We start from the raw sequence: 50,820 nt of genomic DNA, 5'->3' as shown, positions 1-50,820 counted from the left end.
GTACTATACTTACAGTTTTGAGGTGCTTGTACTTGACTAGAATATTTAAATTTACTTTTAAGGTTAAGATTGGAAACAATGGATACTATGAGAAGTTTTAAAAAAATATAACACATTGTTATATGAATAAAGACGTTTATAAAGTAGTTCAAATTAGCTCTACCTGCAGCAGCTACAACAGTAGCATGCTGCTTACACACTGATGCTTCAGTATTAATAATCTAATGATGTCATTTATAATATAACAGTCAGAGGGACCAAATCACTACTTTTACTGCAATACTTTAATTTTACTGATTGTTATGTACTTTTACTTTAGTAGGATTTTTCATGCAGGACTTTTTACTTGTTATGAAGTATTTTTACATTGTTGCATTGGTACTTTTACTGAAGTAAAGGATCTGAATACTTCTTCCACCACCGACTGTCACAAGGATTGGAAAAACTGTTGCCTAACAGTAGCAAACTAAACTGAACTTTTAACCTTCGTGTCAATAAATCTACTTGATCGTCTTCTTGTAGGTTCAAGGAGATTTTAAAAAATCTTTATTTGTCGAGTGATTTATCCCTGAGTACAATACTCTCTCTCTCTTTTTCATGATTGAGCTGCTCAGAATATCCTACTCTGAAGCCGACACACCCAAAGCTTCATTTCTTTGGAACCTCAACAATACAGTGTAGCATTTTTCACAGTGTGGAAACATGCTGTCTGCCTAAGATAACTGTCAATTGAGGGCGGAGTGGTGTGATTTAACACTTTTTTCTACTCACACAAGCTGTGAGTCACTAAAAAATAAATATCAAAAGGAACACTGGACCACTATGTCAGGGTTCAAATGATTGATTTATAGAAGCTTTATATACTCAAGGCTTCATGCATACCTTGAGTATGAGAATGACTCATCAGACTGCAGTTTTACAGGTTTTTACACAAGCACGGTGATCAGTACACAATACCCAGTGCTATCACACAGGGGTATGTAAATTCCTCCAGTTTGTTTCTCCACACACCATGTGCATGATGCTAAGCTTTCATTCATTTGTTGTTGACTCACACTGAATCCCACCTGCTGCTCTGGTGGTGGTGAGTGCTGTAATGTATAAATCACATCAGTATAATCTCAAATTTACAGCAAAGTTACAGCTATTCCACATTATGAAGCCCAGAAATTGTGATTTAACCGTACCTGTCACTCAGAGGGGAGGAAATATTTTTTATAGGGGCTATAGGAGTAGGTCAAAGGTTGAATGACCATAATAGTGATTTGGCATCTGCCTGCTTATCAAATTCACAAATAGATCTTATTATTGTTGTGGGGGATTGTCCCGAAACTTGCTAAAAGGAGCCAGAGAGGCAGGCTGAGTGAGAAATGAGCAAAATTAAGCACCGTGGGGGCGTTATGTGAACATTGAGAAGGATTCTCCAAAACGGACAAAAAGCGACAGGGCCGGCGCTGTCGAAAAAATGGCCAAAACGACCAAGGGTGGGGGATTGTCCCGAAACTTGCTAAAAGGAGGCAGGCTGAGTGAGAAATGAACAAAAGGAGTATTTTTTTAGAGTCAAGCTGATGGATGTGAGACAGCCTGGTTGCAGAAAGATAACACATTTTTTACTTGTCCTAAAATGATCCACCCACCCAACATGGAGCCAACTCCCAGGTTATAGTTACACAGTATACAGACATGTGAAAAGTTTAAACTTAACACCTGCATTGAGACCTGCATTATGTTTTTTTTCACTCTCTTTAAATTGTGTTTTGCTCTTTATGTGATATATCGTTCTCTCACAATATTTTTGTTGCACTTGTGGTTAGGGTTACGGTTAAGGTTTTGTCAGAGCACTATCACCATCTTACATGACTCACTGGTCTCAGTTTTGTGGTGTTTTGCTCCCTCTACTGTTGCAAAGAGGAATTGAACTGGACCTTCCACCGCTGTTTGATGACTGACAGGTTTTCACTACTGGTTTTGGCTTTTTTATGTTTTAATGCATTTATACCTCTAAACATTTGGTGGATTGTGAACATTGTCAGAATATGTTTAAGTTGATGTGAGTGTTGCTGCTGAGGGAAACCAAGCTTTTGATCAAGCCCCTCAGATTCCACACCAAAAAACACACCAAATGGTTGATGGTTTGCCAAAAGAGAAGGAACATTTTAATACTTTAGGTGTGGCTTACCCAGTCCTAATGACTAGAATTTTGGTTTGGATCAGTGTGTTCAAGGATGGCATAGAGGAAACTCAGATTCTGATTTCTAACATGACAACTGTAACTGTCTGGGAGACAGATTTCATCTTTGTATTTATTTTGTTTGAAGAATAATTTCATCCTGTATTTGGAAAGTTAAGATCATGGGTCAAGGGGCTAGTGCTTGGGGAGGTGTGTTGCATTACGGGTGAGAAGAGATGCAAACAGAGAACGACAATGTGGCCACAGAGAAGACATACAGCCAGAAAGTGATTTGCATGGTTCAAGAGGCGCAAACGGTAACTGTTTGCTTTGTTTTGTGGTTTTAATTATTGTCATATTGTGTGGTATTTGTGGGAATTCTATGTATAGACATTTAGTGTGCTTTTCATTGCCATGCTTGGGCCTGTGTAGTGGGGGAAACTTGAGACTGTGGATGATAGAGAGGGATATTTTTTGTTTCTAATCTAATTTCTTGTTGTGTTTTGTGTTATTTTTATAGTTTTCATGGTGTCTTGAGAGGAAAAGAGATAAGAATAAAAACAACTGAAGACATCAGTACGAGACATGGACACCTGCACAGTACATTAGGATATTCAGACACTGAGAAGGAATAATAAAAACTCAGCCTGTGGTCTGTGTGTGCATTCATATAGAGAATTGCTGATCCATTGACTGAATGAGATGGAGCAAGAAACACTCCACATTCATGTTGTGGTTTCACATGAAGCTCCAACATGCAGTGGAGTTTTCAGGGGTTGTTACTCTGTATATACACTATACATTTTATAAACAGTTAAAATTCAACACTTTTACTGAGACATTCATCATTAACTTTGCTGTATCGTATCACAATTTGTAACATACCTGGAGTTTTCATTGAGACAAAGGATGATTTGTGATCAGGTGACATTCAAAGTCATTTTAAGTCTACTCTTTACAGTCAAACTCCTAATCATACAAACAAGGAAACAGTTTGTTATTGACCGTTACTTTTGACAAATGTCCTGGAGGAGGAAATTCATTTGACCTACCTACCTATGAGATTAAAAATGTGTGAAACTCTACTAAAACTTAATGAATGACAAAGTGAATTGACACTTAATACAGTCTTATCTCACAACCTTCTCACAATCACATTATGGTTCATTTTAAAGGGGTCAAAATGATTAATGGATGGTGGCCATAGATAAGAACAATATAAACGAATTCAGAACAACAAAACTATAATCACTATCAGATGTTGCTCCACACAACATGAAGTGGAGCCAACTTCCTGGTTATAGTTACACAATATAAATACATGTGAAGAGTTGACACTGAGCACCTGCAATGAGACTCTTAAACCCAGACCGCTGTCTTCTTTCATATCTACCAACCTCATCATGTCTAATCTTGGAGGATTTGGTCCAACTACTGATGTGCCGGATGTGCCGGATGTGGTCTACATTAGTTATAAGGTGAGTTATTAAACTACCTTCTTCATATCTCCACAGACGACACTCTTGTGTTCATCTCATTCTGCATTTTTTGTTATTTCCTTCATAAACAGATGAAGCATGACGTAGAAGTGAAAACAGGGAAGAACTTCGACGAATTTATACCTACACAATACAGCTCTCAGGTTGTGGCTGGTACAAACTACCTGATCAAGGTAATGAATATTGTGATATATTTTAAATATTTCTTTTGTCCTTACTGTATTGTCAAGTAGCTGAAACCTGAGATTTTTTAGTCCTATATTTAACAATAAACATTACTTAATAAACTTGAAACTTGATTATGAAGTGAGTTAACTGTGACAATGCAACATGAGATCAAGAAGAATATATTTATCTACATATCCTGTTTTCCTCTCTTTCCTGCAGGTTCATGTAGGAGGAGAAAGCTACATCCATCTGCTTGTCTACCAAAAACTACCATGTGATGGAGGAAAGATCAGTCTGAGCGGTGTACAGGAGGACAAAACCAAAGACGACCCGCTGAAACCTTTTCAAAACTGATCACATCACCTGCTTCAACTGCTCAGCACCTCTTATCTAAACACTTTGTTCTGAAATCAATCTACTTTACAATATTTCTTCATTGTAAAGTAACAGACAAATATTTGATGATGTTAAAGAATGAATAAAGAAAGTATCAGAAACACAAAAAAGATTTGTTGTGATATTTGCAACTGCTGGTTTTAAAGTAGAGACCAACTTGCTGAGCAGAAGTACGAATAAAAAAATGGGAGCTCATTAGTCTGACCAAGTCTGACTGTTGATTAAAATGGCATCATAGTAATCAGTTGTATTTTCTCTTTAACATATTGAATCATTTGAAAATCGTGCTCAGAATAAATGCATTTCATTGTTAATGAAAAAAGACATTTAAATTAAATCCTCATGTTGTGAGTAATGACAAACTAGGAAACATCTTATTATCAGTTAGTTGTGACAGGTGCTCAGAGGTGGCAAAATATTTCATAGATACTTTGCATCATACATTAGCTCTAAAATGAGGAGCAGCACTGATACTGGCTGAATTGTTGTCTGCCAACATTCCTGACATTACATTTCAAATTAAATGAAACCACACACAAGAAGCTTCACTTGAAAACATTTCATTATCTTTTAAAAAACTGTTTGTACAATGTGTCTCATTAAAGAAGTACACAAAGATGACTGTTGGACAGTGATGGTAACGCAACACAATAACCACAATGGAATATGAGTGTGATGAGGAAGAGGTCAGAGGGGTCTGGGTGTTGAACAGCCTGTACTCGGCACGCAGCAGCAGGTCACAGTTTCGGCTCCAGTCTGGATTCAACCCTTGAGTGAAACGGCTCAGCACTCCTTATCTTAACACTTTGTTCTGAAATCAATCTACTTGACAATATTTCTTCATTGTAAAGTAACAGACAAATATTTGGTGATTTTAAAGAATGAATAAAGAAAGTATCAGAAACACAAACAAGATTTGTTGTGATTATTGCAACTGCTGATTTTACTCTGTGGAGTTTTAAAGTATAGGGATAAAACATTCCAAAATTTATTTAACAAAGTGCAGCATGGACTATCAGACCTCAGTTTACAAAGTGCAGCATGGACTATCAGACGTCAGTTTAAAAGTGCAGCGAGGAACATCAGACCTCAGTTTAAAAACTTTAATCTGTCTGATAATCAGATGAACCCAGAGCTGAACTTCAAATACTGTCATGCCCTCTTATAATAAATTCACATTTCTAAAAATAACTTCTTAAACACTAACTTATGTCTTCTCACTTTCTTTAAATTGTGTTTTGCTCTTTATGTGATGTATCGTTCTCTCACAATATTTTTGTTGCACTTGTGGTTAGGGTTATGGTTAAGGTTTTGTCAGAGCACTATTTTATAAACAGTTAAAGTTCAACACTTTTACAGAGACATTCATCATCAACTTTGCTGTATGTTATCACAAGTTGTAACATACCTGGAGCTTTCAGTGAGACAAAGGATGATTTGTGATCAGGTGACATTCAAAGTCATTCTAAGTCTACTCTTTACAGTCAAACTCATAATTATACAAACAAGGAAACAGTTTGTTATTGACCGTTACTTTTGACAAATGTCCTGGAGGAAGAAATTCATTTGACCTACCTACCTATGAGATTAAAAATGTGTGAAACTCTACTAAAACTTAATGAATGAGGAAGTGAATTGACACTAAATACAGTCTTATCTCACAACCTTCTCACAATCACATTGTGGTTCATTTCAAAGGGGTCAAAATGATTCATGGATGGTGGCCATAGATAAGAACAATATAAACGAATTCAGAACAACAAAACTATAATCACTATCAGATGTTGCTCCACACAACATGAAGTGGAGCCAACTTCCTGGTTATAGTTACACAGTATAAATACATGTGAAGAGTTGACACTGAGCACCTGCATTGAGACTCTTAAACCCAGACCGCTGTCTTCTTTCATACCTACCAACCTCATCATGTCTAAATGTGGAGGATTTGGTCCAACTACTGATGTGCCGGATGTGCCGGATGTGGTCTACATTAGTTATAAGGTGAGTTATTAAACTACCTTCTTCATATCTCCACAGACGACACTCTTGTGTTCATCTCATTCTGCATTTTTTGTTATTTCCTTCATAAACAGATGAAGCCTCAAGTAGAAGTGAAAACAGGGAAGAACTTCGAGGAATTTATACCTACACAATACAGCTCTCAGGTTGTGGCTGGTACAAACTACCTGATCAAGGTAATGAATATTGTGATATATTTTAAATATTTCTTTTGTCCTTACTGTATTGTCAAGTAGCTGAAACCTGAGATTTTTAGTTCTATATTTAACAATAAACATGACTTAATAAACTTGAAACTTGATTATGAAGTGAGTTAACTGTGACAATGCAACATGAGATCAAGAAGAATATATTTATCTACATATCCTGTTTTCCTCTCTTTCCTGCAGGTTCACGTTGGAGGAGAAAGCTACATTCATCTGCTTGTCTTCCAAGACCTACTATGTCGTGGAGGAAAGATCAGTCTGAGCGGTGTACAGGAGGACAAAACCAAAGACGACAAGCTGGAACCTTTTTAATACTGATCACATCACCTGCTTCAACTGCTCAGCACCTCTCATCTAAACACTTTGTTCTGACATCAATCTACTTTACAATATTTCTTCATTGTAAAGTAACAGACAAATATTTGGTGATTTTAAAGAATGAATAAAGAAAGTATCAGAAACACAAAAAAGATTTGTTGTGATTCTTGCAACTGCTGGTTTTAAAGAAGAGACCAACTTGCTGAGCAGAAGTACGAATAAAAAAAATGGGAGCTCATTAGTCTGACCAAGTCTGACTGTTGATTAAAATGGCATCATATTAATCAGTTGTATTTTCTCTTTAACATATTGAATCATTTTAAAATAGTGCTCAGAATAAATGTATTTCATTGTTAATGAAAAAAGACATTTAAATTAAATCCTCATGTTGTGAGTAATGACAAACTAGGAAACATCTTATTATCAGTTAGTTGTGACAGGTGCTCAGAGGTGGCAAAATATTTCATAGATATTTTGCATCATACATTAGCTCTAAAATGAGGAGCAGCACTGATACTGGCTGAATTGTTGTCTGCCAACATTCCTGACATTACATTTCAAATTAAATGAAACCACACACAAGAAGCTTCACTTGAAAACATTTCATTATCTTTTAAAAAACTGTTTGTACAATGTGTCTCATTAAAGAAGTACACAAAGATGACTGTTGGACAGTGATGGTAACGCAACACAATAACCACAATGGAATCTGAGTGTGATGAGGAAGAGGTCAGAGTGGTCTGGGTGTTGAACAGCCTGTACTCGGCACGCAGCAGCAGGTCACAGTTTCGGCTCCAGTCTGGATTCAACCCTTGAGTGAAGCGGCTCCTCTCGACACGCAGAGCTTTACACTTCACTTCACCTTTGGGGGCGTGTAGTGGATTCTGCACCTTTCACTGAAAACCTAAACGGGGGGTGGGGGTGGGGGGTGAAAGGACAAAGAAAAAAAAAACAGTAGTGAAGTGATCACTGTGGGATTACAGGACACTATGGGTGAATGACAATAGGGAGTGTACCTTCAGACTTCTATCATTGACGACTTCTTCAACATTCAGCTCTGATTGCATAAGCTTTAGCTGGAGGAAAGGAAGACAAAAGCTGCATTATTTTCATTGAAAATTAATTCAGTGATAGAAAGCTAAATATGTAATAATAACCATGTTTTGTCAACTTATGATTTTTTTTACTCAGTTGACTGCTGATTGATTCCCAAAGCCCAAGATGCAACCTGTTTGTCCCATACAAGAATCCACAACCCGATAGATAAAAGATATTACATTTATTGTCTTAGAAGGCAAAAAATGATTTATCAATGATCAAAATAGTGGATTGATTAATGTTGCAGTTCAGTGGAGGAGGAAATCATTTTGTTGGTGGATAAATGACAACATATGATTTTTAGTGATCCGGGTTTCTAGTGTTTAAACTCTTGGGTCCAGTCTCTCAGACCCTAGACTAATGACAAGATTCTGTGAAAATATCCATTGAGAAGACTTACTTACTTAACTAGACTTAATCCCTGTCCAAGAAATCAGCCCCTGGAGAGCTACAATAGGTAGCTCTATCATCTCAATGTCTGGATTTGTTTTTCTTGGCTAAGTCCAAATTCATCCAACCTTTTTTTAAAAATTACCATTTACACACTGCACTGCTCATAACTGCACTGCTCACATCTTAGTATTTGACGCCCTCTAGTATCAGAAACAAGAATTACTTTGGTCTGCTCCTTCCTGAGCTGTTTAATGAGCACCATGTTGTCGCTGTCCTTCGTTCTTTCTTCACGCAGTTGTCCCACCACGTCAGATGTCTGAGCTATGCAGGCCTTGATAGCTTTGTCTCTGCTCAAGTGAGCCTCCATCATCTGTGTGACACACAAAAGTGACAAGAAACACAGAACACTGAGAAAAAGCCAGGAGGTGAACACGCAAACACATTATTATAGTCATGATGACACACTCACAGATTCATAGAGTTGCTTGCATGTTTGCGTGGCGTCTACTTTGCCTGAGAAGGAAACTGTAGGTACGGTGGTGTTCAGGGCGTGGACGATGCGATCATCTATGGTGCGCATTACCTTCAGCACCTCCTGAGAAACATGGGACAGAGACATTCACAGGGAGAGGTGTCATTTTAACTACAAGCATCAAAGATCTGAAGGGCTGCAACAAACAAAAACAACAAGGTCATGACTGAGGTTAACACCGATTGCAACAGGCAGACTGGTATAGCACTGGCAGTAATGTAGCTGTCGTAGATTTTAGAGGAAATAAAAACACAGAAACAACTGAAATAAGTGTCAGGGCTCATCCTTGAGGATAGGGTGAGCTGTTTAGAGTAGAGGTTTCTGCTCCTTCACATTGAAAAAAAAGCCAGTTGAGGGTGTCAGGGTTGTGATTAAGATGCTACCTGAACCAAGAGTCATGTACTATGTTCATTATGCCTTCTGATGCCTGCATTCTTGCACTAAATATGCTTCTTAACAATATTTTCATTCATTTCTTTGAATTGAATGGCTCATCATTTTTTGAGTAACTAAAACAGTGTTTGAGACTTGTAGACCCCTAAAAATTAGGCAATTTAGAGATGTAATGATTAAAAAGAAGTGTTATTTTGGCTGCTGGGCCAGTGAAAATATACTCTACTGGTCAAGTGGGCCAATGGGGATTTAAAAAAAAAAAAGTTTTTAAATTTTTTTTACAATAGGCCTATTGACCATCATTTCCAAAAATATGTGTAGAACATGTGGTAATAAGTCGTAATGAAGTTAGCTTACACAGAACTGGGTGATAATTTATTCCTGATGCCTTAAAAAGTCAAATCAGCCCAGGTCAATTTTGACCCCGGAGGACAAAAGTCTCTCCTTGTCACAAACCTTGTGACAGTCGGTGGTGTAAGAAGTACTCAGATCCTTTACTTCAGTCAAAGTACCAATGCAACAGAGTAAATATACTTCATTACAAAAGTACATAAGTATTAGCAGCAAAATACACTGAAAGTACTGCAGTACAAGGAGCAGTTTGGTCCCTCAGACTGATATATTATTACATTAAATTATCAATACTGAAGCGTCAGTGTGTAAGCAGCATGTTTGTGTTGTAGCTGCTACAGGTGGAGCTAGTTCACACTACTTTATAAACTTCTTTATTCATATAACAATGTGTTATTTTATCCACTGTGTCCAATCTTCATCTGAAAAGTAACTACAGCTCTGAAATAAATAAAGTGGAGTGGAAAGTACAATATGTCCCTCTGAAATGTAGTGGAGTGGAAGTATAAAGTAGTTAGTTACAGTGGACACAGACAGACAGTGAAACAGCTCCAGTAGATTGGTTTTATGACATTGATGTGAAGACACACAGAGACTCACTGACAGCTGCACGGAGCGGCGCACAGAAAACACACAGCACGGCCTCGGCTCGGGTCGCCACAGCTGCGTGACACGTGTGTACAAATGGATAAATGCTTTAGTTTTATTTACCTGAAACATTGAAAAGTCCTCACAGTTTAAAGTCCCTGCATGCGCCGCCATAGTTGACTGCGCGGGTCCTCTCCATTCGCAGCGCCAGATGTCCAGCACAGTGCCTGAATTAAATCCTCCTCGGTCAAGCTGAATATAAAGACACATATATTATATCTCTAATGAACTCATAATATAAGCAAGTATGTTTTGCAATAAGTTAGTTAATTCCTCTATTGGAATAAACGTATAAACGTATAATAAATACAATTAGGTACACAGTGTCTGTAGCAAAATAATGTATACACTTTAACTGCACCAATTCACTATTGATATACAGTAATATTCTTATTGTTAATAGTGGTAGAAAGTAATAAAGTACTTTTACTCAAACACTGAACTTAAGTAAACATTTGAGGTACTTTACTTAATGTCCATTAGATGCTACTTTATACCTCTACTTCACTACAAAGGTACATATTGTATTTGTTACTTTTCAGATGAAGATTTGACACAATGGATAATATGACATGCTTTTAAAATACAAGATGAAAGTGGTTTCCAACCTTTTCGGGTTTTTATGTCTTACAAAAAGCAGTGTGTAGTCAGGTCACCTTTCAGATGTCTATGAGTTGTTAACAATTCCACCAAATAGTGATGTTTCCCTCTACATTTCTCACATGGTTTAATTTCAATAAATGTTCAAATGATCCACTATTTCTCCAAAAATCAAAGATTAGAGAAAAAGTCCAAAAACTGAAAACAGATTTCTGTATAAGAACTTTTTCTTCTTTCTTCTCCCATTAATTATCTCAGTTTTACCTGGTGACCCTTTGAAGGGGGCCGACTCCTATAGGTTGGGAACCACCGGCCTAAACTAGCTAACTGTAGCCTATATACAGTAGTTGAAACTAGCTCCACCTCCAGCTGCTACAACAGTAACATGCTGCTTCAGTATTAATAATATAACTTGTTCCACACTACTTTTACTGCAAATGCTTTAAATACATGTTGCTGCTATTACTGTATTTATTCAGGACTTTTGAATATAATGGAGTATTTTACATGGTTGTGTAGATACTTTTTCTAAAGTAAAGGATCTGAATACTTCTTCTACCCCTTGTTACATAACTTATGAAGAAATGCACCAGTCATTCCCAGCCTTTTTCCTTAAGGGACTCCTATTCTATTGAGTAAACTGAATAGGCACATCTTGTTAAACTTTCACTATCATTATCATTATTTTATATTTCAAAATCTACATGAACTAATTAATATATTTTCAAATGAGAGATAAATCTATACTTTGAAAGAAATGATCTCCCTATACATCATGAAAAACACCTGAACTTAGATTTTGATGAAGTAATTAAAATAGTTACATTACTGATTACATTTTAAATGAGGTAACTAGTAATCTGTTACCTATTACATTTCCAAAGTAACCTTCCCAACCCTGCCTATCAGTCTGAGGCAGGGGCAGAGCCAACATGGTGGCCAGGGGTGGCACCAGCCCCCCTGGAATCTGATTGGCCACCCCTGGTGCCCCCCCCCCACCACCACCACTGGAATGAACTGGTTGCCATTAATTTCCTAAGAGTAGAATTGTTTTCTTATCAAAAACATTTTACAGTGATTTGATATTTTCCAAATGATTTAGCTAATTGTTTTGCTTGAGGCATTATCTTCACTTCATCCTGTCTGGCCACCCCATCAAAAATTTTCTAGACCCACCCCGGTCCCCCTGGGTTAATTCAAGCACTGTGTCAAAGTGAATGAGCTCATTGAAACTAGGCAGGTGTGTGGATGGTATCAATACTGTATCATTAATATCAAGAGTCTAGATCTATTTTTTAGTTTGTTATATTGTTGTTATTTTACTTTTTACGCGTTCATTATGTGCCATCCTTCTTTAGACTGTGACCCAGCCTGGCCCCCCATCAAAAATGTTATAGCCGTGTCCCAGTCCCCCTGGGTTCATTAAAGCACTGTGTCAGAGTGAATGAGCTCATTGAAACTAGGTAGGTGTGTGGATGGTCTATCTGTTTTTTTTAAAATATTTTCTTTTACTTTTTACATGTTCTTTATATGTGCCACCCTTCCTTAGACTGTGCCCTGCATCTAAATCTGTCCCTGGTCTGTGGCATCTCATGTGTGGAGTCATGTGGTTTAATTTAAATTATTATTTGATTATTATTTTAATCAGGCGTACTGTGCGGGCACCTGTCTTATGAGACAGGGTCCAGGTGGCCACCCTCGCACAGATCTCGCGATAGCTTCATGGCTCTTGGGTAACAGCCAGTGAAAGCTGAAGCTAGTTGACTTTCAGCTGCTCACAGACACTTTGTTTTTACGCAGTTTCATGGCCTGATAGACTACTTTAATCTCATTTTATTTATTTAAAAAAAGAAAAAAAAAAGCAGCATGAATCTCGTCAGGTCTCGCCTCTCCATCGGCAACCTCTTGGGTTCGTATAATTAACTTGACTTTCTGTTTTTATGGATTAAATATCAGCGTCTCTTCTTTTAGGAAGCTGCCAATAGGTACAAATGATCTCTCACAGCACTAGTTTGACACGTTTTGACATTTATCGACACTTGTTCAACTGTTCTTTAGTTAAATCACGTCATTGTTGTTTGTTTAATACGGGCGTGAAAGGTGTGTGACAGACAGGTAACTTCAAGTCCTGTTTTTGTTGTGAAATGTGATCGGAACATTAAAACACTTTGACCTAGCTGACTTTGCTTTAGTGTAATGCGATATTTATTTGAAGTTTTTTCTAATCGTGCAAGTGGATGCCCCGGTTATGAAGTGTTTTGTAGTTTTGTGCATATTAAAGGACAGGCTCAGGTTTTTTTTCCCAGTCTGTCTATAAACAACATATTGACACGTGTTTCTGGCTGTAATTCCTCCTGTTCATACTGACCATTAGATCATTCTTTCGATGTTATATCTATTAAGTGCAAATGTCCTTCTTTTTGTTACTATACTTCCACAACTCAACATGGAAACACTGCCCAAGGAAACACACCCACAGAGGGAATTTGATGCTATAAAGATTGATATGGCTAACTTAGACTGATAAAGTCTCATATAATGACTGTGTGGATCTCACTGTGGGTTTTGGCCCCCATCACTTACATTTGAAGGGGATATTTTAATAGTCAGTATGAACAGGAGGAAAACCTCTTTCACTGTTTAAATGGACACCTGACTGTTGTTTTAAGACACACTTGAAAAATTGTATACCTGTCCTTTTAAAGTCACGAAATGCTTAAATAATGACTACTTACTTTTTTGTGTACAGTTGTCTCTTGTAGGTGTGAGATTTTTGGCATGAATGAAGTCTGTTGTGCAGAGTTGCAACCAGCAACAATTTTCAGTCCAAAACAAAAATATTTTCAGTTTATTATTATAAAAGAGTTAAAAAAAAAAAAACAGTGAACAGTGAAAATGACTTGATTTTTAATATATTTCTTGTTACTTTCTGGTTGATAGACTAAGTAATTGATAAATTGTTATTGCAACTTCAATGATTAGGCAATTCCTCGATTAGTTGATCAAAAGAAAATTGATTGCAAAAATGCCAAATATTGTTTGTTTCTAGCCCCTCACATTTGCTCATATGCTGCTTATCTTTGTCATATGTATATGCTTTTATCATTAATTATTCAGAGGAACGCCCTGGTTACATTCACACAGTAGCGCATTCATACCTGGAAGCTGTCCAGTATTATCACAGTATGACCTGCCAGCAGCTTCACTGGAGCAGATTCAGGTTAAGGGTCTTGCTCAAGGGCACCTCGCTGGTAATGAGGGAGGGGCAGTGTTGCTTTTTCACTTTCCTCAACCAGGTTTATCCTTTTAACAGTAAATTGAGTATCTTAAGGTTTCAGACAGTAAGTGAAAACATCACCGTGGGCTCTGAGAATTCTGAATGACATTCTTTTTTTTTTAACACTTTGACTGAACAGCTGATCAAACGTTGTGGTGGAAATCGGCAGATTATAATACTCGTTAGTTTCATCCTTAGTTGTGATTATGATTTCCCTTCTGCGTGTTTTAATATCTCAACAGGTCAGAGGTGCAGACAGGTCAGTGAGACATGGAGCCACAGAGGGATGTGCAATAAACCACAGGAGGCCAAAGCAGAGCCTCCATCTACAGCTCCAGCACACGGTAGAGTTTTGAATTCTCACACATGCAGGACACAAACTAATTCAATCACAGATATTAACCACCACGTTTTCAAGTGAAAACAGAAACTGGCTCAATCTGGTGCCAGATTTCCACATAAATACATAATTGATCATTTATTTTTCTTAGGAAGAAACATCAACACAAGGATAAAACATCCCAAAAATGACTGTTGTGGATTTTGTACCTCACCAGAATGCCTGTTATTATTGACAGCGTGTGAAAGTTTCTAAAGTCCCAAAGGAAAGTCAGACACAGGAAGTGGGGCCACAGTTTTGGGTGACGCAGCCACTGACTCTGGGCTTGTGAAATTTTAACTTCACAGCTTTTGTGCAGGATGTGGATTCACTGTTTGTTTTCTATAGATTTGTGGACTTAATTTGTTCTCTGTTCCCTCTAGCACCACCTCGCATGGCGTTCAAAATCCCAGGCTACAGACCCTCCCCGATGGACAAGAGGATCTTGATTTGGTCGGGACGCTTTAAGACACCAGAACAGATACCAGAGATTGTGTCGTAAGTAGCGTCTTCCTGTTTATACCAGACCTCCCAGCACACTCGCGTCAGATTAGCACTTTGCTTGATTTAGTTAAGTTACATCACAAGACCAGAGCTAACTGACGGCTGCTGCTGGTCGTCCAAGACCGCTGCACTTCAAATAAGGCGTCTGCTCGCGGCTGGAGGTAATTACAGTGGTTCCTGGCATCAGGGTGGAGATCTCATGTGATCTGCTGATTGTCACGCATACAAACTGCAGACCTCCCAGTATGAGCAAAAACACCTTTCTATACACGCTGATTGATGTCTTCTACATGATTTTCTGTACATTAACGAGCATATTGTTTTTGATGTTTGTACACCTGCCTGTGTCACAGGTTTGAAATGATTGACGCCGCCAGAAACAAAGTGAGAGTGAAAGCCTGCTACATTATGATGGGCCTCACAATAGGGGCCTGCTTGTTTATGATCTTCCTGGGCAAAAGGGTGAGAGAAAAAATCTAAATCTTTCAGTTTCTGCTGTATTTCAGAATGAATATAAATATAATCACCTGTGTTTTGTTACAGGCTGCACGCAGGAACGAGTCCCTGACAACTCAAAACATGGAGAAGAAAGCTAAATGGAGGGAGGAATTTCAAAAAGAGAGGGAAGCTGCCGTGGCCCTGTCTGAGAAGGCTCAGTGATGGACAACTAGCCCCCTACACAACTATGCCATTTTCCCCAGCTACTGGGCCAATAATGTCCCTTTTCCTGCCGTATAATGTGTCACAATTATGAAGCTCTCCTCTGTGTAGCAATCCCAAAACACTTTGGAGCGGTTTAGCATCAGCTTTTACAACCAGGAGACAAATGTGGATTATTTAAGAATAGTGAAACCCAGTGTAAGGTTTTATCTTTTGAGCAAATGTACTGAGGGTGTAAAAGGGTACAGGTTTACTGAGGCCCTTTTTAAAAAATCTGCAAGGAATGAAACTCATACTCTCACTCAACTAAAAACTGTAATGCAGATTTCAAGTGTCAGTGGATTTTTATATCTACTTGTTTGCTTCAAGTACAAACACGTATGATTCAGACAAGAAAAACCTGATGAATAAACGTATGAATTTCTGTTTCCCATTAGGATTAATAAGTACTCTGTCAGTGATTCTAGTGATGTTTCAAACATACCTCTCCTACTTCAAAGCCCTATATAGTAAATTTGCCTCAGAAGCAGGATTCTTGTAAAGACAATTCAGCACCAGAGTTTTAACTGGTCTTCAGTGGTCTGGGAAGTGGATCAGACTTACATGATCCACACACACACAATGGTCTGTCCTGTCCTAGTAATCATGTGATGTGACATCTACAGTTTGTATATAGTGAGCACCACAAATATCAGTTCAATAAAGTTATTAAAAACCAAGAAAAACTATTATTTTCTCATAAATATTGAGAAGTTTTTTTTCTTGTAGTGTGTGTGGTAAGTAGGATGTTCAGTTGTTCCTATAGTCCTCATGCATCTTGTGTGACAAATTAAGACAGAAGTAGTGATCAAATATTAAGTTGATGAATCGATTGACAGAAAATTAAACTGCAATGATTTTGATGATCAATTCATCTTTAAAATTATTTGAATCAAAAACTCACTGGGTCCACCTTCTCAAATGAGAATACTTACTTGTTTTGTTCAGTTTTATGACAGCAAACTGAATGCCTTTGGACTTTTGGTGGAAAAACTTGCAACGGGATGACATCACCTTTGGCTCTGAGGAACCATGAGAAGTGTTTTTCATTAACTTATGACATTGTAATGACCAAATGAGTTCTTAAAATGATAATTCCTTACTCAAGGTCCAATGAAACATATTCGCTTAAGACAGTAGTTCATGAAACGGCTTTTATGCAAATGGCATAACAGGGGACAGTTGCACAAACTCAATACAACAAACAGTAATGAACATGTAGAGCTGGTCATCTCCTGCAGAGATTTTGACAAAAGTAAGCAAAGATGAGGACTTGGTAAACATTCAGTTTAGCTAACTAAGGTGATCACCAGTATTTTCAAGTTTTATTCTGGATTTTTGTTGAAATTATCTGGAAGGATTTCTATTGAAAAAGGATTATGGCACCATCAGCAACATGAAAGATGCTAACCCCAAACAAACAAAAAAAAAGTAAAAACAGAAATGTTTTCAAAACCCAAAAGCTGATTTAAGTGTCAATGATTTGACATGATCAAATTAGGAAATACTACCTGAACATGGGTTGGAGAGCCATGCTACTGCTCACAGCTACATCGCCAATTTTCCAGAGTCTGATTGGTAGAAGTTTCTTAAGTCAGAATGAAGTTGTTCGAACTTTGCTGAGGCAGCATGATCTACTGATTGTAATTAGTGTGCTAACAGTTTCAGTCCACAATATGCTTGAGTCCCTTTGTTGGAGGGGTAAACAGTGAAGTACATTGTAATCCTTGTCATACCAGAAGGGGACCGAGGATACAGACCACCACCTCTATACGCCTCGCTTCCTGAGGAGGGAAGAGCCATGTCATCAACCAATTAAATAGCTAAATGTAAAAACTAAGGTATATTCTCAATGAGCAGGCATCAGTCCTGAACTAAAGTGCTGCAAATGAAATGACATTATGGTAAGATAATAAAAATGCCTGCTGGTCTGCTGCTGCACAGATTCCAGGGTTCAATAGTCTGTTTTGTCTTGTCCAAGTCTGTCCAATTGTCTCAGTGCGAGGGAAGACTCCAATTTCCCATGGTTCCATGGGGTTATTCACATCACACCAGAGGCAGGAGGCAGTCCAAAAGCTCTTCAGGATGAAGCCTGTGCAGATGGATAATCCCGTTACTGGATGAAGGAATGCATGATATGAGATCCAGGAGGGAACGCAAGCAGCCTGATTTGTCACTGACAAGCTCCACCCCTCAGCGACACAGTCAAGTTTCTAATTTGTCCATCTGTGGTTACTTATCCAATGGATGGAGAGCAGAGGTGAAGCAATTCACCTCCATTTTTTTTTAGTCGTTTAAGTGCCTTCTGTAGAGGTCAGGTGAGTCCTTGAGTCGGGACCGGCCACATGGCCCCACTGTGGGCAGTTCAGTCCAGTGACCAGTCAAATGTGGTCAACGTCTCATGGTCAGTCCAGTGTTTAGGTTAGATCATTCTTCTGTGTGTGTGTGTGTGTGTGTGTGTGTGTGTGTGTGTGTATGTGTGTGTATGTGTGTGGGAGGGGAAGGAAAACAATCATGTCTATGTTTGTCTGTCTTGTGAGTCATTAATGCTTGAATCAGACAAGCTGTGCAGTCCTACTATCTCCCGCAGGGATCGCCAGTCTTCTGGGAACATGGAAAGGTGGGCAGGCTTTTCATTTGAAATGAGCGGAGGACAAAATCCAAAAACTAAAATGAGGATGTGTTACCGGGACAAATCAGCTGGGTACCTTTTGGGAAGCAGTAGGAGATGCTGGAGTCTGCGCAGGTGGTTGCTGAGGATTGAGGCGCAGAGTTGAGTTCAGCGCAAGACAGAATGATGAGTGAAACCTTCACAAACTGGCTGACAAGACCGCGGAACTTGACCCACTTTGGACGTACGCACACGTGCTCCATTAATATTATATTCTTCATAATCATGATAATGATTAAAATCAATCTCTCCGACGATGAGAAGGGAAGGAAGGGGGACCCGAGGGCTGCTGTTGCCCTTGTTCACGGCAGTGGGCAGAGAGTGAGAGAAATGAGCGGAGGTGAGGATGAAGGTGGAGCACAGGGGAGGATTTAGCATTATAGCTGGAAGCCTTCCATCGGGGCCTCGCACTGCTGGAAGAGGAACTGCTGCTGCTGCAGGTCAACAGCCGGAGCCAGAGACGGGTCCTCATCTTCAGTGTTGAAGTAGCGCTCGATCAGGTCGAAGGCTTTCTGGTAGATTTCCTGGTTCTCATGGCCCTGCAGGAACTCCAGCTTATCCAGACCTGATGGAGAAGGGAGGAACATAACGATTTGTCAATTGACAGAAAATTAAAATAGTTAATCGTTCAGTCATTTATCAAGCAAAACTCCCAGATATTCTCTGGTCTTGAACTGTTAATATCACTGTGGTGATTTTTTTTCAGATGTTCAGTCTTAAAAGCTTTCCATTTTATTTTTGTTCTTGAACAATATAATAAGCGTTAATGTAATCATTTAAGGGGACTCAAAATGATTCACTTACCATAGGCCTCTTCGATGAGCGCACAGTAAGGGTTGATGCCTTTTCCCCTCTTGGCCTCCAGTTCTCCCAGTCGCAGGATGTTCTCCAAGCCATTCAGAGCCACCTGCACTATTTTGGAGTCCATAAGTGTGAGCAGGTCACACAGAGGTTTTATGCAGCCAAGGTCCACTAGGTGCCTGCAGGGGGCAGTGCATACACACACAATACCATTTTATTACAGTAATAATTCAGAGAGAATAATTGTCTTTGGCTTAATAATCAAATCGAAGTGTGTTCTGCAATTGCACATACTGCAGAAGAGGTTGCAGATACTGTTTAGGTATGTTTATGTCCATTAGTGGTCTAACCTGATCTGCTCTGCAGAGCCCCCCGAGGTGGCGTTGGTGATGGCCCAGGCCGCCTCCTTTCTTGTGCGAAACTCTGCTACTTGCAGGATAGTTATGAGAGGAGTCAGCAGACCTGCATCTATCACCATCTGCAAAGATGATTAGACGAATCAACATTACAAAGTCTCAAACTTGTAATTAATAATTTCTAGGCTGTACACACACACACACACAGACACAGACACAGACACACACACACACACACACACACACAGACACACACACACACACACACACACACACACACACACAGACCTGTATTTGTGCTCGATTCCCTGCAGTGATGTTGGAGATCGTCCAGCACGCTTCCTTCTTGATGGACTCCTTGGGGCTGCTCAGAAGGTGAAGTAGGGACTGCAGCGCTGAACAGTTTAGGATCACCTGAGACCATAACCGAAATTAGTCGGAAACATTCATTTACTTTTTAGCTAAGTAGAACAACTTTAGGTGTGTGTACATGCTCCCATTACCTGTGTCTGTAAATCATCTCCAGTGACTATATTACCAACAGCCCGCAGTGCAGGGGACACCACCTTATAGTCAGTGTGCCTGGAACAAATCAGAGTTGTGATCAGTGTGTTATATTATGCTTTCTGTTGTTGCTGCAGTAAGTTTATGGCATTTCATCACATGGTATATGTATACTAGTATTAGGATATTTTTAAGTGCAGCATATTTTCCTGACTTTTGTTGTAGTTTTGACGAATGGGAAATTATATCTGAGGGTGTTTTTAAATAGTTTGTTTGCTCTGGTCTGAATCAGTAGATGAGTAAAGTGAACTTATTGTGTTTTCCCCTTGATTTGGGTTCTTTTCACACATCCACAAATCCAAGCCAGGTGAAAATGTTCACTTCAATTACTGGTAGGATGTTTCAGAGGTGAAAGCAAGAGCGTAAACATAGGAAGAAGGTCCTGAAGGAGGTTCACTGGCCAAATACAATGTACTATGCTGCACTAGTTCAGGTGTGACCTCGATTCATTCTCCGGCTAGTTGTTACCAACTATTAAATCCACTATAGTTGTATCGAGTTCAGATCATGTTCTCATCACAAACTAGACAGCTCCACATTTCATTTGGGACTGGACCAAGACCAACTCCTATGGGGTCTCATTGCAGTTCTTTTAGTCTGCACCCAAGTGTGATTACTGTGTCTACATCTGCCCAAACAGACTGCACCGAGGGAGAAAATGAACCACAGTTCAATTTAACCAGACTACAAAATGTGGGTCTTTGGTGTTATCAGCCGGTGTCAGAGGAGGGCCCTTCATGTTTCTCCAAGAATTAATCTTTCTCAGCATTATGTGTTTAAGGCTTACATCAGTAACTCCACAAGCCTGCGACAGACTCCTGAGTCGATAACAGCCTGGATTTTGTCGTTGGGGCCGTCAGATAGGTAGGAGAGTGCCCAGCATGCGTCAGCCAGGATGTCCGTGTCATTGACAAACAGCAGCCAAGAGAGCACACTGAGACATGGGGACACCTGCAAAACATGGGGCAAAGAGAGGTGGTGAGAGGGAAGATGTTGGTGTTAAGTTCAGTGGGAGCGACTGTTTACCAGTTAACTTCAAACACTCTGTGACCTTGAAAAGTCAGATACGATGTACTTATTAATCCTTGTGAGAGGTGTAGCGTTACCATAGTGATATATTTATCTTGGCAACTCACCTTAGTGAAGTCTGGAGGTGGGTTCTTTCCTCTGCACAGGTTTGATAGCGCCCACACTGCATTCCTCATCATCGTTAGACGATTCTGTTTAGCCAATAACCTACAAGGATTTTATACAAAGTATGTTTTTACCAAGGATACAGAGTGGTGTATATTTATGGATTTTCTCTCTATCCCCAAATGTAAGAATAAGAGACAATGTGTCACTGAGTTGCTACTTACTGCACCAGGGAAGGCAGAATGTTGCAGTCTATGACAAAGTCTCTGCATTCTGTGCTATCCCCTGCTATGTTTCCCAAGGCCCACACTGCCTGCAGGCAAAGCAGTTATTCAAGTCAGACAATAACAACATTAAAATGTAAAATATTCATTAACAGGAATGAGTACAAGACTTGCAAAATATCAGTGGTATTCTATTAAAATGTGAACAACTCCACACAAAAAAAATCACTTCACTGTTTTATTCAACCTCATTAATCCCCCCCCCCCCCACAATCTCCTTAAACAAAGAAAAAGACCCAAAAAAAGGAACATGCAAGTCTGAGTCCTCCTTACTTGTTCTTGTACATCTTCGAAATCTGAGCTGAGCATCTCAATGAAAATGGGCACAGCTCCTGCTTGGATGACCACCCGTGTCTGGTGAGATGTACCTGATGCAATGTTGGTCAACACCCACGCGGCTTCAAACTACAACAATATTCAAAAAACATTAAAACAGATTACCTCGTGTTGGTCACAGGTTGAATTTTTAACTGTTAAATGGTCTCCTACTGTATGACACACCAAGCATATAGTATAAAACATCCATCATGTAGCACATACAAAATAAGGTAAAAAAAACTGCAAGAGAAATGTGGTTTCATGCCTCCTCAACTCAGTCATCCTGTGCACAGGAAATGTACCTGCAATGTGCAGTTTTCTCTCCTCTTAAGGAACTCAACAAAGCACTCCACCACTCCTGAAGTCGCAATGACTTCATCAATGGGTGGGTTGGGTTCTGTGTGAAACATATAATAGGAATCAGCACTAAGGAAAACATTCAATATGGCCATACTTATTACTACAGTATTACTGCATATATATATTAAAATATTTACCCAAATATTAAAAATATCACATGATAGAATTTTAAGTCACACTGTTAAAATACATTTTAACACTATATTAAGTTATGTATGTACCACCTTTCACAGAGCAAGTGCTTCACAAGAGTAAAATTGTTAAAAATAAGACAGTTAATAACAAACAATAAAAAATGGGCAATAAAAGGCCTTAGAAACACTTGACAGCACGAGGCGAGACAAAAAGCCAGTTTGAATAAAGGGAAATGAGCTAACATGTTGCTGAAGCAGTGATAAGACGAACACTGTTACCATTAACAGAAATAAACAAACGAGGAACAGACTTTGCACCCTTACCTTTAGAAAGGAGTTTCCTAAAGCGCTGAGTGCCTAATAGCTGCTGCTCAGGAGAACTTGAAAAGATCATTTGAGTCATATCCTCAGAGATCACCCCACCCTGTGCAGCACAGAGATGGAGAATTGATAAAACAAAAGAAACACTGCCACATCTTACTTGATACATGCATTGTGTGATGACTGTGAGGGTCTTATAATCTATTATCTATGACTAGTTTGATGTTTCTCACCATAAGTGGATCCATGTTATTAGCCTGGGACTCCAGGTAACCACTATCAGCCATCCCATCGTCCTCCAGGACGCCATCATCATCCACTGTGGCAACATTCCTCCTCTTAAACAGCTGGAATATAACAGTACATAAAGAAGTGGTTTTCTTTCAAGATACATTTCTTCCTTACATTTAGATTGCAAGGAACACGGCACACAAGTGGACACATTGGTAATTATTCACTCTACAATAAAGCACATTAATATCACTGCAGAGGAGATATTAAGTACTCCCTCCACTCCTGGCTCACCTGTTCATCCTTCTTCTGTTTGCGTAGCTGCAGACCTTCCTCTTCCCTCCTTCTTCTCATCTCATCTGTGTTGAGAGACTTGTTCTTGTAGCTCTTGAGTCGTGCATTGTCCTTACCCTGACTCATTGTGTAGCCTAAGAAGATGCAGAAACACATCACAGATTTAGAAAATCTGATATTTGGACCTAATGTCTGTATTGATTTCACAGTATTAATTATATAAATCATAATGTGTATCTTCAGCCATACTATTTATTTAACGTTTATTTGTATAGGAACAGGTGTATAACATGAACTTACATGTACTTACATAGTTAATACATACTACAGCATTTATAGCTTAAGATAGGTTGCAATGCACGTGCCTAGATTTTTTAAATACATAAAACTCAAACTACACAAACACAATAACATATACACCCATTAGAAGACGAAGCTCAACAACAAAGCAGTACATAACACAAGCATACCATAAAATACCCTGAATTAATGTTTAGCATTTGCAAACTATAAAGACCGTCAACACAGTGACTTAACATAGCTTGCTACGTTGCTATTGAAACTAATAGTTAACGGCTAACAGAGCTAAAAATGTTCATTTCTCTCAACAACACATCAACAAATGAGGGCATACAAGGATACTAGCTAGCTAGTGTCTATGTATTGACACTGGGTGATTACTACACTATCAAACATATATTTCTATAAGGATTAAGAGGGCTGCTTCCTCCTGGAGTATCGTAAAGCTGGAAAACACACGTGTTTGTGTTAAAATAATAAGATACTAGATACTATGAACATATTCGTTGTTAGCATAATAGACTAGCTGATGTAGCTAACGTTAGCTCTGAAATGCAATGTTAACCATTAGCTCAAGGGACAGCATCAAACCGGAGCAGTATTTATCAAACGTCGCTGACATCGACAATTACAATATGAATAAGAAGCGGTTCGACACAGAGGCTCCTAAATAGGTGTAATTATTGTTTATATGACCTGTCAAATTGGGCTCCGTAATCCCCTGATCCGTTAGGCCGCCGTTTCTACAGCCGTCGCCGGTATGTTATTGCGCATGCGTGAGCTCAGCCCTGCTAATTCCGCGAATGCGCAGGCTGGCTGAGGTCAGGTGTGAGTTTGTGATGTTGGTGCAGACCGTGCAGACTGTATGAACCTTTAGCTTTGATTCCTCTCTGAAGTAAACCTTTAACTCTGATGCAAGTGGAGACGCGCCGGCGCCAGACAACATCAGGTGGACTCATCAGTAGTTGTCTCTGGACACAAAGCATGAAAAAACCCACTGACATGAGAAAAATGAACACCAGAGAGATATAAAACAGCAAATTAATCTTATTTAGGTAAATTACATTTATGCTTATTTTTGTTATTAAGATAAGCCCAGAGTGGGTTTCTACCTCACCCGCACATGATTTTTATTTTTGTAGTTATTTTTTATATTTCTCTGACTTTTATGTTGGTGCAAATAAACTAAACTAAAACTAAACTAAACCAAATATTAATACAGTTTTGAAATTTTTAGTTCTTCAGTTTATTTATTTCAGTTTAGTTTTAGTTTAAGGAATCAACAAGTCTTAGTTTAGTTTGTATTTAGTTTTTCAGGTATTAGGAGACTTCATTTGTAGAAACTGAAAAGGATGAAAGAATGCTTGACACCAAATATGGTTTACCAAGTCATTTTTTATTAAAGGTATTAAACAATGCTCAACCCACTGCTCAGTAATTATCATCTGGAGCTGAATCAAAAACAAAACTTTAAATGGTCTTCATTAATAGCCAGAATGAAGTTATGGAAAAACCAGAAAATGAAACCACAATGAAAATGGAGCAGATTTTTTTCAAATTATTTTTCACTGCCAGTTTTATTTTTATTTTTAGTCTTTATTTTTGTTAACTACAATAACCCTGATGCTCATAATTATAACAGTCATCATCCATATTCCTGAAAACAAATGTTACAATGAGAAACTAAGAACGTGATTTTAAAAAAAGGCCTTATTTATATGCCACTTTCCACAGCCAGACTTTGTGCTTTAGCCTACATGAAAATTACAAAACGATAAAAAAAAATCTTTAGCATCAACATCCCTGGTCTATTCTGTACATTTCATTCAATTCCCTTCTGTTTAAAAATTAAACCTGTAGCTGCTAGCTCAGTATGTGTGCGTGTGTGTGTGTGTGTGTGTGTGTGTGTGTGTGTGTGTGTGTGTGTGTGTGTGTGTGTGTGTGTGTATGTGTGTGTGTGTGTGTGTGTGTGTGTGTGTGTGTGTGTGTGTGTGTATGTGTGTGTGTGTGTGCGTTCGTGTATGCGTCTGTGTATGTGTGTGTATGACTTAAGTCACTTTCATGGACAAACATCAGACTTAAGACTGGTTGATTGACCAATTAGGGATAGCTGTGTCCCTGATTGTACACTGATTTTTGTGTATCAGACAAAGGTCATTTGGGGATGAGGTGTATTTAAGTGCCTGTGGGGGGGGTCTGCAGGTGGCCATAATTGCTCATCATCAGAATCCAAAGATGCTCTGACTACTCAGCACAAACAGCTACACTGTTTGGGGGGGGGGGGGGGATATGTAAGACATGAGCCCCCCACACCCCCAAACCCCAGTCACCCACTTAACCTCCACACACACCACTTTGTTTAATTTGTTCTGTTTGTTCTATGTGAGTGAGTCATCATTAATCAATTTAATCTGCCCTGCATCTTCCAGATCCTCCAAATGTGCTGCATCTTCATACTGTGTTGTCACTGTTTGTCAGGTTTGTCTTAATGTCACTTTATGTTTGACACATTTAAATGTAATGTAAATAAAAACTATAAACTAACATTGACAGAAGTATGAGTGTTTTCCAGCTGGACCCATAACATAGGCTATAATGCCACGTGACAGGGAGCCTAAGTAAAGATCAAAGCTGCACAATGAGAGTGTTTTCTTCTGCCCTATGTCTGACACCTCTGAGTGACCTTATAGCCATCAAAATCCAAACATTGTTGCACATCAGGGACACTTTCTCTCCAAACACCTGTCTTCTGACATTCGAGTGACCTCCAGCCATACAATTCCAAACGCTCCACTTTGAATCCAATTTTTTTTTTTTTTTTTTTTTAGATGTCTATAAATATGAGACGCACAAACTGCGCAAACACTTCTCCAAAAATGACCACGATGCAAAGACAACTGGCGTTCAGGAGCTCCCTCATCGCTGATGGTGACTGCTTCGACATGTGGCATGACTACATGAACCTGGGCACACTGCTGGAAAAGCTGTGTGTTGGGCGTAAGATAGACCACAGAGACACCGAGGGTCCCAAGAAACAGGAGACGGCACTTGGGGCCTACATCTCCCGGCCCGAGGATGACAAGAACTCCACAGGGGGCAGTTTGGCCAGCAGCCTGTCAGACACCAGCTGCAGCGGGACTGACTACTGTCGCTTCTGCAAGCAGAACGGGGAATCTGCAAGGGTGTACCGCTCACACAAGCTGAGATCGGAAAACGGCAAAGTTGTCTGCCCCATCCTCTGGAACTACACCTGTCCCATCTGTGAGGCCACCGGGGACTATGCGCACACACGCCGGCACTGCCCGCAGGCGCAGCGTCAGGAGGCTGAGAGAAAGATGCCAGCATCCCGCTTCTGGTAGCTTCTGGAGAATGGACACTTGAAAGATTGTAAATAATTACCACAGATGTTTTGGTCATGTGTTCATGTTTATATAGACTGTTGTAGGTTCCAGATGTGTTTCATGTTTGCGCATTAATATGTTGCTGTCACTGCATGTTTGCTCTGCAGTGGTTTAAAAGTTGAATTAGGCATCAAACCCGTCGAGTATGTCAAAACATGTTATCAAACCTTCAAAAAGTTAAGTGTAAAAAAATGGACATTTTGGAAACCGCAAAATTAAAACTGTCTATCTGTGAATACATTAAAAAAACATATGTGAAAAGTTACAAGTGTCTTGGTGTTATATGTGATGTTTTTGTCATTGTGACATTTGCATTAAGGTTGAATACCGTTTAAACCAATAGTCGTAGTCTAGTAGTAGTTCATTTCCAATAGAAGTTAAGATTTGCATATTCATATGGATAACAAATGCAAATATACTGTACATTTCCTGAAAATACAGGATTCCAATATAAATATATATGTTTAGTATTAATATAAAAAGTATACCTGTTGATACTGCCAAAACATAAATTGGATTTTTAAAACTTTTAAGCAAGCAACTGAGTGAACATTGATGTACAATATGTGTCTCAGTGCAGGAGAATACAACTTTTTTATCAGTTATTAATATTATTAATGTTACATTTACTTTTAGCTTTAGGTAAATGACTATACATGTTTCTTTTTGAATAATTTTTGACATGCAAAGAGGGTAAACACACCCTTTATTGGGCTTTTACAGAGTCTCTTGCATTCAAATTGCACCACAAACAGAGCAATAAGCTATCTTAACTTAAATGTCACACATCTTTAGTAATTTTGAAATTAAGTGATAATGAAATTATGAGAATTATATGATGTGTCATTTATCTGTATAGTGTGTATCTACATGTCCTCTGCCCTCTAATTCCAGTCTTATATGATTCTCCCCCCACTGGCAACAGGCCAACATTTTATAATGCTCTCTACATGAAATTCATGGAAGTTGACATACTTCATGAGATATGTATACAGGAGTAGAAGGAGTAGTAGTGATTGGGTGATAAAAGACCAGTTACCAAACAGGTCTGCTGGGACAAAGTCTACCTTTTCTACCCTGTTATGCAGCAGAGTCATTAATCTCAGCTGATATGATTTGTTTTCTCATCATTTAAGTCCATCATCAGGCACAAACATATGGAAACACATGGAGGAAGTCTATAAACTTAGTTAGATGATATAGGTTTCAAGCATGTACACGTGCTGAAGGGCCATAAAAGTCCTGCTGTTACACAACTGCCACTTTTCCATCTAGTAAAACCCCCCTCTCAACAGTGTTCTCTGTGTTGCACTTTCACTGCTTTCATACGAATACACAACAAAACAGTAAGTCAGAAGTTCTTTTCATTCATGTGGAAAATGGTGTTAATTGTGCTTAAGACTGAACAAACTTATGGTTTGTTGGTTCTTTGTTGTTGTTTCTTTTAACAAACAATGTGCACATGTTTGATTCATAATTCTTTGGGTTGTTATAGAAACAGCAGTATTCACAATGGCAAAACACGACATGAGCCTTCTGATTGGCATTGTGCTGTCATTGCTTTTCTTCATCATCACTGTGGTGTTCAATGCACTAGCAGGACCAGGAATATGTAAGTACAAGTTTTAATTCTCTTATGTGAATTGTTTTATGATAAAACATCTTTTTTTCTTTAATATAAAACATTTCATTATTATTTTGGAAAATGTGTGCTCCAGACCCTTTCTTGCGGAGCACAGGCAACATTTCAGATGAGTTTACGACCCAGATTACACCATCAGGATGGACCTTTTCCATCTGGTCCGTCATTTACGCCTTTCTGGCTTCAGTGTTGGCTTACGTCCTCTCCGGCCTTTGTAGGAAGTAAGAACCTGTCTTCATTTATTCTTTATAAAAACACATAATGAACAAGTTGGAAACACACAACACTTGCATTGATTTGTCTCCTGCATGGTATGTCAAAGAATACATTTCCCTCTCTGTTTGGTCTCTAGAAATGCTTACGGCTACGTGTACTGCAGCCCTGCTATTTTGCCACATGGATTTTTTTTTACTTGGTGCCTGAATATGGGATTCAACGTTGGATGGTTGTTTCTTTGGGACAGGAGGTGAGATGCATGAGATATAATTCAACCTCTGATAAGTATGAGACAGGAAACTGGAAAACTCTGTTCAGCGCATTGTTAGAGGCAAATGAGTGCATTCGTAACAAAATGCTGATTCTTGTTCAGGGTTAAGTGGATGCTTGAGTCTATTCCAGCATACATTAAGTAAAAAGAAAATATGCTAGTGTTTTTAAGATTTTAAGGTAACCTGATCTTTATGCCTTTGAACTGCAAGAATACTGTATATATAGGTTGTGTATATTTCAGACATTAAGTATATCTCTACACCAGAGCGATGTGTTTCACTTTGGGGAGATTTTCCAAATGAAGTCTGACAAAAAACGTGTACATAGTAAAGATTGTACAGTCCTTTGAGGAAAATCTATGTTTGTGATTCAAGATTAAATTAAAATGACAAAAAAAGAAAGAATTCACACAAGAATCTCATGAAGAGCATATTTGATACATAATTGTGACATTTCTTTGATATAAAAATGATACTTGTCATAAAATATGTATGATTTCTATCATTATTTCCATCCTTATCAAAGTTTGATGCCTGCTGCACTGGCCTTCCTCATCCTGATCGCCTTCACCAACTACGTCATGATATTCTTCTCTTGCAATGCCCTTCATGTTTACGGAGCCTGGCTTAACAAATACCACAGAGTGGACCTGTGGCTCCTCCGTGTGTTGGTTAGTAAAGCAGCTGGATTAGCAATGACTATATTAAGTGCAAGCTGATGATGATGACCACCATTGCTTTCACCATCAAAAGTAATGATTGTCTTCTGAAAACGTACTGCATGGTTCAACATCTAAGTCTTTTCTGTTTTCTGTCTTTATTACAGATACAGAATGGTATTGCCATATATGCAACATGGACAACCATTGCATCTTTAATTAACCTGAATATTGTTTTGACCACTGAAGCAAACATGTCCCAAATGAATGCTGCCATTGTCTCACTCTCTATTTTGACTGTGGCGTTGTTTGCTTGGTAAGTTCAAAGGAGAGGAACAAATCCTGCGAAATAGAACTTTTAATAAATTCTTAAAAACATTTTTCTGATGCAAATGTGTTTTGTTTTACAGGTTTATTCTGGAAAATGGTGTCCTTGACAAATATGTGCGGTACATTGTCACTATTTACCCTGTTGTGATCTGGGCGCTGACAGGGGTATACACCAAAAACTATAGCACTGAAGCTCAGAGTCCCAGTGACATCTTCATTGGTGAGAAACATAATAAATATAATCTCAATGACGTAGACTAAATGTTTGATGCATTTTATTATCAGTAACAGGGAATACAGTGGTTTAACTCTCTATATCAATATCTTATTTGTTTTTAAGAGGTGACAAATGCACACTCAAATTTCCTTCTGCTGTTTTTCTCCCTCTACAGTTGCGCTGTTGGCTTCAGCCTGTGTCTTGTGTGCCTCACGCATTTTTTTAGTAATCTGGAAAAACATCAAAAAGCCACTTTACGAAGATGTCAGCCCAGAGGTCATGACTCCAATGGAGATCGCTGAGAAGCAGAGAAAAATATTTAAATGAGAATATTATGCTAAACTTCTCTATGGTATATGTTTTCTGCTTTGCTTTGTTTATGTTGTAATTCATGATTTTGGCTCTGCTGACACATGTTGAAGCTTCCAAAAATGAACTAAAGATGAATTGCTGATGTCAAATTTAAAATGTATAGTGTACATAGCAGCTGTCATCACTATCAGATGTATTAAATATGTACAGTATATGGATGTATTATTCTAAATATGAAAATGAGAAATGATGCTTATTTTTTTCATGCATTTTTATTTTAGTTTGTACTCAGTTAAAAAATAAATATTGTTCCTCAATTTGGTGTCTTTGTGGAATGATTTGTAACAAATATTTGTCAAACACTACATAAAGGTTACTTTGGGCCCATTATAATAAATAAAATTGTTGCTCCTTAACAATACTTTATCAGACATGTTTTAAGATGTACTATATAACTCTAATTTTAATTTGATTTCCCTCACTGAAATATCCAGAATCTACGATCATCATCACAAATGTTGAGCTACTGGTCTCAGTCTATGTTCACTGGATGCTTCAAGTTTCCATACTTGTGTTAGTTGAATACTGTATTGGCTCCAAACTACATGCGATGCCACAAATCATGCTCATAGGTACTCACCTTAAACTCAGATTTAAAGGTGAGCACAGACAAACTTTCCACTTTTGGCAGATGAATGTGAAAACAGCCTTTTAGTGTCACATCAACTATATACCATATACAGTATATCATTCTGCAGAGTGAAGCGCAAACATCCAACTATAGGAAGAAGAAGAAAAACATATTTCTGTGTGGCAGGAGACTTTAAATTATAAGGGATTATCACTATGATAAAGGATGGATGTCAGATCTGTAGGATTAAATGTTTAATTTAGAGCTAATTTGAAATAAGACTAATAGAGAGAGGCTGCAATTAAATCAAGCGCTGTTCGTGTTGAAATGTTCCACACAGTGTACTGTAATTAGTAATTAGTTTTTTTTATGTATATTTTTTTATATATCCTGCTAATGCTTTTATTATTCACTTTGTGTGTATTTGCTGTTTTTGGCATTTGCCTCATTCTTTGTCCTAACACTCTTCCTTTCATAATTTTTATTATACACCTTTCTTCTCACTTGATTAGGCTTGATAATCTATTCTTCAATTTCCTCTGCTCAAACATGTGCTTGAACTCACGTGAACTTCACGTTCCTACTGATATACTCATCTTTCAGTGTAACTGTTGACAAGTATCATGTTCACTATATTCTGTTGTATTGTTCTTAGGAGCTACAAAGGCAGATCCTGTCGTTTCTTGAGCCAATGATCCATGTTAATATATTTTAATGGAATCATGCCTATTTAAATGTGATACATTGTTATTCATTCAGGAGCAACCTGGATGTGTGCATGAACACATTTCATAATTACAAATTGTATGTAGGGGAAATGTTGACAGTTAGTCTTTTATGATTCACTGCACTGTGGCAGAAATGTATACAAGATAAGAAGTCCATGTGATGCTTCAAGTGCTCATAAACCTTGCTCTTACACAACCAGCTATTCTATAAAATAAACCGTCCCCCTTCTCCTATACTCATTCTTCACGCAGGGAGGGGCAAAGACAGGTATGGTTTATTTTGCTTCATCCAGTTTTACTATACAGGTGCTCTTTGTGTAATGCTGCCAGTGTTTTATATCCTGAAGAGATATCAGCAAATTGTAAAGTACATAGATCTTTCTTTAGTTAAATTAGTAGTTTTAAATGATTTCAATCAATGCTATGAATTTGAACTCTGAAAACAGTTTAATTAGAATAACTGACATTATTCAGGTGTTTCTGTTGACAATCCTCAGACGTGGTTGTCAGAAAGCTGTTAACTTATGAAAAAGATGTTACTTGGTATAATTGCCTGAATGGCCTCTGCATGTGTTACACAAAGTGTTTATTAACACTTGCCCTGCCCCTGAGGGAGATCAGGTTCAAATACAGGTCAGCCCCTTGGAACTGAAAGGCATGATATGTCTTGCATGAAGAGACCCCGGCACATTTCCTTGAGCAAATTGCTATTTATGTGCACCTATTTTTGAACAACTAATGCTTTCTGTTTTTAATATACTGAAAATGTCCTTTATCACAGTTGACTAAAATGGCAAAACATGATCCTGGACGTCTTGCTGTGATAGTGGTGTCTGTTGTCGGCTATGGAATAAGCTTGGTGTTCAATGCACTGTCTGTAGTTGGGCTTGGTAAGTCAAATCTTTGTTAATCATTTGTGTCTTGTGTGAGATTATTGAGAAATGACAAATATTACTTGGATTCCTCTCATTCTTTACATTTTTCCTTTCTCTATAGGTCCTTACTCTACTACCACAGCCAATATATCTGCTGTGTTCGACACACAGGTCACTCCTTCAGGATGGACCTTTAACATTTGGAGCGTCATCTACGTCTGGCTCACTTCAATGATTATCTACATTGTTACAGGCCTCTGCAGAAGGTTGGAACCAACTTTTATACTTACTTGCTTAAAACATTAAAGAGGACATATCATGTATCATCATTTATATACTGTTATGACGTTGGATTCCTATATTAAACATGGCAAAAATTCCAAAATTTGAGCTAATACAGCCTGTTTCAGACAGAGGCTGAACTAAGGGGCTGCATAAAGAGGTGGTATGACATAAATAAGGAATGTTTTGAACTGTAACTCCTGAAAATATATTCCAATAGAGCCCCAGAAAGACCTGGAAATGTGCATGATAGGTCTCCTTTAAAATATTGTAAACATTTTTCAGTGTGGGAAAAATAGGATGCGTGGATAGCAATTTGTGTCCCCAAACAGGAAGGAGCAAAATCAAATATTCTTGTCTGGGATAAGAGTGTGCTTTGGAAGTTGTGGAACAGTTGTATCAGTTGTAAGAGCCACAGATAACAAGAGTTATCTGAACTAACAATCAAACACTGTTATATGGATTTCTGCATCTTCACAAACCTACAGGAAAGATTTGTTCTTTTTTCTCATAGGAATGGTTATGGATACGTTTACTGCAGCCCCGCAGTGTTGCCTTATGGATTCTTCATTAACTGGTGTTTCAATCTGTGTTTCAATATTGGCTGGCTGCTTGTTTGGGACAGAGGGTAAGTTTGGTCTCATTAAGTACAACAACCATCATTTAAATTCTTATGTAGAAACTAAACAGCACAGTGAAATGTGTTTGTCTGTTCTTTTTGTCCCTCACTAAAGGATAATGATTGCAGCATTCATTTTTCTCATCCTGGTCATCTGCACAAACTACTTGATGATAAGCTTCATCTGCCATGGACTTCATATTTATGGGCCTTGGCTCAAGAAATACCACAAAGCAGACCTGTGGCTCCTCCGTGTGTTGGTTAGTAGGACACACAAACAGTGTTTCCATTGTTAAGTAAGGTTTAATGTTGCAGATTCCAGGTTAGATTAAATTGTGTTTGTATAATTTAGTTACTTTAGTTGCTCTGTATTTATCTGGATGATTCACTAACTAACTAAAACTCTACATTATAAACGTTAATACTTTCAGGTTCAGAATGGCGTGATGGTATACACAACATGGACAACCATTGCCACTCTAATCAACCTGGCCATTGTGCTGACTTACGAAGTGAAGATGTCCCCAACAGATGCTGCCACCGTCTCATACTCTATTTTATCTGCTGTGTTAGTTTTGTGGTAAGTGCTCTTCACTTGGTAGAAAGTAAAACAAAAATGTATGTCTGTGAGATTCTAAAGTAATATATGTGTACTCTGCCCTTCATAGGTTCATTCTGGAAAACTTTGTCCTTGACAAACACGTGCGGTACATCCTCATCACCTACCCTGTGGTGATCTGGGCTCTGTCTGGAAACCTGGACAAAAACTATGATGCTACCTCACCCAAACGCAACGGCATCTTCATTGGTAAGACACTGAAGATGACTCCATTATGATTATATGTGATAGACAAATAATAATCTCTACAATCATCACATCAGCAACATTTTATTTGACTTATATCCTGAATGTGAGATGAAGAGAAAATAAACATTATTTTAATCATAATAATTAAGCACTTGTACCACTGAGTATGACATGAGTGACTTTTTTTAGTTAATCAAATCTACAGTAAAGGGAATTTAATTTAAGTAATTTAAAAATGATAAAATCTTAATAAAATCTTAATCTTTACTATTTTCTCTTCTTAGCTGTACTGTTGGCTTTAGCCTCTGTACTGTTTGTCATACGGATTGTTTTGGTGATCTGGAAACACATCAAACAGCCGCTCTACTCAGACGTCCATCCTGGAGACATGGAACCGAAGGAGATTGCTGAGAAACAGAAAAAGATATTTCGCTGAACATTTTCTCAAAATGTTTTCACAACTCAGTGTTATATCATCTCCACTGCTCTTCCAGTTATTAGTCTCGTTCAATTGCGATATGAATCAAAGTGGACTGCGGCATACTATTGTTTTCAGTATATCCAAGATATCCTTTTCAACTTTGGCTGACTGATCTCTGAACCTTTTATGGCTGTTTTCTAACATGCTGACTGCCAACACACGGCATCATTACAACACCACACAGTGAGGGATCACTTGTATAAGACCTGTCAGTATACACTATATATTTAATTACATTTTCAAAGGTTATGTTTGCATTTTCAAAGGTTTTGTTTGTTTTGTATCAAATTTATTACAATTTATATTTGCATGGTGATTGTGGTTGTCTTATCTCTGCATATTTATTTTTGAAATAAAGTTTTCATCATGCATTATACCAACTGTTCAGCAGTATGAACTCCTTTGATCATAATGTGACAGGTGAATGAGAATATCATAATTCAAGTGGTATGTTTCACTATTATGCACTCTAGTACACCAACACCCGCTATGACCTCTACAATAAACATAAAGTAGAATTATCTATATTATATAAAACTATTGGCGCAATTTAAACAATACAAATATATAGAAAATATAGACATATAGACATATAGAAAATAGACAGGCATCTGCTGCCTGAATCTATGATTATCTAATATAGTAATAATAAGAAGGAATGACAAAATAATAGTATCATCATTTAACATACAATGCCCCCAGAACTCTTTCACTCCATGAGAATATTTTATGAATAACCAGTGTCTTCCTTAGTATTGCTCTTACTATCTATATTGTTACTGCAAAAATTTAAATATTATGGACATTATCAAATATGATTAGAATATACAGTTTACAGTTCATAGAATGGCTCACACGTAGAGGTATAGTCATTACTCATGTATATTTCTGGAGATTGTTGTGTTGGGTTTTTTTGTATAAATACATTGAGAACTACTAAAAAATTCCTTGTACACAAAAAAATACTTTACTCAATAAAGTATTTCTGATTATTTCATACTATGTTTTATGTGAATACATTTTCCAAACTATACTATACACAGTTGGAGGTGATGGATGAAAAAGCTTTAAAAACACAGGAATCGCAGAAACGACTTTTGGATTTAATGGGGAAAACAAAACGATCTCCTTATTTGCAAACATGTTTAATAATTTGAAATCTCAATGGTTATTTTTACAATATTTGTCATACAGTGTCCGTGGAAGGTGAGTGAATTTACCCTGAATAACCTGTAGGGGGCAGAAACGGCAAATAAAATGTAGAGGAAGGGGAAGAAGAAGAAAATGCTCATTAATTCCTGAGCACGGTCTTTCAGGAAGCAAGGTTATAGTAGTCCGAGGTTTTGTACACTGTTTTAATCCTATTGTTTACGATTTATGTGTCCACCAGGAATAAAATCCACCTGTAGTATTTTAAGGTGATGTTATACTGCAATCTGTTTTGTATTTTTAAGGTACGTGTTATGGTTTAGCGTCCAAAGTAGCCTGACAGACTAAACTCAGGCGATAAAGTTCCTACGATCCTCTCAGTAAATGCGCGGGTCACTTCGACACACCAACAGCTCCATTGTTTTGCTAACGCTAACGTTTGGCTAACGAGTGAGAGAAATAACTGCTTAACTAGCTTGAACGTGATTGTTAAACATTTTTGCAGAGTGGATTCATATAAATACCTGCTGGACGATTAGCTGAATAAGAGCAGTAAGGTAAATAAAATCGAGATGATAACTAGTCAGCTGTTAGTTGGCGAGTAGCGGGCGTTGGAAACAGCCGCCCAGTTAATGTTGACGTTACTGTTAAAAAGGATATAATCAGATAACATACATGGAGTACCCCACTTTGGTAAGTTTATGTGTTGGCTTTTGTGTTTCCTGCTGTGTTTCTGATTAGTTTTGGCTTTACCAACATGTCCACAAGTTATTGTTAACGTCAACCCTGCAGTAAACAAGGTAAAAACCCTGCCTAAGTAAAAGTACAACAGTAGTTGCGACAAAATCCAGTTGAATTATTGCAGTAAAAGTAGTGGTTTGGTTCCTCTGACTGATATATTATTATAAATTACATCTTCAGATTATTAATAGTGAAGCATCAGCGTTAGAGCAGCATGTTACTGTTGTAGCTGCTGGAGGAGGGTCAGCAGATAAATGTTGAGAGGTTGTTAGATGATTAATGGGAGAGGAAAGAAGATATAACAAAGTTCTGATACACAAATATGTTTCCACTGTTTGGACTGTTTCTGTAATTTTTGATTTTTGGTGAAATATTGGATCATCTGAACATTTATTGAAATTCAACCATATGAGAAGTTTAGAGGTAAAAATCACTATTAGGTGGAGCTGTTAACAACTCAGAGACATCTGAAATGTGACCTGACTACACACTGCTTTTTATAAGATATCAAAAGCCAAAAAGGTTGGAAACCACTGGTTTTATCTTCATCAATGTGTTGTTTTTTAAAAGCTTGTTATATTATCCATGAATTCAAATCTTTATTTGAAAAGTAGCTACAGCTGTCAAAAAAGTAGTGGAGTAGAAAGTATATTTCCCTCTGAAATACTGTAATGATGCATTTAAAGTATAAAGTATCATAATGACAAAATCAAATATTGCAATATTTTTGACAATTACCTCTGTCTATATTGTAACAGCATTGTAGAGATGACTATTGCTTCCATAAAATACACAATGAGATGTTTAATAAATAATCATTAGAAATGTGGATATAATGACAAAGTGGGATATCTTGTCTCATATCATAATATTGATATAATATCGAGATGTTGTCCAGCCCTACTGTGGAGTGTTTGTTTTGGTCCAACCAAGAAGGACTATTTCAGTAGAGAATAGACTTAACTACATTTTTAAGCTTGTTCGACCTAAAAAATTAAGAACAGAGAACAGTAAAGTGATGTAGATATCTGGTAATATATTGCGCTCAATAATTAAAGTAAATTACATCAGATGCAGTTAAATAACCGGCTAACATTCTCTCTACCCATCTGTTCACAGAAGAGACCAAAAAGGAAGCTCTGCTACCCTACAAACAGGGAAAAGTAAGTTTGAAAATGTATATATCAATCATATACTATACCAGTCAAAAGTTTGGACACACTTTCTCATTCAAGAGAATGGGAAGGTGTGTCCAAACTTTACTGTACTGTATAAAAATATGTATTTTTGAAAAATGTTACAAGGAGATAATTTGTGAATCATGTTATTTGAGTGTTGTCTGTTTTTAATGAGCAGTTATCTAAATAGTGTGAATATTGAGCTAAAACCTTCAGGAGATTTTTAGATGAACTTCAGTATGTTGTTATAGTCGTACTTCCCACAATTACTAAATGTCTTTGCTGTAAATCCACTAATCTCAACCATTTTTTCACAAATATTGTATAATTTTTGTAATGTTTCTTGTTTGGTTAGCTTCTAGGGACTACATATTTTATGTTTAAAGCAAATCAAGTTGATATTGAGTGTCTCTGATTGATGAACACTAATACACTAGCTGACATTTTTGTGTTTTCAGTTCATCTAAACAATGGTCTGGAGAGCTGCTTTTGGAAGATGTTAGTAGGATGTTTGACGACTTTGGTGAGTGTGTGAGATTCTTTTTTTTTTTGCAGTTATTTTTGTGTTTTCTCCCCTGATATCATTATGTTCATCTCTGCTCTCCTCTTATTTTCAGGTTCAGCCTCACATGATGATATAATCCCCCCATCTCTACTGCTTGAAACTGAGGATAAACAGGTTGAGAGACAGGCTTCAGTTGTCTTAAAGGAGAGACACCTAACTGTAAAACCACCAAGATGCCAAATGGTAACGTACAGTCAGTCAGAACAATGACTTTGGCTTACATTACTTACCTCTGTAGACAAGAAGTAGTTCTGCCTTAAAACAATAGCTAGGTTGTCATATGTACTGACCCCTCTGAATGCATCAGATAAGTGGGTTTGACATGCAGAGGTGCTTTGTTCTCTTTTTTATCAGCCAGTAGTAACACAACTTTTTTTTTTAACTCGACTTGTTGATGCATGTGTTCAGCCATTGAATTAATGTTTTTATTTCGATTCTTTAGGTTCCTCGAGAAGTAGTCCTACATCCAGCAGCAACCAGTCCTAAACTGGATATTGGTAAGAGACTCTCGCCTGTACTATACCCAGAAGATACTTTGCTTGTATTCTAACTTTAAATATATTAAATGTTCAGTTCTTTGTTCTCTTGTGCATGTAGAGGATCTCCTTTTTTAATTTGTGTTGCTTCTCCTTGTTGTACATTTAGACATTCCATTTAAAGGACATGGGCCAGTGAAGACCTCCAGTCCTATTGAAAGGGATATCGGTGCAGAGCAACAGGACAATGAAAAAGACCAAATTGTGTCCCCAATCCTCTTTTTGTGTGAAGATAAAGAACAAGAAGAGGCAAAGAAAGAGCCCCCACCCATCCAGGAACCCCTCTGCAATGGACACACCACAGAGGAGTCAGTAGTGTTTATATATTTATGCTTTTCATCTAGGAAATAATTTGTTAGAAATTCTGCACACACTGGTTTTTACATTAAAAGTTAGCATTGGAAGTCTGTAATCTAATTAATCAGCACGTTTGTCTTAATATTTCTGCTTTCCTCCAGAAATGATGATTTCGACTTGGAGTCTCCTCCAGTTAAGATTGTTCTCATCAAACCCAAGTCCATTCACAAAGACAAGGTGAAGGTATCACAGTAAGTGGCTTTTCAGTTCTCAACATGATTATAGTTTCCTGCAAGCACCCAAGCACGCCATCAGTATCTGATGTTGTATCAACGTGCGTGTGAATATCTACATATTTACTCTCCTCCGCAGCAAAGAGAGTCACCCTGGCGACGAAAAGATGCCCACGAAATCTCAAATACCTGTTTTGGTGGGCAAACAAAAAACACAAAGGTAAGATGAGATGCCAGTTTAATTTGTAGTTATAGCTAACAGTGTGGAGTCCTGAAAGAGTTGTGCCAGAAATGTGTATTGTGAAAGAGCATTTTACAGTCGAGCAGTAAACTTTATAAATACTTATGGCAATAAGTGTGAAACTACATAATTATATCTATAAATACGTAACATATAGACATATTTAAAGTGGCAGTTAATGAATAAAAATGTAATACTGAATTATTATATTGAATAATCTTTGTACTTTTTGTCCTTTTTTCACATTAACACCGTGTACAGTGTCACATAATAATACCAGACAGTATTTGGATCCATATAACAGACTAGGCCTATTCTCCATCCACATAACGAGGCAGACAGAGGAATTGATATTATATAAAACAGCAAAAACTTCATCATTCATCATTAATTCTGCTGTAAACGTATAATAATAAAAATAACTGTGGAAATCAGGCAAATAAATTAAATTTCTCTCTCTTTGGTTATTACCAGGCAAGAAAATACAGACCTACCTGTTCCAGAAAGGAGGCAGGAGCCTGAACAGCCAGCACCTGAGAAAACTGTAGAAAGTATCCCCAGGGAGCCGGCAGCCAAAAATGGGAAAATGACAGCTTTTCTACAGAAACTTAGAGATGCTGGGCAGCCCAAACCGACAGTGTAAGTTTAGATAAAATGATGTCTTAATAATTTGATGCTTGATTTGACACTATCCAGGTAAAGAAATGACAGTATGTTAACAAAATAAAGACATCTGTATAAATCCTTAGTGTTCATCTGTTGTGTTTTAACATACAAACAATTAATGTCCATACAATTTTTGTGTTCTTTTAAAGTTCCAGAAAGTCTCAGTCACCGGTAAAAGTACCCGTGTGTCCACCTGAACCAGAGGATGACTTTCTTATCCTGGAGGATGATGCACCTATTCGTTTCACCATCCTCAGTCAAAACGCCACAAAAAGGAGACAGAGGCTGAACAAAACCTCCAGCACCGAGAAAGACAGCTCAGCAGACAAGGGGATGAAGGATGTTTTGGTGTCAGTAGAGACGACACAAAAACAGCAGGAATCGGATCAGGCAAACGGAAAACTTGAGACTGTCAATCAGAAAATGAAGAAGAAAGGGAAAAAGAGACAGAGAGAAGTGACTGAGACAGGAAGTGACAAGGATGAATCGTCCACTCCTGAGAATTTTCCTGCAGGTGACTTGGTGGAAAAAGATAAACCAAACCAAAAAACTCAACAGCGCCTCAAGAAGGAGAGCAACAAGGCAGAAGACAAACCCGAAGACACAGCCAGCAGTAAAACAACAGAAGAAGAAGAAAACTCCACAAAACCCCAGAAGTCATCTGAGGTGAAGAGATCAAAGTCTTCAAAATATGAAAAAGCCAAGACAAGCAAAGCTAAATCATTAAAGCAGACCAGAAAAGAGATGCAGGGATCTGAAGGAGTAAAAGAGACGGTGAAAGTACAAAGGAGCAGTGAGGAGGATGCAGATGTTGAAGACTTGGCTTCTCTTTCAGGTAAGGTGCCACTAAGGTACACTTTAAATCTACCTACTGTGTACTATCTAACTGTGTTTTTCTTAACGTGTATGCATGTAATATCTGTACTCGTGAATAGAGCAACTGTTTCAAAGCTGGAAAATAAAAGTTCCTCCACTGACAGTTAGTGAATAAACTAATGAAGTCAAAATATATATAATATATTCAAAAGTTTGAGGTCTTTGAGTATGTGTATGAGAGAGAGAGAGAGAAACAACTATGATATCACCAGTTTTTGAACTATTCTTTATTCTTTATTTGGATTTGTTTATCTCCCACAAGTTTGTTGTTAGTCATCTACAAAAAACAACAATGTAAACAAACAAAAGCACACAGTATCAGGAACAAGCTAAACATAAGTGAAATCACTCTGATCATATGAAGAACTTTTAGTGTAAATAGACAAACAAACAATAATATTACAAAATTAATTTTTAGTGATGTCATCACGTTTTAATTTTTTCCCCCCTTGATTTAAAATCAATGGTAAAAGTTATTTTAAGCATCTCATTAAACGTATATAAAACGTTATCACTTCTGTTTGCTTCTGTTCCCATCTGTCCCACAGACAAAGAAATCGGAAAATCTGAAGCACAAACAGCAAACGAAAAAAACAAACAGAGCAAACAGTCTGTTTCTGTGGGGAGTTCCTCTGATGATGGTCAGGCAGCTGGGAAAAGGAAAAGAAATCCGCCAGGACAGTGGTGGTTGCTCTGCCCCGAGAGCACAGAGGAAACAAAGGTTACAGACAACCAGCCGATTCTGAAAAGGTCAAAACTGAGTCGTATAGAGCTTGGAGCAGAAATATCACCACCCGCAGAAGATAAAAATGATGGACTTTTAAAGCAAACACATCACAACACAAATAAAAAGAATAAGAAAATAAAACTAAACAAACACAGAACTACAAGAGGAGACAACCCTGACAAGATGAAAGCAACAGTTGAAGAACAGACTGAAGATCAGGAGGACCAGGATTCAGCACAGTCCAGCCCTTTGGTATTTTCACCCAGAGACCACAGCTCAGGTAAGATCAGAAGCTTTCCTATACAGACCATGTCTGATTTGAATAAGTTTTGTAAACAACATAAAGGTTTTTAAGTTACTTATCAGTGATATTTTACAGGGGATCAGATATTTCGCAGAGTGTATCATCACAGCAATTCCAGTGCACCAGCATCACCCATCTCTCCTCGGAGACCTTCAGAGCAGCTCGGGACAACAAAACATGACAAGCGGAGTAGGAAGCCTCCTGGTCAATGGTGGAAAGCTGATAACATGTCTGAGGACGTGGAGAGCGTCTCCTCCCAGCCTCAGCAGCTCAACCCCAAAGAGCCCAAACCTCGTAGAGAAAGAAAAACGCTGTCTAAACAAAGCAGATCTGCTCAACTTGGTACTCCCAAAAAGGGCAACACGGAAGTCTTGTCAAAACCACCGGGGGGAGCTCCTGTAGTTCCTCTGAAACCGAGGAGGGCTCCAGAGACTGTGAACCACATGGCCATATTTAAAGACATTTTTACTTCAGCCACAAAGAGCTCTGCTGCCATCAACAAAAAAGAAACAGGCCAGAATAACAGGCGTGAAGTCACTGCGTGTCCTGCTGACAACTCTGCTGCTGACTGTGCAGCACTCAGTAACACCAACAAAAACATTGTCAGGACAGATGCTGGTGAATCCAACAACAAGAGCCCACTGACCACAAGGCGTCACAGCACGTAAGGACAAGCATGAATGTTTTCACTCTTAACTGTTTACCTCTTATTGTTTGTTTTAAAACAAATTGTTTTTTAAATCTTTTTCGGCAGGTCAACAGTCTTCAGGAGTGGGCCATCATCCATGATTGAGCTGGAACAGTACGAGGAAAATGACGAAATGGGTAAGTTTTAAAACTCATTGAAATAGTTTTTCCAAACATTTTCTAGTTAAAATCATGTGACTTTAAGGGCCCCATTTTAACGATCTATAGCGCAAGTGCCTTTTGGGTGTGTCCAAATCCACTTTTGCTATTTTAACGGCGGAAGGTCTAAAAGGGTCGGACTTAAGTCCCCTCATTAATCATAGGCGTGTTTTGGGCGTAACACGTGGTAAACCAATCAGAGTGTCATCCCTCATTCCCTTTAATATCCAAGCATGCTGTCACCTTGGCGGATTGTTAGTTTGATGGCGCATTTACCAGGATTGGTCACATGACTACATTGACAGTTTCATTGATCATTACTGCTATTGACTGATTCTGATACATAGTGGCACGTCATTGTAACCTTTTTTAATATGTTGATGTACATCATAATACGAATTCACATTGTGGTCCTTCTATTAGTGGTATTTGCATGTTTGTGTGCTGCTGCGCGCCCGTGTGTGCTTAACAGGCACAGTGTCTGCGCACTGTGCACCAGCCTATCTAGGAGCATACTGGACTCTTGATGATGCGCCCCTTTAATTACAGTGAAATATGCGCCAGTGACTTTAGACCTGTTTTTTTTGGTCAGTAGTGCAATCGTTTTCCTCTGCGCATCTGTCCAATGTGCCTGACCACACCTCATTTTGAGACCAACACGCCTATAGGCGCACAGACTGGTGCAAGTGCATTTGCTAAGTAGACAACGTGGGCGCATGGCGAGAAAATTACAACTGCGCCGGGGGAAACTAAAAAAGACAGGTGTGCGCAAGATGGGGCCCTAAGACTGGCTTGTTTGTCACTGATAAACAGCATTAGACAAAAAATGTTAGTTTAATTGGCTGTTAATTGGACATGAAACAGCAGTTGAGTCAGAATACTGAAATGTATTGATCAGGATAAACCTAAGTGGGTAATCATCTTTTCCTTGTTGCTGTTTTGGAAAATATGAATGAATGAAAACAGCTGTAATGGATTTACTTTAATTTGTTAAAATTAACAGACAGCAACCACACACCAGACTACATACAGTGCTTAGTAATGAAGATATATGAAGATACACCTATAATAATTAACATGAAAGCCATGTTATTGTATTTACCAAACAGCCCTTTTACTTTAACTCACAAGTGGAAACAACAGAAGCCTGAGAATCATGTTCATAATAAGCACCAGAGAGAAATTTCAGCATGATGACTTTCTTAAATACATAATATAAAAATACCACATTTGACAATTGTTGTGTTCTGTCATGCTCAAAAAGTGAAGAACCGCATTGCAGCACTTACAATGTTCCCTTTCACTGTCTGTGCTGAATGAAAAACGCAGCAGGTGCGCCTCTGACACTCGTCAGCAGGTCAAACAGCGTCATCTGGTGGACAGTTTAAAAAAACTCTTGTTTAAGAGTGAGGGGTCATAAAGTTAATTGTTGTGTTCTTTCTTACTTTGTTTCCAGTCCTTCCATCAACCAGAGTCATCCATTCAACGCTCTCTATGTTGGATCTGTGTGCTCCACCTCTCAAACCGCTCATCCTCCAGGCGAAGGATAAAGTCAACATGACCGAGTGGCTGAAGAGTCTCTGGCCTGCCACTGTGAACAGTCAAGGTCAAGGTCAGCTTATCCCCAAGGGTCAAATTGTGATACAGCCAGCAGCAAACACATACAAAATAAACAAACAATGAAAACTTCCACAAATAATAGAGAAAACACACAGGTCACACATTGAGGACATTGATGGCACCAGTAACAAAAGAGTTCTTAAGTCTATTTGTCCTGCGCTGAGGCAGTCTGTCAGTAAGAAAATATAATGACCATGAAATAAATAAGAGGCTTTTGATAATAAATATGTTTATATAATTTATAGAGACAGTACACAGCTTAAAAGATCAGTAGATTCTGTGAGTGATGATGTGTCAAAATACCATAAATCTCTTTTCAGTTTTAAAGTATCACAAAATGTTGTTCCTGGTTGTGTTTCTAGGCAACATCCAGCTTAACAATACGGGGGTCACAGGAGTGGTCATGGATTGTAAAAATCCAAAAGATTTTACATTTGGAGTGAAAGATGCTTTCAAAACAGCCTCACTCTAAAAATATATATAGAGTATTGCTGCATCCTGGTAGACAGTATTATTAAATCTGTCTTTCTCGCTGAATTAATGTCATGTAGCTCTCTCTCGTACTTGGCACGTCTCCATATTTCTCATTTAAAAAAAACTTTTCTGTTAAGTTTTGGTAGCATGTCCTCTCCAGTCCTCCCTCCTTCCCTCTGCAGCAACATTTTGTCTAATGGTCCCCTCTTCTCCACACTGTTATCTGATTTAGTTATACAGGATCACTATAATATCAAAAACACTTTAAATTAAATTTATGTAGTCCTCTCTGAGAAGCCATTTATCTTTTCTCACTTTAGTAATTATATTTTCACAAATTACACCAGTGGCAAACTCTTCACTTAATCTCTCTGTTGATTTAGAGCTGCTAACAAACATCTGCATTATAGGTTATAGTGTCAGTTAAACCACTTTGCCTGCTTAGTGTCATTCACATAATGTATTCCTAAACTATATCTCTGGGAAATGTTGACTACTTATCTGCTTTATTTAATTCATGGTGTGATGTTAATGTATTTGCATTTATTTCACATTCTGAATGAAGGGGAAGTCCTTCAGTGATAGTCACTTCAAAGTCCAAAATTAGTCATCCCACATTAGAGCTGCAGCAATTAATCCATTAGTCGATTGACACAAAGTTAATCTACAATGGTATTGATAATCCAATTATCGTTTTAGTAAGCTTTAAATGAAAAGTGTTTGAGAATTTGAAGCTTAATGTAATATTAGACAAAGCACTTGGACAAAGAGTGTGTTGGACAAAAAAAGACATTCGAAGACATCACCACAGATTAATTGATGATGGAAATAATTTTTAGTTTCAGCTCTGTGTCATGAAATTAAAATATAATTACTAGTCTATTTATTTATGTTCGCTTTTCTGTTTTAAATATATAATTTATAACCAATTTTCACATAATTCATATGATTCCTCTGAGAGACAAAATAAAGATAAAACACGAATAAGTATTGATCAGACCTATCATTTAATTTCTTTTTCACTGTTTGATCTCCTTGCAGACGAAGCTGAGATCTCTCCGGACGACTTTGATTGGTACTTCTACCAGGGCAGAGCGATTGGCTTCATGCAGGACCTGCAGAGTGGATCCATCTTGAATGGAAAGATCCTGCTGGGCTCCTACATGAAGAAGCCTCTCTGGGTGGATCACAGCGCTACAACAGTCAGTAAACCTCTTATTCTCTCATATTTCTCACATAAGATTATGTTCTACTCCTGTCTTGTTAGTCTATAAATATCTTTCCTTACTGTGTTTTTATAGGTTTTCAATGTGTTAACCAGCTCTGTGAGTTTAACCATCGACTGCAGGGAGTCCTGTTTCAACCCAGGACGATCCTTTATGGTGCAATGTGGTAAGAATATGACGTCATTACATATATTATGGCAGAATTAACATTTTGTTATATTTTAAGGTCTTTGTTTTTCTCCCTGAGGAATTTCATTATAGAACTACTTTATCAATTGTAATCACATTTCTACCTAGAACTTTTAGCAGTGATACAGTATACCTTATACCTATACCTACAGTATACAGTAGCCTGGTCATTTTGTTGTTGTTTACTAATGTTACGGTTGTGTTCAAACAGGACATGCCTACAGCATACAGAACCTCACTGCACAGCCTGCAGTTCTCTGCTTCACCAGGATACTAGCAGAGAGTCCCAACTGAAGTTGTCCACTGAATGGCTGCTGGATAACTAGCCTAAAGGGTATGAGGGGGAAAAACAATGTAAATATTATTATGTATATACTTGAAATGAAATTGACTCACTTTCTGTTTTAAGATATTAGTTGTAAATAGAAAATATTTGGCATCTGTAAGCTATGCTTGTAAAGAGAAAATGGGAAGTTAAAAGATGACTTGTAATAAAGTTTTGCATTTTTTTTACACAAGTTTTACTGTGATTGTGTGTGTGTGTGTGTGTTGTTTCCAGCCTCTAATCAGAAACTGTACTACTGCCTACTTCTACAGGGGAAGGAGCTGTCAGATATGGTTCATTTATATGCATAATGGTGCCTTCATTTGCAGATAATTTTGATTGGATTACAAAATAGGAGATTCATGTGCTAATTGCTAATAACTTTGAAGAATATATAGCTCTGTAGGGTTATTTGCAGTGAATCTATTCAAAGAATATTATGTAGTTCTGTTTTTTATCAATCGCAAAAATATTACAATGTAGACGAATGCAGAATAGTTTTAAAACTGAACTCAACAGATAAGGATAAGTGAACGTGATATGGTTATCATTAGAACTTTTTAACAAGACGCAGCAGCTAATATTTTCTGCTCTGTGTCAAAATGTGAAGGCTTTTCATTAAAAACTCAAGGTTCAGGAGAGCTGATGATGTTTGGCTTGAGGGTTCAATAATGAATGCTGGTCCACTAATGTTAACAGATGGATGACCAGCAGAAAAATAACATGACGGGCACTTAGCCATTACTATTAATCTATCCTGCACTCTGCTCACACTTCATTTAAATATCAGACTTAAAAATATTTTCAAAAGAATACACAGCTATTACTTTAAACACTTTATTATTATTTTTTTCAGATATTTTACAGACCATTTTATAGAATTAATGAAAGAAATAATAACTTGTCGTAGCCCTAAACTTCTGTTATTTTCCAGGACACACAGCATGAAAGTGACCTTTTAGTTAGTGCATCTGATTAGTATTCTGTGCAAAATTCAGCACCACACAATCAAATCTAACTTTTATTATCTCAGGTACTTGCAATATAAAGAAAACTTTCAGGTAAGAATAAATACCAAGCTTCAAGGTACAGTGAAGTCCCTGGTGGTATTTTTCATTCTGCACGAAATTGTTGTGGAAAAAAAAGTAAATCTAAAGGTAAATTGGGTTGTCTGTTATATATTAAGGCAAAGACTGAGCTCAGACATCTGAAATGGTGGTAATACCAGACAAACACACCCAAGTCATACCAACTATTCTGTCACAAAACACTTTCTGTCCTACTTAATGAGGCATGAATTATGTCTGCATAAAAATCTTTTTGTTTCTTCACCATTATGCTGTTAAATAGTTGATACACTGATACCAACATGTTTCTTAAATCAGAACCTTGGGAGTGCTCTCTGATATTTGAACAAACCTTGACACTTTACACAGTGATCTAGCTGTTAGTTAATAATGTAAAATAAAGGCTATGTATTCTGTAATTAAGGTGCTCCAATTAAGGCTGTCGGGTCTGTTTCTGCAGGCTACAACATGTCCATCATTGGGACAGACGCCCTCAGACAGAGTGACTCAAACTGATCAGCATTCATGACTGGAATATATAACAAAGGAACAGTCTACCAGTTTGAAAATGTATAATCTCTGAATGTCTTTGTTTTAGCTGTGCACGGTGCAGCAGCAGCCTGACTCGCCTCAGGGCAGGATCTCCTTTAGAGAAGAAGATGCTGCTTCGACCACAGGAGTATAGACTGGAACGACCTCCCAGGTCTTTAATTATAAACCACGTCTATGACCAAATATGCTGCCTGTAACACATCTGTGAAGTGAAAAAGCCTGAGATACATCTCCCACTCTCTGTTCCTGAGAAACAAAAAAGGCAGGAAAGTGACTTGTTGTTGGAGGATTTTGTATTCAGAATGAACCTTTTAACATCAGGTGTTGGACAACAGTATGACACTGAGAGACAGCAGTATATTGTGTGTGGAGTCTGTTCATATTTTGTGTTTTGGTGTTTTTACTTAATGTTTTATCAGTTTCACATGTGTGCTTTTTAACAATAATGGTAATGACCAGTACAATTTAAAGAAATCTGTACATATACATTTATATATCTACACAATGTATAAAGACTTTGATGCAAACTACAAAAGTAGATTTATCATCTTTTCAGTTAAATCAAAGTACTTTTTAAGCATGAACAAATGCACCCCCCCCCCCACCCCACCCAACAGGAAAAGACACAAATTGTCCTGCAAGAGTGCACCTGTCTTTCATTATCCCCCGTACGAATCTGAGTTTTTCCATGTGTGAGTGACGTGAGTTATAAAAATGTTGATGCCTCTTACTGAATTTTGTGAAGAACATGTTTATGGATATATTTATTATTTGGTTGACTTGAATAGTTTTGGTCTGAGACTATTCATGCTGCTTGAATTGCTTGGAGAGAGTGATGTTCAATATTGTGGTATGGTACAGGCTGCACTTGTTCAGAGTGTTTTACTGATTCTACAGAGATGCCTCACAGTGAGTGAGTAATTTGTGTCACAGCATCCTGATGAGTTTAGTCTTCAGCCCACATTGACTGAGGTGTAGCACACATGCTGGAAGGCACAGTGGAGACTGGGATCATCAGTGATGGTGGTTGTTAAAAAACATGTTTTCTGATCCCCAAGCCTGTATGTCTTCTCACCTTCGAGTCGACTGACTGGATGAATCATGCTTTATAATGAAGTACGGTAACAAAAAAAAGTCCCTTGGTTCATTTAGGAATTTACATCTTTAAAAGACAGATTAACACATTTTAACATTTCATTTGTTGACAAGAATAAAGTAACACTGACCTTGCACTGATAACACTGATCCCTGACATTTTCCAGTAATCCCCTTCCAAACAAAAATGTGTTTTGCTGATTATTATTTATTTTGGCTGTTGAGCGTCACTGTACAAAATGATCTATGTTGTGATGATCTATCTAAGTGGAAAGTTTCTCTGTCTGCTTAAAATCTAAAATTGTACCTACAAGCATCATTTGTGACATCACATTTTGTTTGGAAGCCAGTCGTGTTCTGGAAGTCAAATTACACCCTGAAGCTTCCAGATCACAAACACTGAGATTTAATTTCAGTGAAGCTGGAGACATCTTGTGTCCTGCAATTCAACTCTGGAAATAATATTTGCATATCCAAAGATTTATAGTGGAGGGAGAAGGAGTAGAAGTCATCTAAGAAGTTTCTAACCAGGTAATTGATATTTTAAACAAGTAGTTATTTGTTTTATAATCATAAGTACATTTAAAACAAGACTGAGCATCTTCAGCTATGTTAGCAGAGGCAGTACTGGCACAGATGAACTCCAAGCTAAATGATAAATGTTAGCATGCTAACCAATCCCTCAAGGAAATTGCTAATTTGCGATTGCAATAATCAATGCAAAGTCAAGAAATCACAGCAATATTTGCCAGGGCTTGTAATTTTGTTAAATTACCGTAACTTTTCTGCATCAAATTGACCAAATCAACAGGCCACTATTTGAACCAATTGTTGCATGTGTTGTGGTGACATCACAGTGTGCATTTAGCTTTTAATTGGTAAAAAATTGAATTATTTTCCTTTGCTTGCAATTTTTTCTCTAGTTCCTGCACTTTTACCACAAAAAGGGCACATAACTAATTCCTGAATTACAAAATCTATTGCAATTTTTGGAGAAAAGTCTCTTGAGTACTATTTTTTTA

At 37.9% G+C, this 50,820-nt stretch overlaps 7 protein-coding genes and 1 long non-coding RNA gene across 10 annotated transcripts; 6 read left to right on the top strand and 2 right to left on the bottom strand.

Annotated features, from left to right (window-relative positions):
- Positions 1 to 6,159: 6,159 nt before the first annotated feature.
- Positions 6,160 to 6,770, top strand: LOC128382872 (cystatin-A5-like). The gene is made up of 3 exons (XM_053342870.1): positions 6,160 to 6,234; positions 6,327 to 6,428; positions 6,642 to 6,770. Exons 1-3 carry the CDS (start codon positions 6,160 to 6,162, stop codon positions 6,768 to 6,770), a joined length of 306 nt encoding a protein of 101 aa, XP_053198845.1.
- Positions 6,771 to 7,363: 593 nt separating this feature from the next.
- mix23 (mitochondrial matrix import factor 23) lies at positions 7,364 to 10,334 on the bottom strand. The gene is made up of 5 exons (XM_053342470.1): positions 10,255 to 10,334; positions 8,737 to 8,862; positions 8,491 to 8,637; positions 7,793 to 7,852; positions 7,364 to 7,680 (listed from the first exon to the last, which is right to left on the bottom strand). Exons 1-5 carry the CDS (start codon positions 10,303 to 10,305, stop codon positions 7,630 to 7,632), a joined length of 435 nt encoding a protein of 144 aa, XP_053198445.1. The 5' UTR covers positions 10,306 to 10,334; the 3' UTR covers positions 7,364 to 7,629.
- A 2,217-nt stretch (positions 10,335 to 12,551) lies between these two features.
- Positions 12,552 to 16,336, top strand: fam162a (family with sequence similarity 162 member A). The gene is made up of 5 exons (XM_053342386.1): positions 12,552 to 12,700; positions 14,311 to 14,412; positions 14,831 to 14,945; positions 15,305 to 15,413; positions 15,495 to 16,336. Exons 1-5 carry the CDS (start codon positions 12,658 to 12,660, stop codon positions 15,609 to 15,611), a joined length of 486 nt encoding a protein of 161 aa, XP_053198361.1. The 5' UTR covers positions 12,552 to 12,657; the 3' UTR covers positions 15,612 to 16,336.
- Positions 16,337 to 16,790: 454 nt separating this feature from the next.
- On the bottom strand, positions 16,791 to 24,343 carry kpna1 (karyopherin alpha 1 (importin alpha 5)). Of its 3 annotated transcripts, none has more exons than XM_053342395.1 (14): positions 24,290 to 24,343; positions 23,119 to 23,252; positions 22,827 to 22,940; positions 22,597 to 22,696; positions 22,081 to 22,175; positions 21,734 to 21,865; positions 21,401 to 21,489; positions 21,179 to 21,278; positions 20,830 to 20,993; positions 19,982 to 20,060; positions 19,767 to 19,892; positions 19,473 to 19,600; positions 19,126 to 19,301; positions 16,791 to 18,886 (listed from the first exon to the last, which is right to left on the bottom strand). In XM_053342395.1, the coding sequence occupies exons 2-14, from the start codon at positions 23,242 to 23,244 to the stop codon at positions 18,699 to 18,701; spliced, it is 1,617 nt and encodes a 538-aa protein (XP_053198370.1). In that variant the 5' UTR covers positions 23,245 to 23,252; positions 24,290 to 24,343; the 3' UTR covers positions 16,791 to 18,698. The 3 variants fall into 3 exon arrangements, with proteins under 3 accessions (XP_053198370.1, XP_053198369.1, XP_053198368.1); XM_053342394.1 differs by lacking the exon at positions 24,290 to 24,343 and adding an exon at positions 24,115 to 24,170; XM_053342393.1 differs by lacking the exon at positions 24,290 to 24,343 and having other exon boundaries at positions 23,119 to 23,274.
- Positions 24,344 to 26,252: 1,909 nt separating this feature from the next.
- LOC128382603 (nanos homolog 2-like) lies at positions 26,253 to 26,777 on the top strand. Its single transcript, XM_053342602.1, has one exon. It carries the CDS (start codon positions 26,259 to 26,261, stop codon positions 26,775 to 26,777), a length of 519 nt encoding a protein of 172 aa, XP_053198577.1. The 5' UTR covers positions 26,253 to 26,258.
- Positions 26,778 to 28,331: 1,554 nt separating this feature from the next.
- On the top strand, positions 28,332 to 34,846 carry si:ch211-161h7.5 (uncharacterized). The gene is made up of 7 exons (XM_053342869.1): positions 28,332 to 28,431; positions 28,538 to 28,682; positions 28,814 to 28,927; positions 29,476 to 29,620; positions 29,776 to 29,924; positions 34,271 to 34,410; positions 34,695 to 34,846. The coding sequence occupies exons 1-7, from the start codon at positions 28,332 to 28,334 to the stop codon at positions 34,844 to 34,846; spliced, it is 945 nt and encodes a 314-aa protein (XP_053198844.1).
- A 4,678-nt stretch (positions 34,847 to 39,524) lies between these two features.
- On the top strand, positions 39,525 to 40,323 carry LOC128382662 (uncharacterized). Its single transcript, XR_008323787.1, has 3 exons — positions 39,525 to 39,608; positions 39,730 to 39,810; positions 40,306 to 40,323. It is a non-coding gene; the product is annotated as an uncharacterized LOC128382662 (long non-coding RNA).
- A 94-nt stretch (positions 40,324 to 40,417) lies between these two features.
- On the top strand, positions 40,418 to 43,072 carry LOC128382869 (uncharacterized protein DDB_G0286299-like). Its single transcript, XM_053342868.1, has 4 exons — positions 40,418 to 40,470; positions 40,647 to 41,332; positions 41,922 to 42,380; positions 42,480 to 43,072. Exons 1-4 carry the CDS (start codon positions 40,418 to 40,420, stop codon positions 43,070 to 43,072), a joined length of 1,791 nt encoding a protein of 596 aa, XP_053198843.1.
- Positions 43,073 to 50,820: the final 7,748 nt, after the last annotated feature.

The sequence above is a fragment of the Scomber japonicus genome, chromosome 21 (assembly GCF_027409825.1).
Source record: "Scomber japonicus isolate fScoJap1 chromosome 21, fScoJap1.pri, whole genome shotgun sequence".
Taxonomy (NCBI): domain Eukaryota; kingdom Metazoa; phylum Chordata; class Actinopteri; order Scombriformes; family Scombridae; genus Scomber; species Scomber japonicus.
Note: the sequence above shows the minus strand (reverse complement) of the source record. Positions and strands in the feature narration are given on the sequence as shown.

Excerpts from the sequence above, each read along its gene's own strand:
- kpna1 (XM_053342393.1), bottom strand. The coding sequence starts at position 23,274 with ATGTGTTTCTGCATCTTCTTAGGCTACACAATGAGTCAGGGTAAGGAC. Across the intron at positions 21,279-21,400 it reads ATTCTGCCTTCCCTGGTGCA|GTTATTGGCTAAACAGAATC; the intron begins GTAAGTAGCAAC and ends AAATCCTTGTAG. Across the intron at positions 20,061-20,829 it reads AGGCTTGTGGAGTTACTGAT|GCACACTGACTATAAGGTGG; the intron begins GTAAGCCTTAAA and ends GATTTGTTCCAG.
- si:ch211-161h7.5 (XM_053342869.1), top strand. The coding sequence starts at position 28,332 with ATGGCAAAACACGACATGAGCCTTCTGATTGGCATTGTGCTGTCATTG. Across the intron at positions 28,432-28,537 it reads ACTAGCAGGACCAGGAATAT|ACCCTTTCTTGCGGAGCACA; the intron begins GTAAGTACAAGT and ends TGTGTGCTCCAG. Across the intron at positions 29,621-29,775 it reads TGTGGCTCCTCCGTGTGTTG|ATACAGAATGGTATTGCCAT; the intron begins GTTAGTAAAGCA and ends TCTTTATTACAG.
- mix23 (XM_053342470.1), bottom strand. The coding sequence starts at position 10,305 with ATGGCGGCGCATGCAGGGACTTTAAACTGTGAGGACTTTTCAATGTTT. Across the intron at positions 8,863-10,254 it reads AGGACTTTTCAATGTTTCAG|GAGGTGCTGAAGGTAATGCG; the intron begins GTAAATAAAACT and ends CATGTTTCTCAG. Across the intron at positions 8,638-8,736 it reads GCAAGCAACTCTATGAATCT|ATGATGGAGGCTCACTTGAG; the intron begins GTGAGTGTGTCA and ends TGTGTCACACAG.
- LOC128382603 (XM_053342602.1), top strand. The coding sequence starts at position 26,259 with ATGAGACGCACAAACTGCGCAAACACTTCTCCAAAAATGACCACGATG.
- LOC128382872 (XM_053342870.1), top strand. The coding sequence starts at position 6,160 with ATGTCTAAATGTGGAGGATTTGGTCCAACTACTGATGTGCCGGATGTG. Across the intron at positions 6,235-6,326 it reads TGGTCTACATTAGTTATAAG|ATGAAGCCTCAAGTAGAAGT; the intron begins GTGAGTTATTAA and ends CTTCATAAACAG. Across the intron at positions 6,429-6,641 it reads GTACAAACTACCTGATCAAG|GTTCACGTTGGAGGAGAAAG; the intron begins GTAATGAATATT and ends TCTTTCCTGCAG.
- LOC128382869 (XM_053342868.1), top strand. The coding sequence starts at position 40,418 with ATGACAGCTTTTCTACAGAAACTTAGAGATGCTGGGCAGCCCAAACCG. Across the intron at positions 40,471-40,646 it reads GGGCAGCCCAAACCGACAGT|TTCCAGAAAGTCTCAGTCAC; the intron begins GTAAGTTTAGAT and ends GTTCTTTTAAAG. Across the intron at positions 41,333-41,921 it reads AGACTTGGCTTCTCTTTCAG|ACAAAGAAATCGGAAAATCT; the intron begins GTAAGGTGCCAC and ends TCTGTCCCACAG.
- fam162a (XM_053342386.1), top strand. The coding sequence starts at position 12,658 with ATGAATCTCGTCAGGTCTCGCCTCTCCATCGGCAACCTCTTGG. Across the intron at positions 14,946-15,304 it reads CAGATACCAGAGATTGTGTC|GTTTGAAATGATTGACGCCG; the intron begins GTAAGTAGCGTC and ends CCTGTGTCACAG. Across the intron at positions 15,414-15,494 it reads TGATCTTCCTGGGCAAAAGG|GCTGCACGCAGGAACGAGTC; the intron begins GTGAGAGAAAAA and ends GTTTTGTTACAG.